Here is a 72,089-nt window from a genome sequence, read left to right as displayed (position 1 = left end):
TGTGGCCAGCGGTTTCTGCCACCTGTTGCAACAAAACAATCACTTCTGCAAGACAATTTTCTATAACATTAGTACCAAGAGTCATCATGGGATTACATTCTCGACGATCAATATCAACAATCACAATCCCTTGGGCTTTCAATTCCACCCGCCCCACTTTGATGGTGACCTCCTTATACCCCACTTGTGGCAACGGCTGACCATTACTGGCGATTATGGTGAAATCATCGTCAGGGCCACGAGTAATATCAGCATCCTCCCAATACCGTTTGTAGAGCACGTAAGGTATAGTCGTCACCTGAGAACCGGTGTCCAGCAAAGCATTCAAGGGGATTCCATCAATCACTACAGGGAGAACTGGTCGTCCTCCAATATACTTGGTTCTCCAATGCTGCGGGCCTGACCGTCCTACTCCTGGGGGTTGGCCCTTTGCCCCAGGGGTTGCTCGTTTAAAGGACAGTACCTTGCAAGATGGCCCACCTGGTGACATCGGCGGCAGATGGGTCGTCCGTCCTGATGGAAACGATCGCTGTCCCGGCCTCTGGTCGGTGGGGTCCTCTTCTGTCGCGTCCAGGGAACATCCTCTGGTCCGGAGGCTAGCTGGATCTTTTTCTTGGGGGCCTCCTGTAGGGACTGCACCGTCCGGGCTAGGGCAGCAACGTTCTTGGTCAGCTCCTGCATCTGAAGACGGAGTCCTGCAGGGGAGTCGTCCTCGAAGCTCTGGGCGTCGGCCTCCGCGGCAACTGGGGTATCCGATGCCACCTCCTGGTGGTATGTGAGAGCGGGGCGCCTGGGTGGTATTGCGCGGCTGGGCTGTCGCTCCTGCAATGCCTGGATAGCTTTATCTTTGAACTGCGCAAAAGTCAAGTCTGGATTTTGCATGGCCAGGAAGTGCAATTGGCCCCGCTGGTGACTGCACAGGAGCCCCTCAATGAACCGCTCCTTCAGAAGTTTATCCTCATCCTGCATGCTGCCGGGGTCACTCTGCTTAATGGCCCGCATAGCCTCCTGGAGATTAAGGGCATAGTCCCGTAAGCTATCCTGTGGCCTCTGTTTGCATCCATAAAAAGTCAGTTTAATTTCTGTAGCAGTGCGAGTATCAAAGGTGGCTTTAAGCTTGGCAAAAATCTGTTGTGCAGTTCCTTTATCCTCAGCGGGCCAGGATTTCAATTCTCTCAGAGCCGCCCCAAAGAGTTGGCCGGTTATCATATGAACCTTCTGGGGCTCTGTCAGGGGATAGAACTCGAGCAGGCTGCAGAGCCCTTCCTTAAAGTCAGTGAATGTATGCGACTCCCCAGAGTATCGTGGGAGCCAGGCCGCTCCGGGCAGGTACGGCATAGAAAAGGGCATTATGGCTTTTGTGTTAACGGCAGTGTCCGGCTGGCTGAGGGGAACAGCGGGTTCTGCGGCAACCGGTGGTGGTAATAGGGCCGCGGCTTCGCCCGCTGCGTGGACCGGAGCTGCCCCTACGTCCGCGGCTGCGACCGCCACCTCCTCTCCTCCCGACTCAGACATGGCTGTCCCTTCCTCCCACTAACCTGCTGGAGGTCGGGGTTCCTCTTCCGGGATTGGCGCCTTACCGCGCTTTCCGTTCCGCGCTTCTTTTGGCTGGTTCCGCCCGCGTGGCTGGGGCTCCTCCCTCCGTGCGCGGCAATGGCGAATTTTGGCGGTAAATGGCACAGCACACAGTCTTTTCAATAAAGTACAGTCCAAGCACAATAAATCACAGTTCCAAGGCACACATGACCTGATTCTTCAGGCTTAAGTAAATCCTGTTCGTGACGCCAAGTTGGAGCGCTCCCACACCGCCGCAGGGCCGAGGGGTACCCGGAGCCGGGCCTCTGGGATCTCAGTCCTGGGGTTGTCACGGTGGCTAGACCCGGTCCGTGGCCCTGTCTGTCAGTGGGGGACGTCCGGTGCAATAAGTGATGATGATGGTGCAGTTGTGGGGTGCAAGTCGCGGTAAATAACGAGGACACCAGGTTGCAGTCTCTTTACCTCTTTACTGAAGGTTTTGGAGACCTCAGTCCAGAGCGCTGTTAACTGGGTTGTCAGAGACCGGCCGGTCCAAAGGTACATCAGGAGTTCTCTTTACAGGTGGGAATCAGTGTCTACCTTCTAGCGCTGGATGTTGTAGTTCTTCCCTGCTGAGCTCCCGGGATAGTCCTCACAACTGTTTCTGTCTGTCTCAGATGTTCGTTCTCTCCGTCCCCCAGATGATATGGTAGGACGCACCCGTATGACGGGGTAGGCCTGGAGTTCTTCCGGGACCCTAGAGTCGCCCCTCTCCCACAACTGCCTCCGTTGTCTGCTTAGGTGTTAAGTGAGACAGCCAACCTATAATTAGCTGTCCGGCCGTGGTTTGCAGTGTACTTAAAGTCTCTTACTTGCTCGGCGTTCCGGCCACCGACTGTTTGCGCCTCAGAAGGATGTTGCCTCGGTCTAACAGCACGACTCCTTCTGGTCCCAATACTTCTTTACTGTATTCCCGTTGTGCACTGGTTAGTTCTGTTCTGAGGAGTCTGCCAGGATCCCATCCCTGACAGGTCCTCTCACTAGCTCTTCCCAGCTACTTCTCCCTGTCTTCCTGTCCAACCCCCAGTTTTACCATAGTGTGAGGAGTGGCCTACTAGATAGGACCACCCCCCCTGGTGGCCGGAGTGTGAAGTGTAGTGAGGTGTTACCTGGTCAGAGAAACTCCTTTAGTGCAATCAGACGTACCATAGCTCCCCATAGTGGCGGAGCCACAGTACTGCAACAACCAGGACTCTGGGGTGCTGCATCTTCGTTACCAGTTACAATGTGAAGACTCCCTTCCGCAACCAATATGGTGACCCATTATTGCAAAGAGGGGATCAGGTGACTTACACCCGCCACCGGAGTGCACAAGGATGGTGCGCTCGGAACGTCCAACGATGTGGGCCTGAGGAGGTGTCACCTGTAACCCCAATCATGACTGATCCGGACTTGACAGATCTTGTTACTATCGCCACAGTACGCCTTGTTGCGGCTACCGAGCTTGCAGCCAGAGTTAGCCTTCGGATCCAGACACCGGGTGAACTGACTGCACCTGAGAGACCAACCACCGATACCGACACCGCATCAGCCGGAGACCAGGGACCGAAGCCGCCACGGTCAGGAGATGTCCACTACCGGCTGATGTCTTGCAATTTACTATGAAGCTTTAAAGTGCTTTGCAAACTGTATATAGTTAACTGTCCGTCTCTCTATGTGTCTTCTTGCTGCTACAACCCGACTTGGGTTAACTCTTAAAGGGATCCCTTAGTTTACCCGGGATCCCTATTTTTGCCTTTTTTTTTATTTTGTTTCTCGTTCATCATTGTTGAAAAGAACTGCTGGATCATGAACACTGCATGATTACAAACTTATTGTAAATAATTTGCACCTTCTTAAAGGTGCTCTCTACTGGTTTTACAAAGAAAAGGACTCTTTGCGAAGAAACTGTTCTTAGAAACAGCACCGGAGTCCTTGCTGTATACAAACTTGCAGCTTGAGAAGTTGCACTATCTCCAAGAGACTTGGTCCCCTCTTAAAGGGGACGTTCACCAATAGCACTTACACTATGTTCCAAATTATTATGCAAATTACATTTTTATCAGATTTTCCTAAATGGTCGGTGCAAATGACAGTCAGTCTAATAAAAGTCATCACCCGTTAGATTGTACATCGAATTTTATTGAAGAAACCTGCCAATGATAACAGTATAATCTCCAAAATGAATAAAAACTCAAAATGCACTGTTCCAAATTATTATGCACAGAAGAATTTCTAAACATTTGATATTTTTAAAGAACTGAAAATGCTGATTTGTGGAATCTGCAGCATTAGGAGGTCACATTCACTGAACAACGCCAAAACATCCCAACAGGCCAAGTTACATGTAAACATAGGACCCTTCTTTGATGTCACCTTCACAATTCTTGCATCCATTGAACTTGTGAGTTTTTGGTGAGTTTCTGCTTGTATTTCTTTGCCTCCCAGAGCTGCTGTTTGAATGTGAACTGCCTCCCACCCTCATAGATCTTTTGCTTGATGATCCTCTAAAGGTTCTCTATAGGGTTGAGGTCAGGGGAAGATGGTGGCCACACCATGAGTTTATCTCCTTTTATGCCCATAGCAGCCAATGACTCAGAGGTATTCTTTGCAGCATGAGATGGTGCATTGTCAGCATGAAGATGATTTTGCTCCTGAAGGCACGTTTCTGCTTTTTAGACCATAGAAGAAAGTTGTCAGTCAGAAACTCTATTTACTTTGCAGAGGTCATTTTCACACCTTCAGGAACCTTAAAGGGCCTTACCAGCTGTTTCCCATGATTCTGGCCCAAAACATGACTCCTCCACCTCCTTGCTGACGTTGCAGCCTTGTTGGGACATGGTGGCCATCCACCAACCATCCACTACTCCATCCATCTGGACCATCCAGGGTTGCTCAACACTTATCAGTAAACAAGACTGTTTGGAAATTAGTCTTCATGTATGTGTGGGCCCAATACAACCTACATAGGTTTATGCACCACAGCAATCCTTTGAAGGAGCCTACACCTTGAGGTTCGAGGGACTCCAGAGGCACCAGCAGCTTCAAATATCTGTTTGCTGCTTTGTAATGGCTTTTTAGCAGCTGCTCTCTTAATCCGATGAACTTGCCTGGCAGAAATCTTCCTCATTATGCCTTTATCAGCACAAACACATTTGTGCTCAGATACAGCCACAAATCTCTTAACAGTACGATGATCACGCTTATGTTTTTGGAAAATTTCTAATGTTTTCATCCCTTCACCAAGGCATTGCACTATTTGATGCTTTTCAGAAGCAAAGAGATCCTTTTTCTTTCCCATATTACTTGAAAACTGTGACCTGCTTAATAATGTGGAACATCATTTTTAAGTAGTTTTCCTTTAATTAGAATCACCTGGAAAACCAATTATCACATGTGCTTAAGATTGATTTCAGTGATCCATTGAGCCCTGAGACACAATACCATCCACGAGTTTATTTGAAAAACGAAACAATTAAATCTTTATGACACTTAAATCCAATTTGCATAATAATTTGGAACACAGTGTAAAGTCGAATAATGCTTACATGTCAAAGTTATATGTAGATAGCTAGTTAATTGTGAGAAATGTTTAATAATGTGTTAAGAGAATGGGGACAGGAAGTGAACCCGTACGGGGTTAGTCGGTGAGTCCTCCTAGGAGCCATACAGAGATGGCTCAGTGATCTTGAACTGAGAGGAGGTTGATAAGTTCTATACTGTGTATAGTAGCAGAAAGGCAGTAGGCCCGGGCGAGAAGGGGCGGTCCTGCAACAGCGCGATAGGCAGTAGGCCTGGGGCAGATAGACAGGCGGTCCTGCAGATGTAAAGGTGGAAAATGAAGAAAAGTTGATTAGCCTTATAGTGTTTTATAAGAAGGTCTTTAGTGGATTCAGTGTGTACGTCCTTAAAGGCAACGTTAAATTATTGTTCAGAAATTGCACTAAGTAGAACACCCGGTTGGGTAAGAGAAGTTATTTATAGTATGTTATTTAAAATATTTAACCAAGTTTGTAACGTTCAAGTGTTCTCACCTCCCATAAAGGGAAGCTCTGTTCACATTTACTTGTTATTGCATTTCAAAAATTGTATGTCTTTTTGCTGACATGTATTGTTGTTTTCTTCCCAGTCCAGGAGTACTGGATTTAACCGGGGGGAGTGCAGCACCCCAGAGTCCTGGTCGTTGCAGTACTGATGCTCCGCCGCTAAGGGGGGCTATGGTACGTCTGATGGCACTGAAGGAGTTCACCTGACCAGGTATCACAGACAACAATACACTTCACAGTCTGGCCTCCAGGGGGAGCTAAGGGTGCTATGTATTAGGCCACTCCTCACAATCTGGTAAAACTGGGGGTTAGATAGGAAGTTAGCGAGAAGCTGACTGGGTTGGAACCAGGCAACATCCTGTGGCAGAGAGTGTTGCAGGGGAAGATTCAGGGGGGTCCCTGTCAGGGGTGGGATCCTGACAGAGGCCTAGCGAACAGAAAGAACGTTACGGGACCGCGCCTGCACTTCATCGCGGCGGTACCCCAAGAAAGGACAAGAAGCGAGGTTTATTGTGCTGAGTGAGAAACGAGATCAACGCAACAAGGAGAAATACCAGTAGGAGTCGTGCTGTAAGACGAGGCAACATCCTATTGAGGCGCGTAGCCGGTGGCCGGAAACGCCGAGGAAGTATTAAGCTCCAGGCCTTACTTCAAACCTACGGCAGGACAGTCAGTTATAGGTGGGCTGTCTCACTCAAATCACCTAAGAAGACATAGGGGGCAACATTTGGAGAGGGGCGACTCTAGGGTCCCGGAAGAGCTCTGAGCCTACCCGTCATACGGGTGCGTCCTAGCCATATCATCTGGGGGGACGAAGAAGAACATCATAATCGAGTTGTGAGGGAACTTCAGAAACAGACACAACAGTTGTGGGGACTCTCCCGTAAGCACAGCAGGGAAGGACCACAACACACAAGCGCTAGAAGGTAGGCACAGATTTCCACCTGCAAAGGGAACTCTGGAGGTGCCATCGGACCGGCCGGACTCGGGTAGCCCGGTTAACCGTATTCCAGACTGAGGATCCTGAAGCCTTCAGTAAAGAGGTAAAGAGACTGCAACCTGGTGTCCTCGTTATTCACCGCGACCTGCACCACACCACAACATCATCACTCTCCACCTTCATTGGACGCCCCTCAGCAGGGTCACGGGCCGGGTCTAGCCACGGTGACAACCCCAGAACTGAGACAGAGAGGCCCGGTACCGGGTGCCCCTCGGCCCTGCGGCAGTGGGGGCTGTTGTGAATTCCATTCTCGGGCTCCCTCCTGTGGTCGTGAATGGTACTTTGGTGAGTTCTGTCCTTGGACACCCTCTGGTGGCTTTGAGTGGAACTGCTGATCTTTGAGCTTGGCTTTCTCAGCTGCCCTCATTTATTGCTGCTGCTGGCTTCCCTATTTAACTCTGCCCAGGTCGTTAGTTCATGCCAGCTGTCAATGTCTCAGTACTGGTTCAGATCTCTCTTGGATTTCTCAGATGACCTGTCTACTCCAGCAGAAGCTAAGTCCTCGCTAGTCCATTTGCTGTTCATTGGTTTTTGAATATATTTCTCAGTACATGCTATGTTTCTAGTCCAGCTTGCTATTATGATATTTCCTTGCTAGCTGGAAGCTCTGGGGGTGCAGAGCTGCACCTCCATACCGTGAGTCGGTGTGGAGGTCTTTTTGCACACTCTGCGTGGTTTTTGTAGCTTTTAATACATAGTTCCCTTTCCTATCCTCTGTCTATCTAGTGAAGATTCGGCCTCCTTTGCTAAAATCTGTTTCATTCCTGTGTTTGTCACTTCCCTCTTAACTCACAGTCAATATTTGTGGGGGGCTACCTTTACTTTGGGGAATTTCTCTGAGGCAAGGTAGGTTGCTATTTCTATCTTTAGGGGTAGTTAGCTCTTAGGCTGTGAAGAGGCGTCTAGGGAGAGTTAGGTACGCTCCACGGCTATTTATATTGTGTGTGTTAGGATTAGGGATTGCGGTCAGTAGAGTTACCACTTCCTCAGAGCTTGTCCCAGGTTTTCCATTTTAACCATCAGGTCATTTCGGGTGCTCCTAACCACCAGGTCCATAGCAGGGGGCGCTCCAGGAACATTATGGAGGGGGGTGATATTATGGAGATAGGCCGCACAGGAAGAGAAGTTGGGTACTGATAAGCGCTCCACGACAGAGCTAAAGATGAAACTTGCTTTCATTTTAGATGAGGGGGCCGTGGGGAGGAACTTGTTGGGCTATCTGAGAGGGCAAATAAAGGGGCAATGGAGGACATTATTGGGTACATTATGAGATGGTGCTGGACATCGAGGCAATTGTCGAACTGTGAAAAGGTGTATAATATAGTGAAGGGCAGTGTGTACAATGAGAGGCATTGTGGGAGATATATGGAAAGGGGCAGTTTGGAGGTGATAATATGGAGAGGGGCAATGTGGGGATTGTATTATGGAGGGGGACTGTGAGGGGGTATATTATGGAGAGGGGCATATTATGGAGAGGGGAAGTGTGGGGGAGTTATTATGGAGAGCTGCAGTGTAGGGGTATATTTTGAAGAGGGACAGTGTGGGGGCATATTATGAAGAGGGCAAGTGTGGGGGGTTATTATGGAGAGCTGCAGTGTAGGGGTATATTATGAAGAGGGACGGTGTGGGGGTATATTATGGAGAGGGACAGTATGGGAGTATATTATGGAGAGAGGCAGTGTGGGGTTTATTATGGAGAGGAGTAGTGTGGGGGTATATTATGGAGAGGGACAGTGTGTGGGGATTTATTACGTAGAGAGACAGTGTGGGGGTTTATTATGGTGAGGGGCAGTGTGGGGGGAATTTGTGCATGAAGCACAATGAGGGGAAATTATTAAGCGGCACAGAATAGGAGATATTTATGGAGTATTATAACAATACTTTTATTTTTTAGGGCACTGTGTCGATGTGCTGTTGAAGATGCAGGAGAGGGAAGTCTGCAGGGATGAGCTCAAGGCACGAAATCTCATTATGGCATCTGGGCAAAATAAAGAAAAGAGGAGAATGACTTCAATCAGAACAGATGTCACTTATAAGGTACCTGGATGTAAATATTTCTGATACTAACGGCCTCTCATCAGTGATGTGGTTCCTGTATGGTCTGCAGTCTGATGATGACTAATAACAGCATCTCCCAGCATCTCCTTACCATTGTTAAGGACATAATTCGAGTTGTAGGTCCATGCGGTACAATTGTATATGGGGCTGTCATGACATTGCAATTGATCACTGTACTAAGCTTGGTGCTGAATAGATGCACTGACGGTGGCTCTGGAGCTGCATTCATGTACTGACGCTGGTTCTGGAGCTGCAGTTATGAATTGATGGTGGTTCTCGTGCTGCATTCATGTACTAATGGTCGTTCTGGTGCTGAATTCATGTACTAGTGGTGTTTCTGGCGCAGCATTCATGTACTAATGGTGGTTCCGATGGTGGTTCTGGTACTACATTCATGTACTAATGATGGTTTTGGTTCTGCATTCATGTACTAATGGTGGTCCTAGTGCTGCATTAATGTGCTGACCGTGGTTATGCTGAAACTTAAAAATCCTCAAAACTTAGACATCTGAGATTATGAGGAGGATTTAGCGAGTTTGTGCTCTAGAACTTCAGTGTAAGTTAGCGTGTGTTCACACTGATTTTTTTTTTTTTTTTTCGCAGAAATTCTACAGTTCCTCCTCAAATACTCAAAACTTGGTTCTAGTGATGTATTAATGTACTAATGGTGGTTCTTCTGATGTTATAATGTTATTACTCATTTATTTTTTTGCGGCCCTTGGGGTTGGTTCAGTATGAAAATGTGGCCCTTGGACCAAAAACTGTTGTGCACCCCTGCTTTAGAGAGATTTTGGGAAATCCTGGCAAACAACCAGAATTAGAACTCATTCATAAGTCCATTTTTCCACGTACAAGAAAAAGTGATTATTCTGATCAGACTTTGATCAGAGTGTAGTATGAGTTTCATCCGTTTTTCTCATACATAGAGACATTTAAAAAAGAGAATTTCTCCACTTTCTCCTTCCTGACGGTCCTGAAAGTCGGACAGATGGCATCTGAGTGCAGTCCAAATTTTCTCACAGACCAATTGACTTGCATTGCTAATTTTGATCCGACGCTCACCAAATCTCATCCACGAGTTCCAGAAAAATCTGCAGCAGAAAGTAGTCTTGAATTGTGGATTTTGAAATGCACTAATTTGGATTCAGAAGAGTTTCTTTGAAGATTTCAGCTTTAGCAATTCAAAGGATGTTTTTTTCTCAAATCTTTTGTAGCAGAAAAATTACAACCTCAAGGTATGTGCATCTGGGGCATTTCCACCTTCAGCGGCAGAAGTGTTTCAGCTATACTTACAAACATTTTTTGTGGATAAGTCACACGTTTCAGCTTCTGCGTGGCAAAAAGTGCAATCCATTGAATCAACTGCAGTGTAAATGGCCATGAAGTGTCTTTCAAGTCCTCGTCGCTGGCCAATTTACACAACAGACATTTGCACAATTTTGCTAAATGTATAAAATATAATATAAAATATATATATATATATATATATATATATATATACACACACACACACACTACAGACCAAAAGTTTGGACACACCTACTCATTTAAAGATTTTTCTGTATTTTCATGACTATGAAAATTGTACATTCACACTGAAGGCATCAAAACTATAAATGAACACATGTGGAATTATACACTTAACAAAAAAGTGTGAAACAACTGAAATTATGTCTTATATTCTAGGTTCTTCAAAGTAGCCACCTTTAGCTTTGCACACTCTTGGCATTCTCTTGATGAGCTTCAAAAGGTAGTCACCGGGAACGGTTTTCACTTCACAGGTGTGCCCTGTCAGGTTTAATAAGTGGAATTTCTTGCCTCATAAATGGGGTTGGGACCATCAGTTGTGTTGTGCAGAAGTCTGGTGGATACACAGCTGATAGTCCTACTGAATAGACTGTTAGAATTTGTATTATGGCAAGAAAAAAGCAGCTAAGTAAAGAAAAATGAGTGGCCATCATGTCAGTCAGTCCAAAAAATTGGGAAAACTTTAAAAGTGTCGCCAAGTGCAGTGACAAAACTATCAAGCGCTAAAAAGAAACTGGCTCACATGAGGACCGCCCCAGGAAAGGAAGACCAAGAGTCACCTCTGCTTCTGAGGATAAGTTTATCATAAGTTTATCCGAGTCACCAGCCTCAGAAATCGCAGGTTAACAGCAGCTCAGATTAGAGACCAGGTCAATGACACACAGAGTTCTAGAAGCAGACACATCTCTACAACAACTGTTAAGAGGAGACTTGTGCAGCAGGCCTTCATGGTAAAATAGCTGCTAGGAAACCACTGCTAAGGACAGGCAACAAGCAGAAGAGACTTGTTTGGGCTAAAGAACACAAGGAATGGACATCAGACCAGTGGAAATCTGTGCTTTGGTCTGATGAGTCCAAATTTGAGATCTTTGGTTCCAACCACCGTGTCTTTGTGCGACGCAGAAAAGGTGAACGGATGGACTCTACATGCCTGGTTCCCACCGTGAAGCATGGAGGAGGAGGTGTGATGGTGTGGGGGTGCTTTGCTGGTGATACTGTTGGGGATTTATTCAAAATTGAAGACATACTGAACCAGCATTGCTACCACAGCATCTTGCAGCGGCATGCTATTCCATCCGGTTTGCGTTTAGTTGGACCATCATTTATTTTTCAACAGGACAATGACCCCAAACACACCTCCAGGCTGTGTAAGGGTTATTTGACCATGAAGGAGAGTGTTGGGGTGCTACGTCAGATGACCTGGCCTCCACAGTCACCAGACCTGAGCCCAATCGAGATGGTTTGGGGTGAGCTGGACAGCAGAGTGAAGGCAAAAGGGCCAACAAATGCTAAGCATCTCTGGGAACTCCTTCAAGATTGTTGGAAGACCTGTTGTGAAATTGGATTCTGGGCTCCCCCGGTGGCCACTTGTAGAATTTAACTTGTGTGCATCATCCCCTCTGTTCACCTGCTCCTATCAGGATGTGGGAGTCGCTATATAACCTTGCTCCTCTGTCAGTTTCATGCCGGTCAACAATGTAATCAGTAGCCTTTCTGTGCTTGTTCCTGCTACTAGACAACTCCCAGCTAAGTTGGACTTTTGTCCTTGTGTGTTTTTGCATTTTGTTCCTGTTCACAGCTGCTGTTTCGTTACTGTGTCTGGAAAGCTCTTGCGAGCGGAAATTGCCACTCTGGTGTTATGAGTTAATGCTAGAGTCTTAAAGTAATTTCTGGATGGTGTTTTGATAGGGTTTTCTGCTGACCATGAAAGTGCCCTTTCTGTCTTCATGCTATCTAGTAAGCGGACCTCGATTTTGCTAAACCTATTTTCATACTACGTTTGTCATTTCATCTTAAATCACCGCCAATATATGTGGGGGCATCTGTCTGCCTTTTGGGAAAATTTCTCTAGAGGTGAGCCAGGACTGTCTTTTCCTCTGCTAGGATTAGGTAGTTCTCCGGCTGGCGCTGGGCATCTAGGGATAAAAAAACGTAGGCATGCTACCCGGCCACTTCTAGTTGTGCGGCAGGTTTAGTTCATGGTCAGTATAGTTTCCATCTTCCAAGAGCTAGTTCTCATATATGCTGGGCTATGTTCTCTCGCCATTGAGAATCATGACAGTTTGACCGGCCCAAAAAAGGGTTAAATTACTGGCTGAGAAAGGAGAGAAAAAAGAAGTCTGCTACAATTTTTTTTTTTTCCCCTCTAGTTCTGAGTGTGCTCTTAATTGAATCACTTGCTAGTCTGCCTATACTGCAGCCTTCCTCTCTTCCTCTCCTTCTAATCCTTGAATGGCTCTGTGTTCACCTGTTTCAAATGGATCTTCAGAGTGTAGCTACAGGTTTGAATAATCTCGCCACAAAGGTACAAAATTTGCAAGATTTTGTTGTTCATGCACCTATGTCTGAGCCTAGAATTCCTTTGCCTGAATTCTTCTCGGGGAATAGATCTCACTTTCAAAATTTTAAAAATAATTGCAAATTGTTTTTGTCCCTGAAGTCTCGCTCTGCCGGAGACCCTGCACAGCAGGTCAGGATTGTAATTTCCTTGCTCCGGGGCGACCCTCAAGACTGGGCTTTTGCATTGGCACCAGGGGATCCTGCGTTGCTCAATGTGGATGCGTTTTTTCTGGCCTTGGGGTTGCTTTATGAGGAACCTCATTTAGAGCTTCAGGCGGAAAATGCCTTGATGTCCTTGTCTCAGGGGCAAGATGAAGCTGAAATATACTGCCAAAAATTCTGCAAATGGTCTGTGCTTACTCAGTGGAATGAGTGCGCCCTGGCGGCGATTTTCAGAGAAGGTCTCTCTGATGCCATTAAGGATGTTATGGTGGGGTTCCCTGTGCCTGCGAGTCTGAATGAGTCCATGACGATGGCTATTCAGATCGATAGGCGTCTGCGGGAGCGCAAACCTGTGCACCATTTGGCGGTGTCTACTGAGAAAACGCCAGAAAATATGCAATGTGATAGAATTCTGTCCAGAAGCGAGCGGCAGAATTTTAGACGAAAAAATGGGTTGTGCTTCTATTGTGGTGATTCTACTCATGTTATATCAGCATGCTTTAAGCGTACTAAGAAGCCTGACAAGTCTGTTTCAATTAGCACTTTACAGTCTAAGTTTATTCTATCTGTGACCCTGATTTGTTCTTTGTCATCTATTACCGCGGACGCCTATGTCGACTCTGGCGCTGCTTTGAGTCTTATGGATTGGTCCTTTGCCAAACGCTGTGGGTATGATTTGGAGCCATTGGAGGCTCCGATACCTCTGAAAGGGATTGACTCCACCCCATTGGCTAGTAATAAACCACAATACTGGACACAAGTGACTATGCGTGTTAATCCGGATCACCAGGAGGTTATTCGCTTTCTGGTGCTGTATAATCTACATGATGTTTTGGTGCTGGGATTGCCATGGCTGCAATCTCATAACCCAGTCCTCGACTGGAGAGCTATGTCTGTGTTAAGCTGGGGATGTAAAGGAACTCATGGGGACGTACCTTTGGTTTCCATTTCATCATCTATTCCCTCTGAGATTCCTGAATTCTTGTCTGACTTTCATGACGTTTTTGAAGAACCCAAGGTTGGTTCACTACCTCCGCACCGGGAGTGCGATTGTGCCATAGACTTGATCCCGGGTAGTAAATACCCTAAGGGTCGTTTATTTAATCTGTCTGTGCCTGAACACGCTGCTATGCGAGAATATATAAAGGAGTCCTTGGAAAAGGGACATATTCGTCCTTCGTCATCTCCCTTAGGAGCCGGTTTTTTCTTTGTGTCTAAGAAAGACGGCTCTTTGAGGCCGTGTATTGATTATCGACTTTTGAATAAAATCACGGTTAAATATCAATATCCGTTACCACTGCTTACTGATTTGTTTGCTCGTATAAAGGGGGCCAAGTGGTTCTCTAAGATTGATCTCCGTGGGGCGTATAATTTGGTGCGAATCAAGCAGGGGGATGAGTGGAAAACCGCATTTAATACGCCCGAGGGCCATTTTGAGTATTTGGTGATGCCTTTTGGTCTTTCAAATGCCCCTTCAGTCTTCCAGTCCTTTATGCATGACATTTTCCGCGATTATTTGGATAAATTTATGATTGTGTATCTGGATGATATTCTGATTTTTTCGGATGACTGGGACTCTCATGTCCAGCAGGTCAGGAGGGTTTTTCAGGTTTTGCGGTCTAATTCCTTGTGTGTGAAGGGTTCTAAGTGTGTTTTTGGGGTTCAGAAGATTTCCTTCTTGGGATACATTTTTTCCCCCTCTTCCATCGAGATGGATCCTGTCAAGGTTCAGGCTATTGGTGATTGGACGCAACCCTCTTCTCTTAAGAGTCTTCAGAAATTTTTGGGCTTTGCTAACTTTTATCGTCGATTTATTGCTGGTTTTTCTGATGTTGTTAAACCATTGACTGATTTGACTAAGAAGGGTGCTGATGTTGCTGATTGGTCCCCTGATGCTGTGGAGGCCTTTCGGGAGCTCAAGCGCCGCTTTTCTTCCGCCCCAGTGTTGCGTCAGCCTGATGTTGCTCTTCCTTTTCAGGTTGAGGTCGACGCTTCTGAAATCGGAGCTGGGGCGGTGTTGTCGCAGAGAAGTTCCGACTGCTCCGTGATGAGACCTTGTGCTTTTTTTTCCCGTAAATTTTCGCCCGCCGAGCGGAATTATGATATTGGGAATCGGGAGCTTTTGGCCATGAAGTGGGCTTTTGAGGAGTGGCGTCACTGGCTTGAGGGGGCCAGACATCAGGTGGTGGTATTGACTGACCACAAAAATTTAATTTACCTTGAGTCTGCCAGGCGCCTGAATCCTAGACAAGCGCGCTGGTCGTTGTTTTTCTCTCGGTTTAATTTTGTGGTGTCTTACCTACCGGGTTCTAAGAATGTTAAGGCGGATGCCCTTTCTAGGAGTTTTGAGCCTGACTCCCCTGGTAATTCTGAGCCCACAGGTATCCTTAAAGATGGAGTGATATTGTCTGCCGTTTCTCCAGACCTGCGGCGGGCCTTGCAGGAGTTTCAGGCGGATAGACCTGATCGTTGCCCACCTGGTAGACTGTTTGTTCCTGATGATTGGACCAGTAGAGTCATCTCTGAGGTTCATTCTTCTGCGTTGGCAGGTCATCCTGGAATCTTTGGTACCAGGGATTTGGTGGCAAGGTCCTTCTGGTGGCCTTCCCTGTCACGAGATGTGCGAGGCTTTGTGCAGTCTTGTGACGTTTGTGCTCGGGCCAAGCCTTGTTGTTCTCGGGCTAGTGGATTGTTGTTACCCTTGCCTATCCCGAAGAGGCCTTGGACGCACATCTCGATGGATTTTATTTCGGATCTGCCTGTTTCTCAGAAGATGTCTGTCATCTGGGTGGTGTGTGACCGTTTCTCTAAGATGGTCCATCTGGTTCCCTTGCCTAAGTTGCCTTCTTCTTCCGAGTTGGTTCCTCTGTTTTTTCAAAATGTTGTTCGTTTGCATGGTATTCCGGAGAATATCGTTTCTGACAGAGGGACCCAATTCGTGTCTAGATTTTGGCGGGCATTCTGTGCTAGGATGGGCATAGATTTGTCTTTTTCGTCTGCTTTCCATCCTCAGACTAATGGCCAGACCGAGCGGACTAATCAGACCTTGGAGACATATTTGAGGTGTTTTGTGTCTGCGGATCAGGATGATTGGGTGGCTTTTTTGCCTTTGGCGGAGTTCGCCCTCAATAATCGGGCCAGCTCTGCCACCTTGGTGTCCCCGTTTTTCTGTAATTCGGGGTTTCATCCTCGATTTTCCTCCGGTCAAGTGGAATCTTCGGATTGTCCTGGAGTGGATGCTGTGGTGGAGAGGTTGCATCAGATTTGGGGGCAGGTGGTGGACAATTTGAAGTTGTCCCAGGAGAAGACTCAGCTTTTTGCCAACCGCCGTCGTCGTGTTGGTCCTCGGCTTTGTGTTGGGGACTTGGTGTGGTTGTCTTCTCGTTTTGTCCCTATGAGGGTTTCTTCTCCTAAGTTTAAGCCTCGGTTCATCGGCCCGTACAAGATATTGGAGATTATTAACCCTGTGTCCTTCCGTTTGGACCTCCCTGCATCCTTTTCGATTCATAATGTTTTTCATCGGTCATTGTTGCGCAGGTATGAGGTACCAGCTGTGCCTTCCGTTGAGCCTCCTGCTCCGGTGTTGGTTGAGGGTGAGTTGGAGTACGTTGTGGAAAAGATCTTGGACTCTCGTGTTTCCAGACGGAAACTCCAGTATCTGGTCAAATGGAAGGGATACGGTCAGGAGGATAATTCTTGGGTCACTGCCTCTGATGTTCATGCCTCCGATCTTGTCCGTGCCTTTCATAGGGCTCATCCTGATCGCCCTGGTGGTTCTGGTGAGGGTTCGGTGCCCCCTCCTTGAGGGGGGGGTACTGTTGTGAAATTGGATTCTGGGCTCCCCCGGTGGCCACTTGTGGAATTTAACTTGTGTGCATCATCCCCTCTGTTCACCTGCTCCTATCAGGATGTGGGAGTCGCTATATAACCTTGCTCCTCTGTCAGTTTCATGCCGGTCAACAATGTAATCAGTAGCCTTTCTGTGCTTGTTCCTGCTACTAGACAACTCCCAGCTAAGTTGGACTTTTGTCCTTGTGTGTTTTTGCATTTTGTTCCTGTTCACAGCTGCTGTTTCGTTACTGTGTCTGGAAAGCTCTTGCGAGCGGAAATTGCCACTCTGGTGTTATGAGTTAATGCTAGAGTCTTAAAGTAATTTCTGGATGGTGTTTTGATAGGGTTTTCTGCTGACCATGAAAGTGCCCTTTCTGTCTTCATGCTATCTAGTAAGCGGACCTCGATTTTGCTAAACCTATTTTCATACTACGTTTGTCATTTCATCTTAAATCACCGCCAATATATGTGGGGGCATCTGTCTGCCTTTTGGGAAAATTTCTCTAGAGGTGAGCCAGGACTGTCTTTTCCTCTGCTAGGATTAGGTAGTTCTCCGGCTGGCGCTGGGCATCTAGGGATAAAAAAACGTAGGCATGCTACCCGGCCACTTCTAGTTGTGCGGCAGGTTTAGTTCATGGTCAGTATAGTTTCCATCTTCCAAGAGCTAGTTCTCATATATGCTGGGCTATGTTCTCTCGCCATTGAGAATCATGACAAAGACCATTCCCGGTGACTACCTCTTGAAGCTCATCAAGAGAATGCCAAGAGTGTGCAAAGCAGTCATCAAAGCAAAAGGTGGCTACTTTGAAGAACCTAGAATATAAGACATAATTTCAGTTGTTTCACACTTTTTTGTTAAGTATATAATTCCACATGTGTTAATTCATAGTTTTGATGCCTTCAGGGTGAATGTACAATTTTCATAGTCATGAAAATACAGAAAAATCTTTAAATGAGAGGGTGTGTCCAAACTTTTGGTCTGTACTGTATAAGGCTAGTTTCACATTTGCGTTTAAAAACGCGTTTAAAACGCAAACGCAGGTGGTGAAAAAAACGCATGTAAACGCATGCAAACGCTGCATTTTTTAGACGCATGCGTTTTCTAATGCGGTAAAAAAACGCGGCGTTTTGACGCATTTACATGCGTTTTTTCCTGCATTTGCGTTTTTGAAACGCATGCTGAGAAGTGTGTGACAGCTGCCAATCATCAAAATCATCTAGAAAACCCACTATAAATAGAAATAGCTAGGGTTGGGGTTAGGGTTAGGGTTAGGATCCTTAGGGTTAGGGTTAGGGTTAGGATCCCTAGGGTTAGGGTTAGGATCCCTAGGGTTAGGGGTAGGGTTAGGGTTAGGGTTTGGATCCCTTTATCACCTTGATGGTGGGGGGTGGCTTATCAGTGTGTATTCTTGTTTTTTTCTATTGAAACGCATGCGTTAAAAACGCAACCAAACGCATGTGCTTAAAAACGCATGCGTTTACATAGACAGCAATACGTTTTTTTGCCGCAAAAAACGCCTCTAGAAATTACTACATGTTGCATTTCTGCAACAAAACGCAAGCATAGAAAAGACGCATGCGTCGTCAAATGCGGCAAAACGCATAAAAAAAAGCATGCATTTTTAATGTTAAATATAGGGAAAAAAATGCATGCTTTTTTTGCGCTAAAACGCAGCGGCAAAAAAACGCAAATGTGAAACCAGCCTTATACAATAACATATACTAATGGAATATAAACCAATATCAGTAAAATAAATTGGAAAAAAGTAACATTTTTATTTATTTTTGCTCTTTCTATTTCTTAAATACAAATTTGCTTTGTGTTTTGTCTTGGAGGTAATTATTGTACATAGACGAAAAAATAAATAAACAATCTTCGCTTTTTTCCCCCGGATGAATTTCTGAGTGCTGCTCCCCATCCAGTCTGGTTGTATAATATTGCTATATATTATTTTTCTCCCGAAGGGAGCACATAATTATCCTCCAGTCAATCACTGTGAAAAATAGAAGCAGTAATACACACATTCCAATAAGGGGCCACTAAAACCATAAGGCTGGCTCGCTCCTCCTCCTCCAATCCTCAGCATCTCCTATTGAATCTGCAGGATTTGCAATGTTTTCCTGAGAAGCTTTTTTTCTCTCTCGTTGCTGTTGAGAGGAGAATTACAGAACACAGGACTCTGCTTCCAAGAGAACTAAGTGGTAAGACTTAATTTTAATTTACAAGAGGGTAACCTGAGAATTCATATTAACTGTGCTTTTTTCTGTTAAGACTATTGACAAAACACACAAAAAGATTATATTTATATTTATTATTATTATTTATAAAAAAAAATTGGGGGGGGTGAATTTTTTATAAAAAAAAAAATCCTAAAAAAAATTAAATGTAAAACTTAAAACATTTATTACAATTATTTCAAATCTAGATTTTTTTTGCACTTTATATTTAATATTTTTATCATTGCAACATAATTGAAAATGCAAAATCCTGATCAATTTTAATGAGTTTTATTGCTATTTTGATGTCTTTTTGTTATTGTGTTATCATTACTGATGTCATTAAGAAGCTGTATCTGTTTATGTTAAGGAGAATTAAATTTTTTGTTTGCATAGGAGTATTTTTTAATGATTTTTGCTAAACTTGAAAAAAAAAAAGTTTGCTGCTAGCTGGATTATTAGTACAGAAAATATTTTTCAGTGAATGGCCATATAGGACCAGAATAGGTTAAAGTGGGAAAAACAACAGGGATATTTATAGTGAAATGTTTTTTACTGATTCAATTACCTAGCAACGCAACAGAATTTCTTATATCTGGCATTGGGAGAGCACGTCATTTTCTGAGAAATTCTGAAGATCTTGCATGGTCTTGTGAATTATAAAGCCTGTAGAAGTAGGTAATTACTAAAAGAAGATTAAGTCCCTTTGTGCATTGTAGGGCCAAATTTGTTTTTCGGTTTCTGATATTATCCCTTCTTGAAAACGTCTTTTGTAAATTCCTAAGATACTGAAATCACATTATGTGTAAAAAGAGAAAAATTCCAATAAAACTAAATAAGACGTTACTTTTCTATGCACAAAAAATCATTTTCTACCTAATTTCATTGAAAAACTATTACAATTTGTGCGGTTTTTGTTGTTTTTTATGTAGTGCCTTAGTAGAGAGTGTTTTAAACTTGGGTCCGTATATGATTGATGATCAGGAATGACCCTATTAGAGTAGCTGTCAGCCAAGTCAAAAGTGGCAAGTTTTAGCTCCTATTTTATTCTTTCTGCTCCACTGAATGTACCGTGTGTTTTTGTTTTTTTTCAAACCACCATATGGTTCCAGAGATAGACATTTTTATTTTCAGCTATTTTTTATGGTGTTTACAAAGGGGTGATACTCTCAGGATCCTCTGGGGCGTGGTGCACAGGATCCTCTAGGGCGTGGCGCACAAGATCCTCTGGGGCGTGTCTGTTGTCTACTCTGCGTTATTACCATATGAGCCACGCCCCTTCGTAGAGACCATAAACATTTGCAGGGAATAAAATGGTCCATATCTTTGAAATCATATGGCAGATTTGAAAACAAAAAAAAAATGCAACCATGGGAATAGAATAACGGCATAAACTGGCCACTTTTACCCTTGTTATAAGTCATCTTTAAAACCGCTTATTTGGGCAGATGGATGGGCGAAAATTTTGATAAATTATTTTTTCTTAAGTGTCATTAGTGGAAAAAAAAGTTGTAGGTGGGGGTTTTGCAATTAAAAGGTCAAATGTATAAAATATCAATAATTGCAAAAAGAAAAAAAAAGTGACCCCTATTATTTATTTCAAGGTTACTAATGTGATCACAAAGGAATTATTCTCTAGGGATTTAATATTGATGATCTACCCTTAGGATAGGAACAGACCCAACTCCTCACTCACCAACCGCTCAGCTGACGGAAGCGCTCTAGTGAGTGTTGTGGCCTTTTCATTGTTTACCAGGCATAGCACCATTTTTTTTTTAGAGGCTGCGCCTGGTATTAGTTATTTGTAGCTCTGCCCTCATTCGACACCAGGCGCCACTAATACTAAATGCACGGGGCGGTGTCTGAAAAACAATGGAAATGCCACAATGAGCAATAGAAAAATAGAGAGATGAGTATATTTTGTAAACTTTTATTATAGGGGCTCTTTGGAATAAATACATGTTATGACTTTAGGGGTCTAAAAGTTGAGCATTGATGTATTATTTTTATTTATCTATGTTTGCAAATAACCATGCTTTTAGTAATATATTTGATTCCAAGCAAGACCTTTTAAATACGTGATGAAAATAAAAGAACAGATGAAAAGTGTGAAGAGTGTAGAGGCATGGTCAGACTACACGGGGTTTGTTTGTAGTCTGTTACCTTGACGACACACAGGTCTGCACTGAACCTGTATAGACAGGAAGGATATAGGGTTTATTAAGACTTTTTTGAAAAGTTATTTCAGTTTTTTTACTTATAGCTGCATTGAAGCAAAAAAAATAAAATGGTTAGAAACATACAGCAATATTGCTTTGAATTAGTTTTTTGAGACCCAATAATTATTTTAAAGTCCTGTCTAATAGGACATAATTATTTGGAGAATACCCCTGTTATAGCAGTTTGTATATAAATATATATCTACATATATTTGTGTGCTATATATCTATAAATATGTGTGTGTATATATACATATATGGGGAACGTTTCTCCTTGTGGAGCGTGACCGGCCAGGCCTTGCATGTCAGAATGAGGAGACTTATAAGCCATGCATGTTTCTCTGGGAAATTATTGTAAATATGCAAATTGCCAATTCTGAAAGGAAGCTGACTAGAACTCTAGCAAGACCTATTGAAAGCAGTGATCCTAAAAGTCAATATTGACCCTTTAGCGAGCCATGTCACGTAACTTAGGATAAAAGCCAAACCAGAATCTCAATATGCAGACACTGTGTTTCAAAGTGCTGCCTCTCATCAGTGCAAAGTATGAGTTCTGATTTGTCTAGGTGAGAGGCTTAAGACGGGGATCTAAGGTGCAATGTTTCTCCTTGTGGAGAGTGAGAAGTCAGGCCTCTTCCTCTCTGAAGAGGAAATTTGCATATTTAATTTCCCAGAGGAGCACGAATAGCATATGTCTCCTCACTCTGACATGCAAGGCCTGGCTTGTAACTCTCCACAAGGAGAGACGTTACCCCTTAGACCCCAGTCTTAAGCCTCTCATACAGCCAAATCAGATTTCATACTTTGCACTGATGAAGGGCAAAACCTCGAAACACCGTGTTTGCAAACTGAGTCTTTGGTTTGGCTTTTATCCAGAGTCATCTGGCAAGGCTCGTTAAAAGGTCAATATTGGCTTTTAGCATCGCTGCTTCCAATAGGTGGCGCTACAGTTCTTGTCCTCTTCCTCTTTGAAGGGGCAATGATAAGTGATAATGATAAAATCAACGCCACCTGGAAATTCCTTGTAAAACCTAAAACTAAGGGAGGGGCTGCATGAACCCTATAAATTGCAGAGCCGTCGCGTCCATTACACCGGCGGTGAATATTTTTCTGTAGGGGGCTCCAGATTTGTAGTGAGTGGCATTATAACAACCACATTGTATTTATTCAATATTCCCCTTTTTTTATGGTTTTTTATCCTGTAAAGGTTTCTTGTAGGGATCTCTAGGGATTGGGATGTTATTCAAGCATGGTCATTCACAGTATTCGGATCTTTCCATATTGAAGCCGTTCCGCGAGATCTGCGTCTAGCATCAATTAACGAAATATGTTGGGAAATACCTGCCAAATTCTGTCGGGAGGACATATGTCTGCAAAGTAATTGAAAACGTGGATTGGCTTATTAGATTGATGTACAGAACGACATCTGACATATTCTGCATCTTAAATGCTGTCAATAACGGTAGATCCCTCAAAAAAGAATTGGAGCAAAATTTTATTTTCTGCTCTCCAAATGCAACTCTAAGTCAGAGTCGTAAATGTTATTACCGTAGAGCGCGGGTAGAGACAACGTACAATTATTTTTTCATGCTGTCAATCAAATCTGTGATTATATTCACTGACAGTAATAAAGCAAGTAACACGCAGCATCCAATAAGATATATGAATAATATATGAAATTGTTTACATCGCAGATTTCATGCTCTGGATTGTCGAGAAACTCAACTTACTACTATGCATATAATCTTCATCTGTAGCTTCCACTTCCATCTTTTCTTCTGTTAATATCGGTTCACTAATCATTTGCAGCTCTACGTTGTTAAAAGAAGACACGGTCACTGTCTGTCACAAAATCAATACGCTCTACCTCTGCTGCTGGGATTCTAATGTGCTAATTTGTAGGAGCTTTGACTATATACAGATACTAATAAAGGAAACCGCTACCTTGTCGGCACCAATCTGTTATCCAGGACAGTCGGGGTACGTACACATGTCATCTTTTAGACTCCAGTGTGCCGGGGTCATATTCGAAGCAAATGATGCTTCAAGAAAAAGCTAGCGGTGTTTTCCCTGGAGCGTCTTTTTTACCATGTATGCGGGAATTTTTTTTAGTACCATGTATAACATAGTGGCGGCTTCCAAGCAAAAGCCGCCAGAAAGAAAGGACCAGTCACTTCTTTTGGACACTTTACGGCTTTAGAAGTCTAAAATGGTCAAACAACAAAAGTAGAAGCTTGATGATCCATCTTATTTTGGAAAGGCTACCATTGATTGGGTGGGACCCAATCAAACAATGATAACCTTTCCCAAAGATGGACCATCATTGTTTTACTTTTGTTGTACAATGTTTTAAACCTGTTTAACACAACTTTCACCTAAGTATAATGTGTAAACACATTTATGGTTCTTGTTATGGCTGCAACAAGGGGTTTTATGGAGATCTTGGCTCAGTAGAGTTGAGCAAAACGATTCCCAGGACCCTTGGTCTAGTGGCCACATCCAAAGTCTATGGCTGTCATGCCAGAGCCCTGCAACCCTCCTTTGATCTGCCAGGATCACCGGCACCTCTTCTTCTTGGTAGAACTGGCACAACGTCATGTTGGTAACAACACGAAGCCATGCCACAATTATGATCTTGGGCCTGGCCAACCAATCAGAAGAGACATTTTGGGGGGATCACAGCAGGTCAATGGTGGTTCGCACCCCTCTGGTCTGGTAGATGATCTCTACAGACGTGGCCAAAGGACCATAATCCTGAAAATCTTTTTACCCAACTGTATAGCTCAAAGGAAGGACAGCATGGGTCCAGTTGTCGAAGGCCGAATAATGGACTTAAGATGATAATTGACACCATTTGGGCTTCATAAACTATGCTTATTCTGTTGCTAGAGTCCCACCACCAGTTATAAGACATGTGTCTTTCAGCAGACCCCATATTGACCCTTCACATTACTGCATTCTCCCATGTTTTGGAATTCACATCACTGTAAAGTAATTCTAACAACTTCATGGTTGGCTGGAGATTATAATTATTTCGTCTGCAATTAAAATACTAAGCTGGTGTTTTCTCCATGAACCCATGGCACCCTGCGTCCTCCAGGCCTCACAATTTCTGATGGATGTTGTCTGTAAATATGAATTCCCCCAACCCCTCCCCAAAATCATTGGACCTTTTATTAGGACCTGTCGTCATTAATTTTGTTGTAAAGTATTTGATTCTTTTTATTACTTGCTAAAAAAAAAATTGAATTTTTTTTCTATGGACATCTAAGAGGACCATTAGGTTCCTCTGACCAAAATATATATATTCTTCATTTTTGTTATTTTTAAATCTGTCATACTTTTCCAGAAATATGGGTGTTTTTATTTAGTTCTTATTGTTGTGGTCTTTACCAAGGGTGGTGTGGTTCACAGGATCTTCTGGGGTGTGGCTGTAATTACCCTGTGAGCCACACCCCCGTAATAAAGGCCATAAAAATTAGCGCTAAATAAAAAGGCCCTTATCACTGGAACCATATGGTGGATCTAAAAAAAGAAACTGGAGTAATCGTGGAAGTATCAGAAATAATATAAGAGTAATAACTGACCTAGTTTGACCTAGTGACTGGTCCTCTGTAAGTAGCACTTCTGGGTCATAAGATTGATTGAGCCCCATTATCAATTTTTTCATTACCCCAGATCACTTACTGGACATAACAATTGTTATACAGCAGGTGAAATAAGTATTGAACACGTCACCAATTTTCTAAGCAAATGTATTATTAAAGGTGCTATTGACATGAAATTCTCACCAGATGTCGATAACAACAGAGCCAATCCACACAGGAAAAGAAGCCAAACCATAGATATCCATAAATTAACTTATGTGTAATTATGAGAAATCACACCAGTAAAAAGTACTGAACACTTTAACTGAAATATATTTAATATTTCGTACAAAAACCCAAAAGCCTTTGTTGATGATGAAGCTTCAAGAAACCTCCTGTATGGAGAAACTAGTCGCAGGCATTGCTCAGGTCGGATTATGGATTTTCTTTCCATTTATATACTCTACAAATCCTCAAGGTACCGTGGGCTCCTTCTATGAACTCTGAGCTTTGGATCCTTCCATAAATTTAACATTGGATTCAGGTCTGGTGATTGGCTCGGCCATTCTAGCAGCTTTATTTTCTGTCTCTGAAACCAAATGAGTTTCCTTGTCTGTGTGTTTGTCTTGTTGAAATTTCCTCCCTCATTTCACCATCATCCTGGTAGATGGCAGCAGATTTTTATCAAGAATGCCACAGGAAATTTGTTCATTCATCCTTCCTTCACTCATATGAATATTGCCAGTGCTGTATGCTGAATAACAGCCCCACACCATGATGTTTCTAAGTCCAAACTTCACTGTTGGTATGGTGTTTTTGGGGTGATATGCAGTGACTTTTGGCCCCAAATATGGTGTGTATTACAGCAGCCAAAGAGTTCAATTTTATTCTCATCTGACCAGACTATATTCTTCCAGTATGTCACAGGCTTGTCTAAATGTTGTTGAGCAAATTTTAAACGCGTTTGAACATCCTTTTTGTTCCGGAATGGAGTGTTTCGTGGTGAGTATGTATTCAAGATGTGGAGGTTGAGTTCATTACTTATGGGGTTTTTTAAAACCATTATACCTGCTGATTTCAGATCTTTCTGTAGCTCTCCACAGCTGGTCTATGGCTCTTGGGCAACTTTTCTGAATATTCTTTTCACTCCTCTGTCTGAAATATTGCGGGGAGTACCTGGTCGTTGCTGTTTTATGGTGAAATGATGTTCTTTCTACTTTCGGATTATGGCCCCAACAGTGCTTATTGGAACCTTCAGTAGTTTAGAAATTCTTCTGTCAATTCCATCAGTATGTTTTGCAACAATAAGGTTGTGAAGGTCTTGACACAGCTCACTGGTTTTACCCATCATGATATGTCTCTTGTGTGGCATCTTAGTAAAGAGAAGCCAATTTTTATAAGCCATCAGTTGAACCAGCTGATATTATTTGTTACTAAGTGGCAAGATTGCTTTCTAATTACTGAGAGATTTCAGCTGGTGTCATGACTTCCCACTGCTTTTTTTCCCATCTCTTTACTCATGTGTTCAATTCTTTTTCCATGTCATTTCTCATTATTACACATAAGTTAATTTATAGACATCTATGGTTTGATTTCTTTGCCTATGTGGCTTGTATGTGTTGTTACAGACATCTGGTGAGAATTTCATGTCAATAGCACCTTTATAAATAGATTTACATATAGAAAATTGATGACGTGTTCAGTACTTATTTCACCCATAGTACATTATGTAACTGATATAGAAACATGTCCCAGTCCCATCTTATTATAGAAACCACCCCTCACTATGAGGGAAAAGGGCACTCCGGGGCCAAATTCCCGATCATCTCTGATCTGCCTATGCACAGAGCATCCTCTACATTACATCTATAAATCATCCTCCTCCTGGGGTACGTGACTGTAATGATTGAATCCAGGAGCTGCTAATTATTGGACAAAAAACAAGAGCGATAACCCTAGTAACAGGAGTAAAATAACATATCCTTGGCAACAGAAAGCATCTGATTTGGAAAGTGAATGTAACTGGAAAATCTGCTTTTCTTTAGGTTTCGCAGTGAGAGCCATGAAGAAATCCCTGGTTCTGGTCTTCACACTTGTCATCCTTTGGATGGAGGACACGGGTCAGTAAAGTAAATTCTGTAAATAATCACTTCAACTACTAAGCAACTTCATTATCTCCATGATTGTCAGCACAAGGTAGTAGTGCTGACAATCACTGAGTAGTCGGAGGCTAGAGTTAATGCTGACATCCTCCATTAATTTCCTTAACATGTTAAGAAAACTGATGTGGGAAAAAATAAATTTACATATATTAGTGCAATCAATATTCATTATTTTTCAATTTGACCTCCCTTGAAACCTAAGTTTGCAACCTGATCCAAGTTTCACATTTTATTCTTAAGGGAGTGTTTCTCCCTGTAATACAGGCTGGATGGTGAGGTCTGTGTGTATCCAGGGTAAAGCTGTCTTCACTTGCTACAATGTATATATTACACTACACTTGCTTTAATGTATCGGCATAGCTCAAGTCCTGTCATTTCCACTTCATGTGCAATTTTTCAGTATAAGACGTACACGGCTGGAATATCGCAGCCAGACTCGGATTCATGCTGCTTATGGTTCGGGCAGCGTGAATTGTCCAACTGGTATTTATTTTAGCTCTGCATTAAGATACTAATAGATAATAAATATAAAAAAATCTGTGCAAAGGCATTTAAAGAGGTTGTTCACTACTTTAACATTGATGACCTATTCTTCAGGATGGGTCATCGGTGTCTGATCGGTGGGGGTGCGATATCTGGCACCATCCCTACCAATCTGCTATTCTAGATGCGGGGAGGGACCGAAAGTGCTCAGTTACGGAACAGCTCTATCTACTAATAGTGGCCATGGCCGGGTACTCAAAATCCAGCATCTATTCAAATCAATGGTAGCTTCATAACTGAGCACATCTGGCCAAGTCCGACACCGAAAACAGCTGGTCAGTGAATGCCGGCTGTCGTATCTCCATCAATCAGACCTAAGGATATAGGTCATCAGTGTTAAAGTAGTGGACAAGCTCTTTAAGTTTGGGTTGTTTTTTGCAGTGTATCATATTTTATAGTAAAGGCAATATTTCAGCTTCAATTTGTAGGACTGTCATAGAGAAAATTACAAAATTCAGACTGTCACTAAGAAACAGGTTGTTTTTTTTGCACCTAACAATATAGGCACCCAAGAGAGAAAAAAGGCAACTACTGTATCATGCCTAAAAGTGCCACGTAAGCATTCACTGTGCAGTAGAAGGAAGGTCTTGTAATCATAGCAAAGTGATGGTAAGAGGTGTAATGGCACACCCAGTGTAGATTTTCCCACCAACAGTGTTTAAGAAACATGAGCACAAACTAAGAGTTTAAATGGAGAAAATAACAAATGTGAAGGATATTTTCTTAGCTGTACCATTCCTCCGTTATCCTTCCTGTAAAAATATAAACAAATTGACAACTGGGTGTCACCATTTTTCTTATTTTTGTCCAATCAGTGTGGATATTGTATATAGACATACCCACAACTGCTAACACCCAGTTGTCATTTTATTAATACATTTCAAGTTGGAAAAATTTAGGAATAACAAAAAAGATGTTTCACAATTGTCATCTCATGAGGAGTTCTCAAGGGGCAGAGAGGTCCTCCTAAATTAATTATTCCAGGAAGCACCCTAAAGAATAATGACCTACATTCTCAGGTGAACAGGTTGCTTACCAGTGGCATAGCGTAGGGGGCACAGAGGTGGTTGGCCAAATTCTATTAGGGCACAACATTTTGGAACCTTCCATTCTCAAATTGTAGAGGAGGACGAGCAGTAAGCAATATGTGTGCTGCCGGTGAGCTCAACCGGTTAAGCAGCCAGGGCCAGCTGTGCCATCTTGGTCTCTGCTGCCAGTTCCTACGCAGAACACAGCAGTTGACATGAGTTTGTCATTGGCTGCAGTGCTCTGCATAGGCAGGGACAGAGGCTGAACAAGACTAGTTTGAATCAAGTGCACTGTTCTCTTCCGTAGCTCCCAGCCTCGATTCTCACTTGAGACCTGTTGGTGGCGCTTTCACAAATTTGAAAGTTTCCCCTATATTAAAATAAATTAAAAATAATAATATTCACAATAATTGTTACATTCGTACACTCTTTACAATTTTGATTAGAGTTCTAGTTGGGGCTTAGATTAGGACTAGAGTAATAAAATAATAAAAGAATATTCCAACAATGTATAACATTTTATTTTTCAATTTCATTAAAAAAGAATGAAAAAAAAAAAATAGAGGGCCATGGGGCAAATTATAATTACATCAGTACTTCCTTATCATACAATGTACCTGCATGGGGAAGAAGGGGTTGTATACTGGATCGCAACCAGTCCTTAGGTTAGGGGGGTGCAATATACTTGCCTCCGGCACTGGTACTCATAGTAAATTTATTCTATGATGGGGAAAATGACAAATTGAGTAACAATCTCCAACTAGGAGAACGATATTTTGCCATAGCTATAAGTCTTAAGTCCCTTTCTAACAGACTTTTGTCAGACAGATGGTGCCCGTCTCTCATGGGTGTAAATATAAAGTCTGTATAGTCACAGCATAAACTATTCCTGAGCCGTCTGCTTTACTGCAAGTTTATATAGAAATAAACTTCATATATAAGATCAACATTCACATTGTAGCAAAGAAATGGTTAATGAGCCATGTTCTTAGTCATCTGGATCCAATTCAACTCAAATATGCCTTTTGTATAAGGGATACAATGGCTTCTTTATGTTACACCCGTCAGTTATACAGCTCCCCATGGTAGTGCGTTCATTATTACCATAACTCAATCTGAATATTAGCCAAGATTGATCGGGCCGGTGATATATAAGCACATCTCCAGATAACTTATTCACCATCTATGTCATCACAAATCCTCTTTAGAGAAGAAAAGGACAAGAACTCTAGTGTCGCCTATTGGATGTCTGATCCTAAAAACCAATGTTGACCATTTAACAATGGCTGCTGCATGACTTAAGATCAGGATTCCCCTAAGATCATTCCTTGACCTTATGTCATTAAGTCTCCTTATGGCAACTTGGCACTAAAAACATTCCCAAATCAGATATCTTATTTTACTGATGAGGGGCAAACTCCCCGAAACACGAGTCTGAAAAAAAGACCGTCTGGTTTGGCATCTCATCCTAAGTCATGTGGCAAGGACTTTTTAAAAGGCTAATATTGACTTTTAGGATTGTTTTATCCAAAAATGACACTAGAGTTCAAATCATCTTTATCTTTAAAAAAGGCTATTGGCGTTTTTATTTCCCCACTATACACAGGAGCTCTGTGTATAGTGTAGTATAGTGTACAGGTAATACAGTGATCACCAGTGACATAAAACATAGGATCTCTGTATCTAGTGTTCATGTACAGGTAGCACAATGACTCACCAGTCACATGTACAGGTAGCACAATGACTCACAGGTAATACAGTGATCATCAGTGACATTATACACAGGAGCTCTGTATATAGTATATAATGTACAAGTAATACAGTGATCACCAGTGGCATTATACACAGGAGCTTTGTGTATAGTGTACAGGTAATACAGTGATCACCAGTGACATTATACACAGGAGTTTTGTATATAGTGTATAGTGTACCGGTAATAGAGTGATCACCAGTGACATTATACACAGGAGCTCTGTATATAGTGTACAGGTAATACAGTGATCACCAGTGACATTATACACAGGAGCTCTGTATATAGTATATAATGTACAAGTAATACAGTGATCACCAGTGACATTATACACAGGAGTTTTGTATATAGTGTATAGTGTACAGGTAATACAGTGATCAACGGTGACATTATACACAGGAGTTCTGTATGTGGTACATCATAATGTACAAGTAATACAGTGATCACCAGTGACATTATACAGAGGAGTGTATAGTGTGCAGGTACTACAGTGATCACTTGTGACATTATACAGTGACGTCTCTAGTTGAAGTCCTTCATCTTCGCTTTTCATCATCCAGCGCAGACCACTATCACTTCTTCCAGCCAGGACTGGTCTCTGCAGAAAGTAACATATTTATCAGGAGCACCAATTCCAGCGCACATTCCCCACTTCTTCCCCAATTTGTACACTGTCAGATGAAGAAAAAAGTGACAAAGTGCCGCCCTGCACAGTAACAGGACCCCCTCCTCAAATCACCATTTGCACTCCCCCCACCCTCAATTCATAATCATTTGCTCTCCCCAACACCCCACTCTTAAGTCATCACCATTTTCTGTTCCCCACCCCCATTCTCAATTCATAATCATTTGCTGTCCCCATGCCTCAGTCTCAATTCATTATCATTTACTGCTCCCCAACACCCAGTCTCAATTCATAATCATTTGCTGTACCACCATCTCAATTCATCTTCATTTGCTGTACCCCACTCCGTCTCAATTCATCTTCATTTGCTGTACTCAACCCCGTCTCAATTCATAATCATTTGCTGTACCCCATCCCCCAGTCTAAATTAATCATAATTTGCGTTCCCCCACTGCACCCTCAAAACAGTAAGAAGCGGTCACAGAAGAGGCGGAGGGAGCTCCTAGCTGCCGTTCTGTTGACAGGAGTGGAGCTCAAGCAAAGCTCCCTTTGCCGACGAGATGTGCACTGCAACCCACCCCTGCTTCTGGGGCCAGGTGAGCAGAAGTCCAGCCCCCTTCCCATTGCTTCTGCTCAAGGGGCCCCATACACCCGCAAGGATAGTAATGCCGTAATGGTGGCCCTTCCGGAGCATGAATTGTAGTCCATGCTCAGGGTGTGAATCTTGCCAAAGTGTGTGCAGGAGGAGAATTTGTAATTTTTATATATTAGTAAATGCCACAAATCATGTCCTCAATACATTTTGTTAAAATAAACAAAACACAGACTAACCCTTTAAGGCCCAACCAAGGCCACATCTTTTAAAGTTATAATAAGCCTCTGGGCCTACTTGATTTAGACATCAAGGGACAAGAACAACTACAGTACATTGAGCCTACACAATGGAAGGGAGCAATACAAACTATTGCTGTCATGCCACATTCACACATCTGATTTTCATGATAGCAGTACAGATCATCATGTTCGGACCGGCCATGGGTCTCCTGATCATCCACAATCATATATGAGGCTATTGATTTTGTGTCAGGGGATCAGAGGCCAGTTGGGACATCACAATCCATACTGGCACTATGAAAGTCGGACTGGACTTAGGGTTTCTATTCCTTTAAAGAGGAGGTGTCATTGGGTCAAAAGTGTTCAGTTTGCTTTTATTTTATTCCTGCGTCTCCACTGTGTATACCATTTTGTTTTGTTTTTAAATCCGTGCTATAATTCCAGAGATATGGTCCTTTTAATTTAGTACTACTTTTTTGTTAATCTTTAGTAAGGAGGAGTGGCTCATAGGTTTCTCTGGGGCGTGTCTTTTGGCTGCTCTGCATAATTATCCTTTAAGTCACGTCTCTTGGTAAAGATCATACAAATTACCATTAAATATAAAGGCCCATATCTCTGGAACCATATGACGGATTTAAAAAAAACAAAAAGTGGAATACTCAGGAGAGCAGAGGGAATAAAATAGTAGAATTAATTTGCTTCTTGTGCCCGGGATACAAGTCCCCTTTAAGTGTACATTGCAGCCTGAAGTCAAGTCTGATAGTAAAACCAAAGAAAAATCTGGGAACCTTACTCTACATTCCCAAATATTTCTTCACGTGCGGTTGCATGTAAATATCTGTTGGTACAATAGCAAATGAGCAATTATAACTGGGTGGAAGCTGTCTGCGCCTTACTGGTTGACAGTGCGGAGATATTTTATACCAACGCCCAATTATTTACGGTTCCGTAGAGGACGACAGTTGGAATAAAGACCAGATAAAGCTTTTGCCGGCCTCGTACTGTGAGGCGCTGGGGCATCTGACAGCATCAATTGATAGACTCGTTTTCTCGGAATATTCTCCGGCAGCTCTTCAACTTCACGTGAAAAGAACTTTTATGTGCGAGAGGCTTTGAATAGGGAACAAGAAAACGCATTCTCCGAGCAGTCAACTCAAGCCGAGAGGAGGAAAACAGCCCGGCTTGTTTTACAACTCTTCCAAGTCTTGCCAAGGATTATCTAGAAGATAAAAAAAAAGAAAGAAAGAAAGAATCTCTGGAAAACAAGGAAAACGGGCAATGAACTCTGAGTCAGGCCAGAAGTGCTTTGTTTTTTGGCGTTTTTTTTTTTTGGGGGGGGTTGTTATTATATTTTCATGTCATTTAAAGGTCATTTAGGCTGGAGACAATGATGTCTTTTTTCAGTGGTCAGAACTTCGTCTTGTTGATGACCCCAGAGAAATCTCTGTACAATCCTAGTCCCGGGTGTTTCTAATGACTGTGACTGATTTATGTGCGGAAGGATCTGACATCTTTACCCTAATTCTGAAATGCTGATAACAATATTTTATTTATTTTTTGCCTTTTAAGGTGCAGAAGGATCAGATGGATTTCACTTAAAGGTAAAAACATCTGGAACCAGAGAGAAAAAGGAGCATAGCAACAACTGTTTCTATGGTTACTGAAGAAGGATTGAGTCCCTCACAACATGTGTTCCATATGGCAGCAACAGCCTCGTCTTATTCCCTAGGTGGCAATGTCTGCCAGCAGCCCAGAATTAGGGCTCCTTTACCAGTCACATATAAGGTCCATGGATCTCACATATAAAGTCCATGAATCTCGCATATAAGGTCCGTGGGTCTCGCATGTAAGGTCCGTGGATCTCGCATGTAAGGTCCGTGGGCCTCGCATGTAAGGTCCGTGGGCCTCGCATGTAAGGTCCGTGGGCCTCGCATGTAAGGTCCGTGGGCCTCGCATGTAAGGTCCGTGGGCCTCGCATGTAAGGTCCGTGGGCCTCCCATGTAAGGTCCGTGGGCCTCCCATGTAAGGTCCGTGGGCCTCACATGTAAGGTCCGTGGGCCTCACATGTAAGGACCGTGGGCCTCACACGTAAGGACCGTGGGCCTCACACGTAAGGACTGTGGGCCTCACATGTAAGGTCCGTGGGCCTCACATGTAAGGTCCGTGGGCCTCACATGTAAGGTCCGTGGGTCTCACATGTAAGGTCCGTGGGCCTCACATATTTTGTGACCAATAGCTAGATGTAAGGAGAGGAAAGATGATGGAAATGAGGAGAAGCGGGGAAAATTGTTTCTTTTAAAGGGGTTTTCTGGTTTTCCAAAACCCCTGTCCCCTGGCACAGTTTTTTGTTGTTGCTTTTTTTAATAAAAACCCCCTCCCTGGCTCCAGCGCTGAGACTATACCGCTGCTCCCGGTGTCTATTATTGTCAGCAGTGCTGACGTCACGCTTACAGCGCTGCAGCTAATTGGTGAGTTATGAACAGCTCTGCCTAAGTTGATGGCACAAACCGCTGACTGTCTGCAGTGCTGTCTAGGCTGTGGTGCCAGCACTGCTGACAATAACAAACACCAGGAGCAGCAATGGAGACTCAGTGATTGATCTGGGGAGGGTAAGCAAGGCTTGGTTTGTTTGCAAACTGCAGTCGGGGAACAGGGGATTTCTGAAACCCCTTTAACAGAAGCAATTTATATAGGTCACATCCCAGCGACTTTTAATCACTTCCATAACTCTTGCGGGGGCAGTGTTAAGATATGACGCCCAGGAGACTCAACCGCTTTTCTGGGAGGTCTTTTTTTTCTGTGAGGAAGCTAGAAATTATACCGAGGCTGGATCCAGTAAGTAGGGTTGGTGACCTTATGGCTTATAAGTTTTTTTTATTTCTTTTTTTAAGATGGGAGCTTACAAATCCTAACAACATCCGTAAAAATCAATATTTTTCTCCATAATCCTGTCTATTTCACTGTTCTGCAACCAGGGGCGTTACTACAAAAGGTGCAGGGATTGCAATCGTACCCACTACCCAGGCTCCGGAGCTTAGGGGGCCCAAAAAGTCTCTTTGGCCTATATGAAAAGACATTACTATTAACGACTTGCAATAATTGGGGGTCCTGTTGGATCTTTTGCATTGTCCTTAGTATGGACTGAGAAAAGACTTTGAATCCAGTCCAAGACCTAACTTTCTGTTCCTGTCTGATTTGAGCAGTAGGAAATGGCCGATAGATTTAATTTGATGGTGAACTGAAAACTATAACATTAATAATATTATATATAATATAATAAATAAATATAATAATATTTTTAATTGCAGGGAAGAACAAAGCGTCAAATTCCAAAAACGGTGACGGTCACAACTATTCTGGCAAGTACTCGATGAAGATTTAGGCTTTGTCTCCGTGATAACACATATATATTATATTTAAGAAATAAAGCATTTGATGTCATCTCCTTCTAGTTGGTGACTTTGGTAATTGAAGAATTTTTTAGAAACCGCCATAGAAATCCATTAACGACTTTTCATGCCAAAGAGCCGCCATGCAGAAGGCTTTCCCCAGTACTGACAGCTCTCTCTCTCTTTCCCCTCCCATCGCCGGCCCCTTGTCAGTGACTGACAGGTCACTCTTCTCTGTGAGCTGCTCCCTGGCATGAGATCTCATGCAATCGTTATGTAGCGCCCCCACTGCCGCAAGGCCGAGGGGTACCCGGTACCGGGCCTCTGAGTCTCTGCTCTGGGGTTGTCACGGTGGCTAGACCCGGTCCGTGACCCTGCTGAGGGGCGTACAGTAATAGATGTGGATGGTGGTAGTGGTGCGGTGTAGTGCCGGTCGCAGTTAATAACGAGGACACAAGGTTGCAGTCTCTTTACCTCTTTACTGAAGGCTTCTGGGTCCTCAGTCCGGAATACGGTTAACCGGGCTGCGCAAGTCCGGCCGGTCCGATGGCACCTCCAGAGTTCCCGTTGCAGGTGGAAATCTGTGCCTTCCTTCTAGCGCTTGTGTGTTGTGGTCCTCCCCTGCTGTGCTTACGGGATAGTACCCCACAACTGTTGTGTCTGTTCCTCGTGTTCCCTCACAACAACTCGATTCTGATGTTCTTCTTCTTCTCACCCCCCAGATCTTATGGTAGGACGCACCCGTATGACGGGAAGGCTCGGAGCTCTTCCGGGACCCTAGAGTCGCCCCTCTCCAAAGGTTGCCCCCTATGTCTGCGTAGGTGATGTAGGTGAGGCAGCCAGCCTATAGCTCTCTGCCCTGCCGTTGGTTTGAAGTAATGCTTAGAGCTCTGTACTTCCTCGGCGTTCCGGCCACCGGTTATTTACGCCTCAGTAGGATGTTGCCTCGGTCTAACAGCACGACTCCTACTGGTATTTCTCCCTGTTGCGTTGATCTCGTTTCTGACTCAGCACAATAAATCTCGCTTCTTGTCCTTTCTTAGGGCACCGCCGCTATGAAGTGCAGGCGCGGTCCCGTAGCTTTTTCTCTGATTGCCAGGCCTCTGTCAGGATCCCACCCCTGACAGGGACCCTACCGAATCTTCCCCTACAACACCCTCTGCCACAAGGTGTTGCCTGGTTCCAACCCAGTCAGCTTTCTTTCTAACTTCCTGCCTAACCCCCAGTTTTACCAGACTGTGAGGAGTGGCCTAATGAATAGAACCCTTAGCTCCCCCTGGAGGCCAGACTGTGAAATGTATTGGTGTCTGTGATACCTGGTCAGATGAACTCCTTCAGTGCCATCAGACGTACCATAGCCCCCCTTAGCGGCGGAGCCACAGTACTGCAACGACCAGGACTCTGGGGCGCTGCAGTTATCATTCCCAGGTGACACATGAGCAGAAAGGTTCGGATGATCAAGAGCCGGACTGTCAATCTGTGCATGTGTCGCCCCCGAGAATTGCAGCGCTTGTGCAGGATTTCGGCTGCCGACAAGTTGCCCTTTACTGATGTACTTTCGAATCTTCCACAACAGGAGCAGCCCTTCGCTATGATGACAGACTCGGGTGAATTAGAAGGATACTGTGTGGATCTTCTGTCTGAGCTTTCTCAAGCCTTGGAGTTTAACTACACATTACATGTGGTGAGAGATGGTCGGTACGGTGCCAAGGACCAGAATGGAGTGTGGAATGGAATAGTTGGGGAGATTATTAGGAAGGTAAGTAGCATAGTTATTGAATTTCCAATTTATCCAACTTTCCAATGTTTCACTGCAATTAGTGATGAGTGAATGTGCTAGGGATAAGTTGTTATCTGAGCATGGTTTAGTGCTAACCAAGTGTCTTCCGTGTGCTCGAAAAATATGCCCGAGTCCCTGCGCCTACATGTGTTGTGGCTGTCGAACAGTCGTGAGACATGCAGGTGCGGGGACTCGGACATATTTTTCGAGCACGCTGATGTCACTCGGTTAGCACCCGAGCATGCTGACTCATTACTAGTTACAATCTTTCCCAGTTTTTAAATTTTTGCTGTCAGTATATATAGACATAGACATGCTTATCATCTTCCGGCGGCTAAATTTTTGGGGTCCACAAACTTGCAGGCATGTAAATAACAAAGCTAGAGATATTGCTCACTCTCCCCAGGTCTAGCATCGCTTTTCAACAGCTGTTCTGGTCTCTACAGTGGGTACAGAAAGTATTCAGACCCCTTTAGATTTTTCACTTTGTTTAATTTTTTTTCTCATTAATGTACACTCTGCACCCCATCTTGACTGAAAAAAAAAAGAAATGTAGTAATTTTTGCAAACGTATTAACCACATCCCCCATATAGTATGATTTCCCCCACACCGTGCGATGCCCCTATACTTTGATATCACCACAGTCCCTCCCACACAGTGTGATAGCAACACATCTTCCATATAGCATGATTTCCCTCACACAGTGCGATGCCCCTATACAGTATGATGTCACCACAGTCCCTACCACACAGGATGATGGCACCACATCCCCCATACAGCATGATTTCCCCCACACGGTTCGATGCCCCCATACAGTATGATGTCACCACAGTCTCTTCCACAGTTTGATGGTACCACATCCCCCATATAGTATGATTTCCCCCACACCGTGCGATGCCCCTATACTTTGATATCACCACAGTCCCTCCCACACAGTATGATAGCACCACATCCCCCATACAGCATGATTTCCCCCACACGGTGCGATGCCCCATACAGTATGATGTCACCACAGTCCCTTCCATAGTTTGATGGCGCCACATCTCCCACATAGCATGATTTCCCCCACACCGTGTGATTCCACCATACAGAATTATGTCAACCTAGTCCCTCACACAGTACGATGGCCACCACAGCTCCCCCATTCAGTATTATGTCCACAACAGCCACTCACACAGTATGATGGACCTACACACAGTAGGGATGATTCCACAGACTTCCACAAGTAGTGACTGACAAATAAAAAAAAAACTACTCACATAGGACAGGGGCTGAATGGTGGAGCAGGGAGCTGACGTTCCCTCCTCCAGTATGGTGTTCAAAGGTATCTGCATCCTTCTTGATATCGAAATGCCAAGGGAAGTGTTGGGAGGTAGCAGTGCCATTTGGTAACGGGCCCCACCAGCTCACATGCCCCATAGCAGCTGTATGGTGTGACACAGTGGGTGGTATGCCCAAGTGGCCACCTAATAACAGATTTACAATATATATATATATATATATATATAGATAGATAGATAGATAGATAGATAGAGAGAGAAAGATATTTAGTATAATGCATCCACTGCTTGCAACCAAATGATGGCAGATCCAGACAAACGGGTAAGGAGATGCCATATTGCTTCTTTCCCAGTCTCCTTGGCGGCATACAGCATTGGATCTACAGCTTATAGCTATGGAATAAGCAACTGGAATTTTTTAAAAATCTATATAATTTAAGGATATAGAGGTGTTCTACACTATTTTAAGTTGGTAGTTGTGGTGTTTTTTACATCCGGACAGCAAAGTCCACTTTATGGAGGGTTAACGTTTGGCCCATGGATTCTGTTCTATGGACAGATAATGGCCGCACATTCACACAGGCCTGTAGATCCAAACTATGGGACAAAACTGAGTTTCAGATCATGGTATAAAGGAGCACAAATGGTATGTGGCGCCTCTACCACAGCGCAGTGTCTCGCCTGTACGTTAGTGCCACTAAAGTTTAAGTTCTTCACCATTAGAAAATTAATGTATTTTTTTCTAGAAACAGTGCCACTCCTGTCTGTGGACTGTATCCAGTACTTGAATAGAGACTGTGAAGAAAACTGGTTCCTCCCACGTCACCAATCCGTGACGTTAACTACACAGGCACAGCTCTCCGGCACCCCCTTAGTCTCTCAGGTCAATAAGGGAACTGCACCTAGAGCAAATGGCCGCCGGGGAGACTGCCCTGTTACCCACGCTGTGTATTCTAAGATTCGCAATCAGAATAAAAGGATCAGCCCAAAATTAATTTATGGTTTAATTGCCTTAAGGGCGCACTAGATATTTACATGAAATATACAGTCAAAATATACCAAGAGTTAGTCAGAGTAAATTATAACAAGAATAGTACAAGGCTTAGAGGTATAAAGCTGGAGGTCAATTTACCAGGTTGAAGGTTGCTTGTGGAGGCCGGGGAGCTCTGCGTTCCACAGGTACAAGACTTCTAGTTGCCGGGCAGCCCCCAAAAAGCATGTGCTTGCTCCCCTCTGGCTGTGTAATACTATTGTAGGAACTCAAGGATTCTGATAGCGTGGGGCAATGAACAGACAGAGATGGGTTTCTTTAGTGCAAATAGTGTATTTGTACAACAGCAATAACACCCAAAGCAATATACTGATAACCCCCAGTGTCCTGGAATGAAAACAAGTCCTTGAAACATACACAGCAAATCGGCAGAGTTCTTAAGGCAGAGTCCTCAGCAAGGTGATCAAAAGGGGAGTGTGACAGGTGACGTGGTGCAGATCCAAACACTGTCGGTGCAGAAAGAGTCAAATCCAGGTATGAAGTAAACACAGGGAAGTCCAGAACAAGTCCACAAGTTCATCCCAGGTGTGGCATGAACACGGGTAAGTCCAGAAACTAGTTCATAAGTTGATCCCAGATTTGGCATAAACACAGGTAAGTTCAGAAACAGGTTCACATAAGTATTTTACTGGTGTTGTTTCCAACAGCTCCCACCGGGGGGAGTAAATGAAGGATTTAAGCAGAAGCACAGTCCAGAAACAAGTCCATAAACAAAGTTCCAAAAACACAGTTCTTACCAGGAGGAATGAACCAAGGGTTAAGTTCCAAGTCAGCAGGCTAATGATAACATAGAGAGTGTAGCTTACATATGCAGGGAATGTCCAGAGCCAGAGGTAGAGACACACTCAGAACCAGCAGCTTAGCTGAAGGAGAACATAATCAGAATACTCCAGCAAAGAGGCTGACACCTGACCCGGGTTTTAAACAAACAAACAGGAAGTAGGGCAGACAAAAACAGCAAACTCCATCTTAACAAAATCATTCACAAGGTGACTTGGAAAACCCGGAATACTGACAGGCTGGCATATGCCCTATTCCTTATTTCATCATCATCTTCTTCTGTTGAGTCTCACTCTCCATGTGTCCTCAGCTCTTAATCCTTCTGTGTCCCTCCCCCCTGTACCTGGGTGGGCTAACAATCTCCACCCTTCAGCTTCCCTGCAGAATCTATTCCCAATGCTTAATAAATGGAATAACTTCTCTCAGGATGATCAGACCAGTACACGGGCGGTACCAGCGCATGTGGTTTGTTCTGCCGGTCGTACAGTGATCAAACCTGGACACATTCGATCGCTGTGGGAGGCTGATCTCTACATATCGGGTTCCAGAACTCTCACTGACCTGGGAGCTGCACTGTCAGATGCGCAATTTCTTCAGGGCTATGAGGATATTTTTTATGAGCCTGTACCTCGGACAATGAGTCCATAATTCATAATTTCATGTTGTAGACGGTCCGGCTGGGAAGACAATAGACGTGTCCTCCTGTAGCCATCTGACATGTATGCTTTTATTGAGCCCCCAGGCACCTCCATGCCCCCTGCTGGCGTGGCTTCCTCATTCAAGCTTTGAAGAGCCATCTGCTGCTACACTGGTCTCAGTCCATTACGATACTAGGCGTATGTGTCCACGTTCAGGATTGCATCAGGATTTGGTCAGGATTTTTCATCAGTATTTGTAAGCCAAAACCAGGAGTGGAACAATTAGAGGAAAAGTATAATAGAAACATATGGTCCACTTCTGTATTTATCACCCACTCCTGGTTTTGGCTTACAAATACTGATGAAAAATCCTGACCAAATCCTGATGCAATCCTGAACGTGGACACTAGGGTTGAGCGAAACGGGTCGGCCATTTTCAGAAGTCGCCGACTTTTGGCAAAGTCGGGTTTCATGAAACCCGACCCGACCCCTGTGTGGGGTCGGCCATGAGGTCGGCGATCTTCTGAATCTGGTATCGGAATTCCGATACCGAGTTCCGATATGTTTGCGATATCGGAACTCGGTATCGGAATCCACATTTAAGTGTAAAATAAAGAATTAAAATAAAAAATATTGCTATACTTACCTCTCCGACGCAGCCTGGACATCGCCGCTGGTAACCGGCACCTTCCGTTCCTAAGAATGGCGCTTGAAAGACCTTTCGATGATGTCACGGCTTGTGATTGGTCGCGGCGGCCCACGTGACTGCTGAGCGACCAATCACAACAAGCCGTGACGTAATTCTCAGGCCCTAAATTCCTCATTCTAGGAATTTAGGCCATGAGAATTACGTCACGGCTTGTGATTGGTCCCTGAGCGGTCACGTGGGCCGCCGCGACCAATCACAGCGCCGTGACGTCATCGAAAGGTCCTTCACGCGCTGATTCTTAAGAAGGAAGGCTGCCGGAAAGAAGCAGGGTGCGTCCGAGGGTGAGTATATACCTAATAGGAATATACTCACCCTCGGCTTCTTTCCGGCAGCCTTCCTTCTTAAGAATCAGCGCGTGAAGGACCTTTCGATGACGTCACGGCGCTGTGATTGGTCGCGGCGGCCCACGTGACCGCTCAGCGACCAATCACAAGCCGTGACGTAATTCTCATGGCCTAAATTCCTAGAATGAGGAATTTAGGACCTGAGAATTACGTCACGGCTTGTTGTGATTGGTCGCTCAGCGGTCACGTGGGCCGCCGCGACCAATCACAAGCCGTGACGTCATCGAAAGGTCTTTCAAGCGCCATTCTTAGGAACGGAAGATGCCAATTACTACCAGGGCGCGTCAGAGGGTGAGCATATCAATATTTTTTATTTTAATTCTTTATTTTACACTTAAATATGGATCTCAGGGCCTGAAGGAGAGTTTCCTCTCCTTCAGACCCTGGGAACCATAGTATCCCATTGCACTGCATTGGGTTTCGTGTTTCGGCCGACCCCGACCCCGACTTTTTTATAGGATCGGCCGATTTCACTCGACCCGACTTTTGAGAAAGTCGGGTTTCGTGAAACCCGACCCGATCCTATAAAAATAAAGGTCGCTCAACCCTAGTGGACACATATCCTAAAGGGTCTTCATTCAAGTAGGGAAAAGGTGGGGGCCAGGAGTGCTAATGTGCCTGCAGACGTGTGACCAGGTGAATTCTGATATGAGACAAAATGGAGTCAGGCCAATCTCTGATAGGAGGCCAGCATTATGCCCCATATCCAAGATGGCGGCTGCTCCCTCATCACAGAGACAAACTGTAATACCAGACAAGACCCATGGCTAAGGGTGGCGCTGTTTCTAGGAAAACAAGGAGACAATTTACTTGACGATACAATTCATTGTGGGTGAAAAAAACCTCAAAGATTGGTTTAGTTCACGCAGTTTTGCTCTTCTAGGAAGCGGACTTGGCAGTGGCTCCTTTAACCATTACTTCGGTACGAGAAAACGTAATCTCATTCACCAAACCTTACGTGCAGACTGGCATCGGCATACTCCTCAAGAAAGAGTCATCTTCAGAGGGGTCTTACCTTTTTGGCTTCCTCGATCCTTTCAGCAGACAGTTGTGGATGGGAATCATAAGCTCCTATGTGATTACCTGCCTGTGCGTGTTCCTCGTGGGAAGGTGAGAACGGTCAGAGCACTTGTCCTAATCATTAAAGGGGTTTATGGGAACATACAAATTTGGCTTTAAGGTGCGGAATGTTTAAAAAATAAGGAAACAACTATTGATTTCTTCTTGAATCTCCCACCGTTCCAGTGCCAACACTCCTTCAGTAATGACATGCCAGTCATCAGTCACTTGACCGCTGCAGCCAATCAATGCTCTGTTTTCTGCATGTTCATATGTAACCATTAAGGCCAGTGATCGGCTGCAGCAGTCAGTTGATTGGTGGCCAGAATGTCATCACTTTTGGAATTGGCAAGGACCACTGCAATGGGGGAATAAATGGGCTGTCTATGGACATGTCTGGTAGCCGATCACTGATTTGGCTAATAAGGTTACAGAACAAGGTCCCCCTTTATTCACAAAAATCACCCTAATGAGGTTGTTGTCTTCTAAATCGGGTCTCCTCCGGTAGGACGAAAGCTAGCGCCCACTTTGAGCAACTTTTGTTTTTTTCCTAGGTCTAAATACAGGTGCATCTCACAAAATTAGAATATCATTAAAAAGTTAATTTATTTCAGTTTTTCTGGGGTATTGTCAAGAAGAAGATGACACCAGACCCAACAATGCAGGCGAGCTGAAGGCTGCTATCAAAGCAACCTGGGCTTCCATAACACCTCCACTGTGCCACAGGCTGATCGCCTCCATGCCACGCCGCATTGATGCAGTAACTGATGCAAAGGGAGCCCCGACCAAGTATTGAGTGCATTTACTGAACATTTCAGTAGGACAACATTTCGGATTTTAAAATCCTTTTTCAAGCAGGTGTTATAAAGTATTCTAATTTACTGAGATAATGACTTTTGGGTTTTCATTGGCTGTAAGCCATAATCATCAATATTAACAGAAATAAACACGTGAAATAGATCACTCTGTAATGATAATATATAATATATGAGATTCACTTTTTGTATTGAAGAACTGAAATAAATTACCGTATTTTCCGGCGTATAAGATAACCTTATAACCCGTGAAAATCTTCTCAAAAGTCAGGGATTGTTTTATATGGCGGGTGCAGAGCAATCTGTGGTCGTCACATATGGTGGGGGGAGCAGTCCCGATGACAAGGTGAGGGGGCGCCTTACCTGGAAGGTGTAAGTGAAGCAAACTGCAGGCGTCTGGGTTGCCCGAGGTATGAAAATAAGAGAGCGGCTCTGTGCCCAGAAAAACACGCCTCTTTCACCTGTCTGGCCCGCCCTTGTTCCTTCTCTGCCTCTCAAATCTCGTATATGCACGCCTGCACGGCATCACTGCAGCCCTCTGGAGCGAGATCTGAGAGGCAGAGAAGGAGGTAATAGTATACAAGGGTGGGCCAGACGGGTGAAAGAGGCGTGTTTTTCTGGGCACAGAGCCGCTCTCTTTTTTCTGGGCACAGAGCCGCTCTCTTTTTTCTGGGCACAGAGCCGCTCTCTTTTTTCTATACCCCGGGCGATCCAGACGCCTGCAGTTTGCTTCACTTACACCTTCCCGGTGAGGCGCCCCCTCACCTCGTCATCGGGACAGCTCCCCCCACCATATGCGGCGACTGCAGATTGCTCCGAACTCCGCACCCGTATAAGACAACCCCCAACTTTTGAGAAGATTTTATATTTTAACTGGAAAAGTTGGGGGTCGTCTTATACGCCGGAAAATGCGGTACCCTTTTCGATGATATTCTAATTGTGTGAGATGCACCTGTAGGTCTCCAAGAAGAGAATCCATACCTTTCATGTAATGTAACACATAAATGACAGTGACTTTATATTTTATAAGGTTAAGTCCATGCGAATGGGCCGAACCCTCCAATGAACAGAACCAGTATACTTTCCTGAACAGTCTTTGGTTTGGCATGGGGGCATTCACACTGCAAGGCAAGTCGCATCTTCCTTAAAGAGGATCTGTCACCAGTTTTCACAATACAAACTGCATAAATTATTAAATTGATCTCTTAGACCTGATGAGGCTGCTGTAGTTACCGTGAAACTTCATGTCAGTATGGTAGTATAATCTTTTCTGAAAATCTCACTCGATGTCCTCCTATCTAGCCTGATGGACGGCAACTCAGTGTCCCTTCACCCTGCTGAGATCTCACAATGCTCAGTACAAGCAGCAGCTGTCAGTCAGGCTGTGTGGGATGAGACTGGATACAATTAGACTCATGAGCTCTCTGAATGTATTGTTGGACTTCTAAAAATAAGGACAGTTGAAGGGTCAGAGACTCTGATTTCAGCAATGTGCGATTTACTGACCTGTGTGTTGCCAATTCAATAAAATCAGTTTTCTATCAGCAGGAGATTATCACTACAGGACTAGGTGTCAGGTGCCTCCTGGTCCAACCCCACCACTGATTGGCAGCTTTCTCTCAGTGTACAAAGAAAACAGCCAATCAGTGGTGTGGGCGGGGTTATACACAGCTCAGCCTTCCAAGCTTTGCTAGATCTAGAGCGAAGAAAACTGTGATTGTCTCAAAATAACAGCAAACAGCCCAGTAAGTGACACATCGCTGGAATCAGGGGCTCAGCCCCTACATTATGCTGATGTCAGATTATATAACAAAAACCTGGCATAAGATTCCTTTTAACATCAAGATTATACTGCCATTCTAAAATAGATTTTTTTCATTGTAAAAACACCAGTCTCGTCGGGTCTAAGACAACTATTTACTAATTTGTATAAAAAATGTTCTCCTTTATATTTCACAGGTGTGGAGCCTCAGCCAAAGTCTGTGTCTGCCCGAATCATTGCGGTTATTTGGTGGCTCTTTTCCATTACTCTGCTGGCTGCATATGTTGCCAGCTTTGCCTCATACGTGAATAACGCCAAAGATCAAACATTAAAGATTGAGAAATTTGATGATTTGCTGAAGCAAAATAAAGTTGAGTTTGGGACATTAGCCAACTCCTCCACCTTCAATTTCTTCAAGGTAACTAAATCTCGTTCTTTCAACTTGTTGCCATTTAGTCAATGGATAATCTGCATTTGTGGCCAAAGATTTGTCATTTTTTTGGGTGATTAAAATTAAATCTCAAAATCAGATAGAATTACTTTCATATACTTAAATGTTGGTAGCTTTTTTAACATTTAAGATATATTTCTGGCTACAAAGCATTTTTAAAATACGATTAATACACCGATTTGGCTTCTACAGCCTGTATGTATGACAGTACATGGCAGACTGACTTACCAGCCAGATCTGTCATTGAGTTTGTGTGTAGCCCTTATAGATCATTCTAGAGCAGTGTTCCCCAACTCCAGTCCTCAAGGCCCACCAACAGGTCATGTTTTCAGGATTTCCTTAGTATTGGCCAGGTGATAATTGCATCACCTATGCAATACAAGGGAAATCCTGAAAACTTGATCTGTTGGTGAGCCTTGAGGCCTGGAGATGGGGAACACTGTTCTAGAGTACAAGGATAAGAACCACCCCCTGGAACGTGACAAGATCATTGATCGTTTTGATTAATAACTCATTCTGCGTTCTGCTTATGTACAGTGATAATCAAAGGCTGTAGAAATTACACAGTACAAATAACAATTTTTATGAAACCACATTGCAAAAAAAAAGCTTTTCAGCCAAAAATACATGCGTTTAATAAAAAGAAATGCCTCAAAGGATTCATATCCTAAGAACAAATGATACAACGACCCCTCATTTACCCTCCATACAGTATTCCAAGAACCCTACTTACCGAATGATTTATGAGTACATGGATAAAAGAAAGGATCGGGTCCTCGTGAAGACTTTTTCAGAAGGAGTCCAAAAAGTGAGAGATTCAAACTACGCCTTCCTGGGGGAATCCGTCAGTCAAGACTTTGTGGTGGCCAAACACTGTGATCTTATCCGCGTGCCAGAAATTATTGGAGGCAGAGGTTACGGCATTGCTGCCTCGTCAGGTATTTTCCAGATCTGTTGTGCTGATTTCTGCCATCATTTCGTGTAACCAAAATCTTAAAGGATAAGGCATGTTGGATTTCAACATGCCCAATCTTCTGATCTGTAAGGAGGCTATTATATACTGCTGAGCTTAATGTAAATGTCTATGGTGAGGTTTGAGGAGATCCCCATCTTGTGTATGGCCAACTTCACATTTGCGTTATGACGAGTCTGGTGATGGGGCATAGCTGTATGTACCCGCTGTGCCATGCATCGGGAGGTAAAATGCCAGACCCACATGATGGTCAATGGGTGCCCGCAGGTAAATAGTGATATGGCCATGTGCAATAATCTGTGTCATCTGGGATCACAGTAATTATACCATGAGATCAGCCTTAGGCCTTCTGCATGACCATTTTAATAAGACAAGATAAGATGCTGCAGCATTCGGTGTCCTCGCTCAAAAGCGTGAACGTATGATTATTGAGTTGTTTTTATGTAGAAATGTGATACAAAAAAAAGTGGCCAAAAAAGACACAGTGTGAACAAGTCCTAAAACTCCCAGGATAAATGGGACAGCCTTCATTTTGGTAGGAGCTCTAGGTTTACATTGGTGGCACAGAATCAAATATCCATATTTCTCCTCTCCACGTTTGCAGACTCGCCGCTCATCAGACCTCTGACCATCGCGATTCTGGAACAATTTGAATCCGGCAATCTGGAGTATCTGCGCCAAAAGTGGTGGGAAAACACGTGTACGGAAGCGCAAGCGCAGGCCGGCTGGGTGCCAGTACAACCCCACACCATGGGTGGCATCTTTCTCATTCTGGGCATCGGTCTAGCTCTGGCTCTGGTCGTCTCATTCATTGAGTTGGTGTGTAAATCAAAGATCAAGGGCGACCAACAGCAGGTAAATAGCCCTTGATCAGCTCCCATCCCGAGTCCAGAGAGCAAAATGTTTTGTCTCCGATACAGCAATTAGCATTCACCCCCTCGTCCCCACATACACATCATGTAATATCCTTAGTCCCTTATTGTGTCCCGCAGTGGTTCTCATGCTCGGACTCTGCGGGGGCAACATGTTTCATTCTCATGCTCGGACTCTGCAGGGGCAACATGGGTCATTCTCATGCTCGGACTCTGCGGGGGCAACATGTTTCATTCTCATGCTTGGACTCTGCAGGGGCGACACGGGTCATTCTCATGCTCGGACTCTGCTGGGGCAACATGTTTCATTCTCATGCTTGTACTCTGCGGGGGAGACACGGGTCATTCTCATGCTTGGACTCTGGGGGCTACACGGGTCATTCTCATGCTTGGACTCTGCGGGGCAACATGGGTCATTCTCATGCTTGGACTCTGCTGGGGCAACATGTTTCATTCTCATGCTCGGACTCTGCGGGGGCAACATGGGTCATTCTCATGCTCAGACTCTGTGGGGGCGACACGGGCCATTCTCGTGCTCGGACTCTGCGGGGGCGACACGGGCCACTCTCGTGCTTGGACTCTGCGGGGGTGACACAGGCCATTCTCGTGCTTGGACTCTGCGGAGGAGATACGGGTCATTCTCACGTGTCTCAATTATTCTCTTGCACTCGCTAATATTCCCATGCTGCAAAGCACCGATTGGTAAGATGTCTGCACAGCAACTGGTTGGAGTGAATGAATGCCATTTACTATGAACCACAAATCATGAGGATCAATTTGCTGCCTCTATATTAAAAAAAAAAAAATCTCTAAATAACATGTAGGTACAAACTCTGAAATATTGCTCTCTAGATTTGTCCAAATTCAGACAAGTCCCTATTAGTGATGAGTGAACGTGCTCGGATACTAACAGAGTGCCTTCAGCGTGCTTGAATACCATGTTTGAGTCCCCGTGGATGCATGTCTCGTGGGTGTTCAACAGCCGCAACACATGCAGAGGTTGCCTAACAAACAGACAATCCCCGCATGTGTTGTGGCCGTCGAATAGGAGATTTCCTAACAGGCTAAAACAAAATCACTTGGTTAGCACCTGAGCACGCTCGCTCATCACTAATCCTTAGCTGTCTTCTCCAACAACAATCGTGGCTTCTCCTAAGTTTAAGCTATATGGAAGCTTTAAAAAAGTTATCTGGTGACATCAAGAGTTACTGACTTCCAAATGTCTTTACGACTAGAGATGAGCACAAGTGCTCGTTACTCGAGTTTGCTGAGGGTGCCCGGGTATGCACTGAGTATCGCGGGTGCTCGAGTGACATGTTCAAGTCCCCGATGCCGCATGTTTCATGGCTGATAGACATCCACAAAACATGCTGGGATTGCCAATGTAAGTCAGCCATTCCCTACATGTTTTTTAGATGTCTAAGGCCGTGGGTACTCAAACAAGTCACTCAAGCACCCGTGATACTCGGATACCCGATCACCCTCGGCAAACTTTGGTAACGAGCACTTGCGATCATCACTAGTTACGACCTGACACCTCCCGCAACGCCTGCACATGTCCTGTTCCAATGGCACTATACCGATCTGGAGGGGAGGGCTTCTGGCTTTTGAGGGATAACCTCTTTGGAGTCCTACAACTCTTTACGGAATGACTGGGCCTTTTTTATGGCACAACGGTCATCATCCATTGCATTTGTCTTTGCAGAAATCTTGCTGTTCTGCATTCGCAGAAGAAATAGGTCAGCGTTTCGGAAGAACACAAAATCAGGAAAGTCTGGAAAAGGTGCAACCGTAAGATCACCGCTGGTGGGAGAAATGAGAAAAATCGATGGATACTTGTAAATCTGCAGTGAATAACCTGCTTGCTGTAGTGGTGCCTTTCTGTACTCGTGCATTGACCAGTCATGATTACGGTGCTTTCTCTCAAAGTCAGTTTTTTTTTTTTTTAACAATTATAAAATGACTATGTTTTCTGACTTTAGTATAGTTTCTCTTATGTCCCAGGGGTAACATGACATAACAAATCACATTCTCCCTCACTGATCAGGTACATGTGTATCTAAAAATTAATTATTGGTAATTGTCTGCTAATAAAACGGGAGAGAATTTATATCCTAAATGGCAGATTGAGCAACCACTAATATTTGGCTAACTTGTACATAATGGCTCAGCAGACGAAGCCTTAAACTCCTGATACGAGGCACCAAACTCTCGACACAAGGCCTGGTTCTTTGACATAGTCCATTAAAACTTCAACGTAACCAATCCGTACGGATATTCACAAGGATGAGCGCTATCCATGTACGACAATGTAAAAACAATGCAAAACCTCATTTTAGAGTGAATTATTGACTTCTAAATGTTGTGGGGGGGGGGGGCTTGTATTCCCAATGACCAATAATCAGCCAAGTGTTAGCAACTAACATCTGCCCGAAGCCATAGATAGGAATGTTTGAAAAAAGTTTCAAGGTTAAAAAAAAAAATGACTTCCTTCCTGTTTTTGTTCAGTCTTTGTAAAGAGCAGGCATGGCTCGAAAAGGTCAAACTGGCCTGATCCAGAAGAAGCAAGGATGGCCAAGATCATAGAAAACGACTTTTCCAATTTGGTTTCATTGCAAATAGTACAATACAGAGGTTATTGTCATTTTCCTGCTATGTCTAGTGCTGGCTGCAGAATGAGTCATCTGAGGATCTATTAGTGAGCTCGTTCTGACGAGTTTAGCTATTTGGACTCTTTCAGACGTCTGTGATCATCGGTTCGAGATTGGATCTTAATGTGTGGACTGACCACGCGCTTCCTACCCCTGAGTGCGAAATTGGCGATACTCAGTATGTGCATTGCCATCCAAGATTGGACCGATGATCACTGACATCTGAAAGAGCCCTTATCCTTTCTTCTGTGCTCCTCTTGGCCAATTCATAACCACAAAGTTTAGCTCCACTGTCATGCGGTAATAAATTCTGCTATTAGAAAAAGCTCACTGATGGATCCTCAGTTCAGTCATTCTGCAGCCTGCAATAGGCAGTGCAATACAGGAACTTTAGAAGGCAAAATTATTAATGAAACCCAATTGCAAAAATGCCTCATGCATTTAGTTAAAAGATATCTTCATATATGGGGGCATTTTTCTTTTAAATAGCAGTATTGTAGATAAGATTATCCTTTTTCAGCCTTTGCATTGCAATGCGTGGAAACACTGCATTTTTGCAAATACAAAAATTGCATACTGGCTTAGACCGCTGTGGCTTTCACTGAGGGAGGTCTACAACTCAAAATACACCCTAAAATCAGACCTGCTAAATTCCAAAAAAGAAAAAAGTCACCTAACAAAATAAATAAATTATATATATATATATATATATATATATATATATATATATATATATATATATATATATATATATATATATATATATATATATATATATATATACACAAAATTGCATTACTTCAATTTACAAAAAAGTCAAATTTATAATCCAGGTTGAAGCAGCCCAGATCATTACGATTTTGCATGTAGTTGAGCGTAGTGTTTAAAAATAAATAACAGAGTTATTGGGCGTATTATAGGTCAGTGATCAATAACATCAACGTGGGCAGACAAAAAAATAATAGAAATTGGATGTTTAGATTTTGAACACCATCTGCCATATAAATGATAGAAATGAATAATGCACTCACAGGTCTTCAAAAACACAGATTTTTAGGAAAAGATGCATTGGGCATGTTGAGTAACAACATGCCCAATCGTTTCTTCCTACAGCAGATTGGGCACCTGCTTGGCCGAGCACTCATTCATAGTGAAGAAAGAGTGGTCGGACAATTTAATTCTGATCTAAGGCAGACGAGAACGTAATGACTACACACCTATGATTACTCACGAGCCATTTCTGTACCCACCCACAATGTCCCATTATTTGTAGCAGACACAGCGCCAAACACTCCTTAGTGGCTGTCCCTGGTACTGCAGCTCAGTCTTGCCTACTTGACCAGGACTGAGCTGCAGTACCAGGAACAGCCACTATGAGATGTATAGAGCTGTGCCTAGTAACCAATGAGAGATGCCATGCTCCCTGGAGCTCTCAATCAGCTGGTTGTAGGACCTCTACAGATCTGCTAACAATGGCCCATCCTAAGGATAGGCCATAAATACTGTAGTCCCAGAATGTCCTTTTAATTGAGGCAGTAAGTGTGAACTGCCCATATTCAGATGGCAGCTCACTGTGAGGTCTTGGGAAAACAGCAGCCTCCCTCCTCCAAATTACGATATCAATCGCCAAGCTTTAAAAACAACCTGTCACACAACTTTTTTTTTTTCATTCACCTGGTATAAATGCCGCTGTGCTCCTTAATCCGGCGATGTTTTTCTTTAGTTTCTGCTCCTCTCCGTTCCTGAGATACGGCCCCTTCTTCGCTGCATATAATTCTAGTATTTTACCCAACTAGGCGTGGCTTTGTATGAGATGACAAAAGTTTCAGACTACGCCCACTTGGCTAAAGTGACTAGTAATTATGCAGGAAAGAGATGGCCATATCTCAGGAACAGAGAGGCGTAGGAACGAAAGAAAGACATTGCCGGATTCAGGAGAACAGCGGCGTTTACTCAAGGTAGAAACATTACATATTTATGGGAAGTGATTGATCCTGTTCACACTGAGAAGACTAATGCAGGTTTGATCTATTCCCAGTAGTACGTAAAGAGGTTCATTTGTAGGATTGGATCATTTACAACCATAGAAATAGCATTGTTAAGAAAATACCTAAACAATTACTTCTACTTAAGAACAGTGGGAACAATCACTCCCATCAGTGTCACTCACTGAGAGCAATCTTACCTTAGCATGTTGTAAATGCTGTAGTGACGGGGCGGGGGACATCGTGGTATAAAGGCAGCTAGAGATCTCTACAGATATAGTATGGTTTTTTTTTATTGGTGTTAACAGTATTAACCAGTGGTGATTGTGAGATCTGCGAGCAGAATATATACAGAACGTGGATGTATTCTAACATTTATTGACTTGCTACACTGATTCCTTTAATAAACGTGAAAAATGACAAACAGTAAGAAGATATGCGTTGTCTGTCCTTGATCACAGCCATTCCTACCCCAACAATCCTTCCATAGTGTACACAAAGGAGCTTCTCGACAGGTGGGATCAAAGTGACCCCTTTTCCAATAAAGGTGTGCTGATTGCCACAAGTCCGTTTTCAGAAACTCATGCCATTAGTGGATGGCCAAACATACAGTTCTGTGAAAAAGTGTTTGCCCCCATCTAGATTTCCTATTCTTTTGCATATCTGTCACACTTAAATGTTGCAGATCACCAACAAATGTAAATATTATACAAATATAACACAAGTGATCACAAAATGCAGTTTTTAAATGAAGGTCTTTATTATTAAGGGAAAAAGAAATCCAAACCTACTGGGTCCTGTGTGAAAAAGTGATTGCCCCTTAAACCTAGTAACTGGTTGGGCCGCGCCCTTAACAGCGACAACTGCATTTAAGTCTTTGCGATAACTGGTAATGAGTCTTTTACAATGATCTGGAGTAATTTTGGCCCACTCATCTTTGCAGAATTGTTGTAATTCAGCCACATTGGAGGGTTTCTGAGCATGAACTGCCTTTTTAATGTCATACCACAGCGTCTCAATCGGATTAAGGCCAGAACTTTGACTAGGCCACTCCAAAGTCTTAATTTTGTTTTTCTTAAGCCAGAGGTGGAATTGCTGGTGTGTTTTGGATCAACGTCTTGCTGCATAACGCAATTGCACTTCAGCTTGAGGTCACAAACAGATGGCCGGACATTGTCTTTCAGGATTTTTTAGCGGATGGCAGAATTCATGGTTCCATTTACCACAGCAAGTTGTCCAGATCCTATAGTAGCAAAACAGCCCCAGACCATCACACTACCACCATGTTTTACTGTTGGTATGATGTTCTTTATGTGAAATGCTGGTTACTTCTACGCCAGATGTAATGAGACATAAACCTTTCAAAAAGTTACATCAGTCCACAGCGTATTCTCCCAAAACTCGTGGGGATCATCAAGACATTTTCTAGCAAAACTGAGATGAGCCTTTATGCTCTTAATACTTAGCAGTGGTTTTCATCTTGGAATTCTGCACTGAAGACCATTTTTGCCCAGTCTTTCTTATGGCGGAGTCATGAACACTGATCTTAACTGAGGCAAGTGAGGCCTGGAGTTGTTTGGATGTTATTGTGGGGTCTTTTGTGACCTCTTTGATGAGTCGTCGCTGCGCTCTTGGGGTAATTTTGGTTGGCCGGCCACTCCTGGGAAGGTTCACCACTGTTCCATGTTTTTGCCATTTCTAGATAATGTCTCTCACTGTGGTTCGCTGGAGTCCCAAAGCTTTAGAAATGGCTTTATCACCTTTTCCAGACTGATAGATCTCAATTACTTTGTTTCTCATTTGTTCCAGAGTGTCTTTGGTTTGCCGCATGATGTCTAGCTTTTGAGGAGTTTTTGGTCTTCTTCACTTTGTCAGGCAGGTCCTAATCAAGTGAATTCTTGATTGAGAACAGTTGTGGCAGTAATTAGGCCTGGGTGGGGCTAGGGAATTTGAACTCAGCTGCCCAAAGACGTGATCAGCCACAGCTAATTTATGTTTTAGGGGGGTTTGTGCAATCACTTTTTCACACAAGGCCCTGTATGTTTGGATTTCTTTTTCCCTTAATAAAAACCTTCATATCTAAACTTCATTTTGCGTTAAATTTTTCAGATCACCAAACAAATTTAAATATCAGACAAAGAAAAAACAATTAAGCGTGACAAACATGCAAAAGAATAGGAAATCAGGACCGGTGCAAACTTTTTTTTCACACAACTGTACATATATTACTACATGGGAAGACCATGTCCACCCCTCTGATCAGGGCCGGTTTTAGGCAAAGTGGGGCCCTAGGCAAAGTTTAAAATGGGGCCCCAAATGCTAACATATTGCACGTCACACAGAAGCATTTCGGTTGTATTTACCTGCGCTGATCTCAGGCCGCTAAACGAGTGTGATCGACAATACTGAAGTCGTTGGACGCTTGTTTCCCGGCCTCTTTCCACCATCTGAGAAAGAATGATGGGACAGAACCATCACTAATAGATCACTAACAGATCACCATACAGTATCATGTTATCAGCAGCACATCTACAGTTTACATAGGGTGATGTGCTGCTGAGAACAATGATTTTTATTCCGGCATAAACAATCCAATCACCCAATGAATATGCAGCATTTTACTTGTTTAGTAAAATACACCCCATAGTCCTCCATATAATATAATGTGCTCCACAGTCCTCCATATAGTATAATACACTCTTCATAGTCCTCCATATATTAAAATGCACACGCCATAGTCCTCCATATAGTATACAGCAGAGCCCACAGTAGTATACAGCAGAGCCCACAGGGATATACAGCAGAGCCCACAGGGGTATACAGCAGAGCCCCCAGGGGTATACAGCAGAGCCCCCAGGGGTATACAGCAGAGCCCCCAGGGGTATACAGCACAGCCCCCAGTAGTATACAGCACAGCCCCCAGTAATATACAGCAGAGCCCCCAGTAATATACAGCAGAGCCCCCAGGGGTATACAGCAGAGCCCCCAGGGGTATACAGCAGAGCCCCCAGGGGTATACAGCAGAGCCCCCAGTAGTATACAGCACAGCCCCCAGTAATATACAGCAGAGCCCCCAGTAATATACAGCAGAGCCCCCAGGGGTATACAGCAGAGCCCCCAGGGGTATACAGCAGAGCCCCAGGGGTATACAGCAGAGCCCCCAGGGGTATACAGCAGAGCCCCCAGTAGTATACAGCACAGCCCCCAGTAATATACAGCAGAGCCCCCAGTAATATACAGCAGAGCCCCCAGGGGTATACAGCAGAGCCCACAGGGGTATACAGCAGAGCCCCAGGGGTATACAGCAGAGCCCCCAGGGGTATACAGCAGAGCCCCCAGGAGTATACAGCACAGCCCCCAGTGGTATACAGCAGAGCCCCCAGGGGTATACAGCAGAGCCCCCAGGGGTATACAGCAGAGCCCCCAGTAGTATACAGCACAGCCCCCAGTGGTGTACAGCAGTGCCCCCAGGGGTATACAGCAGAGCCCCCAGTAGTATACAGCACAGCCCCCAGTGGTGTACACCACAGCTCACATCCCCCCCTCTCCTCTCCTCTCCCCTCCTCCCCTCTCCTCTCCCCGTCCAGTAAAAAGAAAAAAAAAAAACACAAGCTTCTCACCTCTCCACACGTGCCCGCGCTGCTCCTGTGTCGGCGGCTGCAGCTGCTCTGCCTGGGACACAGTGAGTGCGCGCGCACCCGCTGTGTCAGAGGCAGAGCGGGGAATGATGGGAGAGGGGGCGTCAGGTGACGCTCTCTCCTCCATCATTGCTTTGAACTGTACCGGCAGATGCCGGTACAGTTCAATGCGGCGGGGGAGTCAGCGCTGGCGGCAGGCGGGCCCCCTGCCTCACAGGGGCCCGGGGCCCCATAGCGGCTGCGTGATTTGCCGCTAGCTGGGGGCCCCTGGGGGAGTGGGGGCCCCAGGCAGCTGCCTGGTCTGCCTGCCCCTAACGCCGGCCCTGCTGCTGAGAACAATGATTTTTATTCCGGCATAAACAATCCAATCACCCAATGAATATGCAGCATTTTACTTGTTTAGTAAAATACACCCCATAGTCCTCCATATAATATAATGTGCTCCACAGTCCTCCATATAGTATAATACACTCTTCATAGTCCTCCATATATTAAAATGCACACGCCATAGTCCTCCATATAGTATACAGCAGAGCCCACAGTAGTATACAGCAGAGCCCACAGGGATATACAGCAGAGCCCACAGGGGTATACAGCAGAGCCCCCAGGGGTATACAGCAGAGCCCCCAGGGGTATACAGCAGAGCCCCCAGGGGTATACAGCACAGCCCCCAGTAGTATACAGCACAGCCCCCAGTAATATACAGCAGAGCCCCCAGTAATATACAGCAGAGCCCCCAGGGGTATACAGCAGAGCCCCCAGGGGTATACAGCAGAGCCCCCAGGGGTATACAGCAGAGCCCCCAGTAGTATACAGCACAGCCCCCAGTAATATACAGCAGAGCCCCCAGTAATATACAGCAGAGCCCCCAGGGGTATACAGCAGAGCCCCCAGGGGTATACAGCAGAGCCCCAGGGGTATACAGCAGAGCCCCCAGGGGTATACAGCAGAGCCCCCAGTAGTATACAGCACAGCCCCCAGTAATATACAGCAGAGCCCCCAGTAATATACAGCAGAGCCCCCAGGGGTATACAGCAGAGCCCACAGGGGTATACAGCAGAGCCCCAGGGGTATACAGCAGAGCCCCCAGGGGTATACAGCAGAGCCCCCAGGAGTATACAGCACAGCCCCCAGTGGTATACAGCAGAGCCCCCAGGGGTATACAGCAGAGCCCCCAGGGGTATACAGCAGAGCCCCCAGTAGTATACAGCACAGCCCCCAGTGGTGTACAGCAGTGCCCCCAGGGGTATACAGCAGAGCCCCCAGTAGTATACAGCACAGCCCCCAGTGGTGTACACCACAGCTCACATCCCCCCCTCTCCTCTCCTCTCCCCTCCTCCCCTCTCCTCTCCCCGTCCAGTAAAAAGAAAAAAAAAAAACACAAGCTCCTCACCTCTCCACACGTGCCCGCGCTGCTCCTGTGTCGGCGGCTGCAGCTGCTCTGCCTGGGACACAGTGAGTGCGCGCGCACCCGCTGTGTCAGAGGCAGAGCGGGGAATGATGGGAGAGGGGGCGTCAGGTGACGCTCTCTCCTCCATCATTGCTTTGAACTGTACCGGCAGATGCCGGTACAGTTCAATGCGGCGGGGGAGTCAGCGCTGGCGGCAGGCGGGCCCCCTGCCTCACACAGGGCCGGTTTTAGGCAAAGTGGGGCCCTAGGCAAAGTTTAAAATGGGGCCCCAAATGCTAACATATTGCACGTCACACAGAAGCATTTCGGTTGTATTTACCTGCGCTGATCTCAGGCCGCTAAACGAGTGTGATTGACAATACTGAAGTCGTTGGACGCTTGTTTCCCGGCCTCTTTCCACCATCTGAGAAAGAATGATGGGACAGAACCATCACTAATAGATCACTAACAGATCACCATACAGTATCATGTTATCAGCAGCACATCTACAGTTTACACCGGCGATGTGCTGCTGAAAACAATGATTTTTATTCCGGCATAAACAATCCAATCACCCAATGAATATGCAGCATTTTGCTTGTTTAGTATAATACACCCCATAGTCCTCCATATATTATAATGTGCACCACAGTCCTCCATATTGTAAAATGCACACCCCATAGTCCTCCATATAGTATACAGCAGAGCCCCCAGTGGTATACAGCAGAGCCCCCAGTGGTATACAGCAGAGCCCCCAGTGGTATACAGCAGAGCCCACAGGGGTATACAGCAGAGCCCACAGGGGTATACAGCAGAGCCCACAGGGGTATACAGCAGAGCCCCCAGTAATATACAGCAGAGCCCCCAGTAATATACAGCAGAGCCCCCAGTAGTATACAGCAGAGCCCCCAGTGGTATACAGCAGAGCCCCCAGGGGTATACAGCAGAGCCCCCAGGGGTATACAGCAGAGCCCCCAGTAGTATACAGCACAGCCCCCAGTGGTATACAGCAGAGCCCCCAGGGGTATACAGCAGAGCCCCCAGGGGTATACAGCAGAGCCCCCAGTAGTGTACAGCACAGCCCCCAGTGGTGTACAGCAGTGCCCCCAGGGGTATACAGCAGAGCCCCCAGTAGTATACAGCACAGCCCCCAGTAATATACAGCAGAGCCCCCAGGGGTATACAGCAGAGCCCCCAGGGGTATAGAGCAGAGCCCCCAGGGGTATACAGCACAGCCCCCAGTAGTATACAGCACAGCCCCCAGGGGTATACAGCAGAGCCCCCAGTAGTATACAGCACAGCCCCCAGTGGTATACAGCAGAGCCCCCAGGGGTATACAGCAGAGCCCCCAGGGGTATACAGCAGAGCCCCCAGTAGTATACAGCACAGCCCCCAGTGGTGTACAGCAGTGCCCCCAGGGGTATACAGCAGAGCCCCCAGTAGTATACAGCACAGCCCCCAGTGGTGTACACCACAGCTCACATCCCCCCCTCTCCTCTCCTCTCCTCCCCTCTCCTCTCCCCGTCCAGTAAAAAGAAAAAAAAAAAAAAAACACAAGCTCCTCACCTCTCCACACGTGCCCGCGCTGCTCCTGTGTCGGCGGCTGCAGCTGCTCTGCCTGGGACACAGTGAGTGCGCGCGCACCCGCTGTGTCAGAGGCAGAGCGGGGAATGATGGGAGAGGGGGCGTCACGCTCTCTCCTCCATCATTGCTTTGAACTGTACCGGCAGACGCCGGTACAGTTCAATGCAGCGGGGGAGTCAGAGCTGGCGGCAGGCGGGCCCCCTGCCTCACAGGGGCCCCATAGCGGCTGCGTGATTTGCCGCTAGCTGGGGGCCCCTGGGGGAGTGGGGGCCCCTGGGGGAGTGGGGGCCCCAGGCAGCTGCCTGGTCTGCCTGCCCCTAACGCCGGCCCTGGCCTCACAGGGGCCCGGGGCCCCATAGCGGCTGCGTGATTTGCCGCTAGCTGGGGGCCCCTGGGGGAGTGGGGGCCCCAGGCAGCTGCCTGGTCTGCCTGCCCCTAACGCCGGCCCTGCCTCTGATGTTTAGGCCATGTTCACGTTGCATTGAAATTATGTACATAAACATTCCAGTGTATAATGTAAATGGAAATTGTGATACAAAACAGTGGTGGCAATTACCCATTTGGTAACTTTTTAAAATTATGATCTTACATAGTTATTAAGGTTGAAGGAAGACTTTAAGTCCATCTAGTTCAACCCATAGCCTAACCTAACATGCCCTAACATGTTGATCCAGAGGAAGGCAAAAAAAAACCATGTGGCAAAGAGTAAGCTCCACATTGGGGAAAAAAATTCCTTCCCGACTCCACATACGGCAATCAGACTAGTTCCCTGGATCAACGCCCTATCAAGGAATCTTGTATATACCCTGTAACATTATACTTTTCAAGAAAGGCATCCAGTCCCCTCAAATTTAAGTAATGAATCACTCATTACAACATCACACGGCAGAGAGTTCCATAGTCTCACTGCTCTTACAGTAAAGAATCCGCGTCTGTTATTATGCTTAAACCTTTTTTCCTCCAGACGTAGAGGATGCCCCCTTGTCCCTGTCTCAGGTCTATGATTAAAAAGATCATCAGAAAGGTCTTTGTACTGTCCCCTCATATTTATACATTAAAATAAGATCACCACTTAGTCTTCGTTTTTCCAAACTAAATAGCCCCAAGTGTAATAACCTATCTTGGTATTGCAGACCCCCCAGTCCTCTAATAACCTTGGTCGCTCTTCTCTGCACCCGCTCCAGTTCAGCTATGTCTTTCTTATACACCGGAGACCAGAACTGTGCACAGTATTCTAAGTGTGGTCGAACTAGTGACTTGTATAGAGGTAAAATTATGTTCTCCTCATGAGCATCTATGCCTCTTTTAATGCATCCCATTATTTTATTTGCCTTTGTAGCAGCTGCCTGACACTGGCCACTGAATATGAGTTTGTCATCCACCCATACACCCAGGTCTTTTTCATTGACAGTTTTGCCCAGAGTTTTAGAATTAAGCACATAGTTATACATCTTATTACTCCTACCCAAGTGCATGACCTTACATTTATCCCCATTAAAGCTCATTTGCCATTTATCAGCCCAAGCTTCTAGTTTACATAAATCATACTGTAATACAAAATTGTCCTCCTCTGTATTGATTACCCTGCAGAGTTTAGTGTCATCTGCAAATATTGAAATTCTACTCTGAATGCCCCCTACAAGGTCATTAATAAATATATGTTAAAAAGAAGAGGGCCCAATACTGACCCCTGTGGTACCCCACTGCTAACCGCGACCCAGTCCGAGTGCGCTCCATTAATAACCACCCTTTGTTTCCTATCCCTGAGCCAGCTCTTAACCCACTTACACATATTTTCCCCTATCCCCATTATTCTCATTTTATGTAACAACCTTTTGTGTGGCACTGTATCAAAAGCTTTTGAAAAGTCCATATACCCTACATCCACTGGGTTCCCTTGTGCCAGTCCGAAACTTACCTCTTCATAGAAGCTGATCAAATTAGTCTGACATGAACGGTCCCTAGTAAACCCGTGCTGATACTGGGTCATGAGGTTATTCCTCTTCAGATACTCCAGTATAGCATCCTTTAGAATGCCCTCCAGGATTTTACCCACAGCAGAGGTTAAGCTTACTGGCCTATAATTACCGAGTTCAGTTTTTGTCCCCTTTTTGAATATTGGCACCACATTTGCTATACGCCAGCCCTGTGGTACAGACCCTGTTATTATGGACTCTTTAAAGCAGGCCCGGATTTAGGGGTGGGCCCAAGGGGCCCGGGCCCTGGGCCACCCACCAAGCAGGGGCCTCCCACCAATATAGGGATAAATATCTCAAAACATGTAAAACACACGTCTCTTTGCTGTGAACCATTTCTAATGATCAGGAACATTTAACAAAAGAGAAACTATTGAAAGTGTAGAGACCTGGCTACGGTCCTACATCTCAGTGGCTGGCGCAGAGCGGCAGAGTCATGGCTCCTGACCTGCGTCAGCATCCACTGACCTGGCTAGCCTAGCCAGACTTCCTTAGTACCCTCCCTGTACCTAATGCTTAGCTTATGGCATGCGGCAGTCTTCTCCGATCCCAACAGAAGCTTCTAGGCGCTACCTATTCAGCTATATGATCGGTCCCTCGGATTAGATCAGATGAGAGTTTGTTCAGCTACCCTTGAGGAAGGAGGCGGAGCCACGATGTCGGCATGAGAAGAGGATTCTCCACTGCGGAGCGCGGCAGGACTTCACTCTGGATCTTCAGTCACTGAAGATCCAGAGGTGAAGTGGTTCAGTCTTCACAGTGTCGCGGTGGGTGAGTATGATCTCTGTGTGTGTCTGTCTGTGTGTCTGTCTGTCTGTCTGTCTGTGTATCTTTCTTGCAGCTCCTGTCCTACACAGTACCATACTGTATATACAGATCCACACTATATCCTGCATTACAGTGTGTCTGTGTATACTGTATGTATATAGTGTGGACCCGTTTACAGTATAGTGCTGTGTATACACTTTATACAGCCCCTCAGCCTCTATTCTATATACAGCCAGCACAGCAACAGCCTCTGATATATACAGCCTGGCAGCAGCCTCTCATATATATATATACAGCCCAGCAGAAGCTATATAATAACTCAGCAGAAGCCCCTCATACATATACAGCCCAGCAGAAGCCTCTCATACATATACAGCCCAGCAGAAGCCTCTCATACATATGCAGCCCAGCAGAAGTGGAGCGCCCCCACGCGTAAGGGCAATGGGGTACTCAGTACCGGGTCCCTCTCAGTGTCGGGGATGTCACGGTGGCCCGACCCGGTCCGTGGCCCTTTGAGGGGCGCCAAAATTAAAGGTGAAGTCTGTACGGTGTTCGTGACGCCACCTGTGGTATTCGGTCAGGGTGACCGACGCTGTTTAGGGGTCCACTGGGGTGATGTTGATAATCTACAGGTCAGATGGTTGGTACAGCTGGATGGTACACCTTCCCACAGGTGAAGTATGTCCCCAGGGCTTCCCAGATGTGTAGGTGGTGATAGTGGACGATGTAAGGCGCAATGAATAACGAGGACACAAGGTTGCAGTCTCTTTACCTTTTACTGAAGACTTCAGCGTCCAGAGTACCGTTCACAGGGCAGGCAGAGTCCGGCCGGTCTGAAGGCACATCCAGAGCTCCCTTGTGCAGGTGGAAATCAGTAGCCTTCCTACTAGCGCCTGTGTGTTGTAGTACCTCCCTGCTGAGCACCACGGGATAGTCCTCACAACTTTCGTGGATGTTTCTGATGTTCTCTCGCTCTCTGTCCCCAAGATGGTATGGATAGGACAACCCGTATGACGGGGTAGGCCTGGAGCTATTTTATAGGGACCCTAGAGACGCCCCTCTCCCACAAATTGCTTCCGTGTCTTCATAGGTATTAAGGTCGGGCAACCAACTTGGAATTGACTGTCTTGCCGGTCTCTGAAGTAATGCGTAGAGCCTATTACTCCCTCAGTGTTCCGGCCACCGGCTACGCGCCTCAGAAGGATGTTGCCGATCTTAAGGCAGAACTCCTCCCGGTATTATCTCCTTGTGCTGTGACTTCGTTTCTCACTTCTCCACAATATACTCCGCTTCTTGTCCTTTCTTAGGATGCTGCCGCAATGGGTGCAGGTGCAGCTCCGTAATGCTCTATCTCTTGCTATGTCTCTGTCAGGATCCCACCCCTGACAGGGACCCTCTGTCTGCAGCTCAGATGTTCCTCCTTCTCCCCCTGTCTGCCTGACAGGTCCTCTCTGGGTCAAACCCAGGCAGCTTCTCACTAACTTCCTATCCAACCCACCAGTTTTACCCGTGTGTGAGGAGTGCCCTAATAGATAGAAGCAAGGCTCCCCCTGGTGGACTGGAGTGTGAAGTATAGTGTGTGACTGTGATACCTGGCAAGGTGAACTCCTTTAGTACCATCAGACGTAATATCACTCCCCCTGGTGGAAGAGCGACATTACTGCAACGACCAGGACTCTGGGGCGCTGCAGAAGCCTCTCATACATATACAGCCCAGCAGAAGCCTGACATATAGAGCCCAGCAGCAGTCTTTGATATAGACAGCCCAAATTTCTACAATATACATACATATGTACATATTTTAATCTTTAACGCCCTTTCAGGACTTCAAGGGTTGACAAGGTCAGATATACTGCGTGAATTGGACTTTACTGACCTCATTAGTGATTTTGCAGCACACAAATCAAGGAAAGTGCCGATTGTAAAAAATGAATGATTTTACTTAAATTACTCTGCGTAAATGATTTTTGTAAATAATCTTGCATTCGTTTCATTTTGTGTTTTTGCATTACATATTGCAGCACCTTGAAAAATGGGCCTCCCTCCAAAATGGGCCCCGGGCCTCCCACCTCTTTAATCCGGCCCTGCTTTAAAGATTAAAAATAATGGTCTATCAATGACTGTACTTAATTCCTGCAGTACTCGGGGGTGTATCCCATCCGGGCCCCTAGATTTGTCAATTTTAGTGATTTTTAGACGCCGCCGTACTTCCTGCTGGGTTAAGCAGGTGACACTTAATGGGGAGTTTTTGTTATCACTGATCATATTGTCTGCCATGGGATTTTCTTGTGTAAATACTGATGAAAAAAAGTCATTTAGCATATTGGCTTTTTCCTCATCCTCATCCACCATTTCACCCAGACTATTTTTAAGGGGGCCAACACTTTCATTTTTTAGTTTCTTACTATTTATGTAGTTAAAGAATATTTTGGGATTATTTTTACTCTCTCTGGCAATGAGTCTCTCTGTCTCAATTTTTTCTGCCTTGATTTGCTTTTTACAGAATTTATTTAATTTTTTGTATTTATTTAATGCCTCCTCACTACCTACTTCCTTTAATTCTCTAAATGCTTTCTTTTTGTCACTTATTGCGCCCCTTACAGCTCTATTTAGCCATATTGGTTTCCTCCTATTTCTAGTATGTTTATTCCCATACAGTATATACTGTGCACAGGCCCTTTCCAGGATGCTAATAAACGTCTCCCATTTTCTGTGTATTTTTATGTCTCAGGATATCGTCCCAGTTAATTGCACCAAGATCATCTCTCATCCATTGGAAATTTGCCCTCCTGAAGTTTAGTGTCCTTGTCACCCCTCTACTGCACATCTTATTAAAGGATACATGAAAACTTATTATTTTGTGATCACTATTCCCCAAGTGACCCCCAACCCTTATATTTGATATGCGGTCTGGCCTATTGGTTAATATTAGGTCTAGCAGTGCCCCCTGTTATGATCTGGTGGCCTAAGAGCGGCATGAGACGTACTCTGGAGAATGTGGTAACTGTACTGACCGCAGACCCTGGACTTAACACCGCAACTAGAAGTAGCCGTGGGATGTACCTACCAATCCTAGACACCTCGTCACAGCCGGAAGACTAATTAACCCTATAGATAGAAAAGGGAAAACTATCTTGCCTCAGAGAAAATTCCCAAAGGATAGGCAGCCCCCCACAAATATTGACTGTGAGAGGAGAGGAAGGAACATACACAGGCTGAAAACAGAATTTAGCAAAGGAGGCCAATCTAGCTAGATAGAAAAGATAGGACAGAGAACTATGCGGTCAGTATTAAAAATACTAAGAAATGTCCACCACAGATAATACAAAAAAAACCTCCAAATCTAACTAAAGACTTGGAGGGTAAATCTGCCTCTCCAGAGATTCCAGCTCGGCTGCATAAATCCTTACACAGATTAAGCTGGACAAGAAAAAACATGCAATGCACTGAACAATGGGGCCCACAACATGTGGGCAGAAAAACAAGCAGAACTTATCTTGAAGAAATGAACTGCAAGCAGGGGCGACCAGGAAGGAATGTGAATCCTCCAGAAACAATGAACAACTGGCACTCACCAAAGGGTGAGGCCAGACTAAATAGCCCCGTCCGAAGTGGACGCACCTGATGACTGCTGTGAAGGACAAACAGCAGCACTACCACTTATAACCACCGGAGGGAGCCCAAGAGCAGAACCCACAACAGAATTCACAACAGCCCCCCTTCTTGTTGGGTCCTGAACCAGTTGTGAAAGGTAATTGTCTCTCATAGTTGTCAAAAACCGATTACCTTTGCTGGAACTGCAGGTTTCTGTTCCCCAATCTATTTCAGGGTAGTTGAAGTCCCCCATAATAATGACTTCTCCTTGAGTCGCAGCTTCATCTATTTGCTTTATGAGGATATTCTCCGTTGCTTCCATTATTTTTGGAGACTTCTAACAAACCCCTATCAGTAATTTATTATTTTTTCCCCCTCCCCTTATCTCCACCCACAGGGACTCTACATTTTCATTAGATTCACCTATATTATCACGCCGGATGGGTTTTAAGGACGATTTTACATACAGACACACCCCACCCCCTCGCTTATCTGTACGGTCATTTCTGAAAAGGCTATAGCCCTGCAAGTTAACAGCCCAGTCATGGCTCTCATCCAGCCATGTTTCAGATATCCCCACCATATCATAATTATGCTCCAACAACATTAATTCTAATTGGTCCATTTTGTTGGCGAGGCTTCTGGCATTAGTATACATGCACTTGATGTTCCTCTCTGTACCTCTATTCTTTATTAAATTATTAATTGTTCTAACCCCACCCCCCATGCCACCGCCACCCCCAACTTCCTTATTTGTGCCAAGGTCTCTATCTGCACTATCTTCCCCTCCTATAAAATGAATACCCTCCCCCCCAATCCCTAGTTTAAACACTCCTCCAACCTTCTAGCCATTTTCTCTCCCAGCACAGCTGCACCTTCCCCATTGAGGTGCAGACCGTCCCTAGCTGTAGCCCACTGAGAAGTCGGCCCAGTTCTGCAGGAACCCAAACCCCTCCTTCCTACACCAATTCTTGAGCCACTTATTAACCTCCCTAATCTCCCGTTGCCTCTCTGGCGTGGCACGTGGTACAGGCAGTATTTCGGAAAATACCACGTTGGAGGTCCTTGCTTTCAGCTTGCAGCCTAATTCCCTGAAATCATCTTTAAGGACCTTCCACCTACCTCTAACTTTGTCATTTGTGCCAATGTGCACCATGACCGCTGGGTCCTCCCCAGCCCCTCCCAGTAATCTGTCCACCCGATCAGCGATGTGTCGGACTCGAGCGCCAGGTAGGCAGCACACCGTTCGACGATCCCTGTCTTTGTGACAGATTGCCCTATCTGTTCCCCTAATAATTGAGTCCCCCACTACCAGCACCTGTCTGGCCTGTACTGCTCTCCTATTTCCCTCCTTACTGGAGCAGTCACTCCTCCGGCTTTCAGAGGACATGCCTGGCTGCAGCAGTGCTACCCCTGTACTGGCACACCCCTCATCCGCCAACTTACCAACTTATTGGGGTGTGCCAGATCAGGACTAGCCTCCCTGGCACTCTTCCCTCTACCCCGCTTTCTGAATGTCACCCAGCTAGCTACTTCACTGTCCTGCAGCTCCATCCTACCATCCCCCCCCCTCATCTATCCCATTGAGCGTCTGCTCAGTGAGCAGAAGACTCCTCTCCATATTGTCTATTTATCTCAGTGTTGCCAGCTGCACATTTAGATCCAGAATCTGGGATTCCAAATGCACAACGTGCTCACATCTCGCACAGCAGTATGCACCCTCGACCGGCTGATCAAGGACTGCATACATGTGGCAAGATGTGCACTGGATGGCATTAACAATAGTGGAGCACATTTCCTAATGGGGATTGCACCAGACAGAAACGTTAAATAAAAATAAATACAAAGTATTAATAAAATACAGACAGCAATTCCTCCCTTGGAAACTACTTGAACCCTAAGTCACTGAATCACAAGTCACACTTACCGCCGTTCACACTTACGCTCAGGTCACACTCAGCTCGATCACACTCGCTAAGCTGAAGATTTAAAGAGATTCTTTTTTTTTCCCTTCAGCAACAATCCACCTTGCTGTTCAATGCTCTACCAAAAAGGACTTGAGTCAAAAACAGCTGCCCCTTATAACCCCTTAATTATGAGCCCCCACCCTAAGTTAACCCCTTGTGAATATAACTACTCCCAATTCAGCAACTCACACAGGTATTTGTTAAAGGCTTTCCAAATACCTCTTCACTGAATCACAAGTCACACTTACCGCCGTTCACACTCAGCTCGCTCACACTCGCTAAGGGCTGTCCCACACGTCCAGATAATTCCGGTACCGGAAAAAATCGGTACCGGAGTTATCCGTGTCCGTGTGCCCGTGAGCTCACGTAGGCCATACGTGCGGCACACGTGTGCCGAGTGGGTACCACACGGAGCGTGTGGTACCCACGCGTGTGGTACACTGCATCGTGCTGAAGCCGCGATTCATATCTTCTGTGCAGCAGCGTTTGCTGCATAGAAGATATGAATAATAGGGTTTAAAAGAAAGATCTATGTGTCCGCCGCCCCCCACCCCCTGTGCGCCCCCCCGCTGTTCTGAAAATACTCACCCGCTTCCCTCGTTGGCTGTCGATGCTTCCTGGTCTGACCGCGCCTTCTACTGTATGCGGTCACGTGGGGCCGCTCATTTAGTCATGAATAGGCGGCTCCACCCCTATGGGAGGTGGAGCCACCTATTCATGACTCTAATCGGCGGCCCCACGTGACCGCATACAGTAGAAGGGGCGGCCAGCACAGAACACTGCGAGGGAGGTGGGTGAGTATTTTCAGAACAGCGGGGGGACGCACAGGGTGTGGGAGGGCGGCAGACACATAGATCTTTCTTTTAATCACTATTATTCATATCTTCTATGCAGCAAACGCTGCTGCACAGAAGATATGAATGGCGGCTTAAGCACCATGTGGGGGGACAGCGCTTACTGTAGCGCTGTCTCCTGCACGCCACAGGGACCGCACACGGAGAACGTCCGTGTGAGGTCCGTGTTTTACACGGACCCATTGTTAATGGGTCCGTGTAATACGTGCGCTCCCACGAACACTGACATGTCTCCGTGTTTGGCACACGGAGACACGGTCCGCAAAAAATCAATGACATCTGCACAGATGCATTGATTTTAATGGGTCTACGTGTGTCAGTGGCTCCGGTACGTGAGGAAACTGTCACCTCACGTACCGGAGCCACTGACGTGTGAAACCGGCCTAAGCTGAAGATTTAAAGATTTTTTTTTTTTTCCCTTCAGCAACAATCCACCTTGCTGTTCAATGCTCTACCAAAAAAAATCTTGATTTAAAAAAAACAAAATTGAGAAATCTTCATGCTGGCAGCTAAATTCTCATTAAAGACAGATTTAGGCTATGTGCACACGTTGGGGAATTGCTGCAGAAATTTTGGCGTCAATTCTGCAACTCCCTGCCACGGGAAATACGCATGCGGAATTGGCATGCATTTTCCCACTAAACACTAGCGTTTTCCAAGCGATCTGTAGCATCGCTTGGAAAACTGATTGACAGGTTGGTCACGTTTGTCAAACAGTGTTTGGCAAGTGTGACCAACTTTTTACTATTGATGCTGCCTATGCAGATAAAATGTAAAAAATATTTTAAAAAAATTTAAAATCGTGATATTCTCACCTTTCGGCGGCCCCCACAGCCTTCCCGATCCTCGCGATGCTCCCGTTCCCAGTGATGCCTCATGACAATGACCCCAGATGACGTAGCATCACGCGAGACCGTTACGTTATCACAGGTAATTGTCGCAAGGCATTACTCGGAACAGGAGCTGCCGGGAGCATTGCTAAGGCTGGGCTGGATTTCGGGGCCGCTGGAAGGTGAGTGTATAACTATTTTTTATTTTAATTCTTTATTTTTTACAGGTATATGGTTCTCAGGGCCTGGAGGAGAGTCTCCTCTCCTCCACCTTGGGTACCATCCGCACATGATCCGCTTACTTTGCGCATGGTGGGCATAGCCCCATGCGGGAAGTGAACGAATCAATGCATTCCTATGTGTGTGGAATTGCAGCGATTCCGCACAAAGAATGAGCCTGCTGCGTACTTTTCCGCCGCGAAAAAATACGCAGCATTAGGACAGCATTGTGGAATCCCATTGAATTAAATGGGCTGTGTTGTCTATGAGTTTTCGTGGCGAAAAAACGCGGCAAAAACGCATACAATCTGCAACATGTGCACATAGCCTTATAATGAAAGGTAATATAGGATCAACCAATCACAGATGATGCCACAGTTCCTCCTCTCATCACAATGACCTTTGCACATGGTCATTAGATGCTTAGTGTTGGAGTCAGGCTATTGCTGTTATTATACATGTGCATTTCCTGAAATAACTGAAAGGAAAGATGTTAAAAGCCCCCCAGTAGGCAATGTGATAATGAGCACTAGGGATGAGTGGAGCCACGGAAGTTTGGGTTCTGGAACCAAAATTTGGTTTGGGTACTAGAACCCCATTGAAAACAATGGGGACCCAGACTTGAGAGGGCAAAAATATTTTCTCTCTGGAACATTGCAAAGGACTTATGGTAGAAGTCGGTGTTCAGTAGTTAGCACTGGACACCAACTGTCTGGTAGCAGCTATCCTGTGGACAGGCGGTGTTGTCCGGTGAAAGTCACTTGCATGTATCCTGTGTCCTTGCTCCAGGAAAACAGACTGGAGCAGACCACCGGAGCATTATCCCCGCAGCTCCTGCAAACCTTCCTGGGTACAAATGGATATTCAATTGATGGGGAAACTAATCTATTAATCTTTGATTCAATCAGTGCATTTTGCAAAGGGTGCAGTTATTACACGCCCATGACCACTGCAGCCAATCACTGGTCTGTGCTTTATGTTGTACATACAAGAATCACTGCTGAGACCAGCGATTGCCTGCAGCAGTCACAGGCATATACTGCATGTCATTGTTTCAGGAAGACAATAATTGATGAGAACCAAGTTGAAGTTTAGCCTGATTAGTCACAGGCCAGAAGATGTTTCTTGCATTTTCACAGACATTGTGTAGCTTTAACCTTAAGGCCATGTGCACACGTTCAGTATTTTTTGCGGTTTTTTCGCTATAAAAACGTGATAAAAACGCGAAAAAAACGCTAACATATGCCTCCCATTATTTTCAGTGTATTCCGCATTTTTTGTGCAAATGTAGCCTTTTTTTCCGCGAAAAAAATCGCATCGTGGAAAAAAAAGCAACATGTTCATTAAAATGCGGAATTGCGGGGCACACCTAGGAGTGCATTGATCTGCTTACTTCCCGCACGGGGCTGTGCACACCATGCGGGAAGTAAGCAGATTATGTGCGGTTGGTACCCAGGGTGGAGGAGAGGAGACTCTCCTCCACGGACTGGGCACCATATATTTGGTCAAAAAAAAAAAAGAATTAAAATAAAAAATAGTCCTATACTCACCTTCGATGTCTTCCCGCCTCTCCGCTGCATGCTGCCGCTTCGGTTTCTATAGCTGGTGTGCGGTGAAGGACCTGCGATGACGTCACGGTCTTGTGATTGGTCGAGACCGGTCATGTGACCGCTCACGTGACCGCGACGTCATGGAAGGTCCTGAACCACACCGGCATTTATAGGAACGGACGCCTGCAGGTGAGTATAACCATTTTTTTTATTTTTTAAATTATTTTTAAACATTCTATCTTTTACTATAGATGCTGCATAGGCAGCATCTATAGTAAAAAGATGGTCACACTTGTCAAACGCTATGTTTGACAAGTGTGACCAACCTGTCAGTCAGTTTTCCAAGCGATGCTACAGATCGCTTGGAAAACTTTAGCATTCTGCAAGCTAATTACGCTTGCAGAATGCTAAAAAAACGCGAAAAAAACGAAAAAAAAAACGCAAAAAAAAATGCGGATTTCTTGCAGAAAATTTCCGGTTTTCTTCAGGAAATTTCTGCAAGAAATCCGGACGTGTGCACATACCCTAAAGGGAATCCTGTCTACAATACCATCAGTTATCTTTCCTGACCCCACTCACCCTGTATCTGTCTGCTATTCTTGTTTTTTTTTTGTCTCCCCTGCCTGTTTTCTCACCTTGATTCCTGGCTGTTTACACACACACTTGGCATAATCTGGCCATTTGGGTGTGTCTCTCTTCTGTTTGCATTTTCCCTTCTGATTTATAATAGTCTTCTCCTGTGTGGGTTCAGTCGCTCTGTTGCTCCTCCCTCAGGATCACATGTGGCCCATTTCCTGGGCACTTGGCTTGCTATAAATTTAGTAGCCTAGGTCTGTTTGACCGTGGTCTGTCTCCTAAGTATGCTGCAGAAATACTACCAGACAGAGAACACACGGAACAAATGACCACTTTGAAAACAGGTACAACAAAACTCAAACTTAATCAAATCATTGCCACCCTGTGCTGCCATAAACACAAACACTTTGACCACCATCACTCCTCAATGACCTTCTCCCGTCTCTGCTCTCTATATAATGTCACCACCTCCACTCTCTTTCTGAACACCATCTTCTCACGTTCTCATCTCTGCCCTCCTCACCTGTCACCCATTTCAACAAGCTTGCACACCCTCGCAGAAATCTCGCACATCTACACAATCACACTGACTCTAGTCTACCGCTGTCCTCCATATCTTTACTCCACAACAGACACTGCCACTAGTATCCACAATGCCACTCGTGCATCATCCGTTAACTCGAGCGCCCCAGTCATGCACAGCAGAGTGAGACAAAATACACAACCGTAGCACAACCAAACAAAAAGCAGCACTCTGTAGCGCCATAGATTGCAAACACAAAATATGACATTTTAATTGAATTATTACACTATAAATATCAAACATTGAGACAGCTTAGCCCTTAAATTGCAACATTCATGTGTACCTGGCAGCCACTTTAATGCCATTCCCATTTCAAGGACCTAACTTAATGCGCTACAGAGTACTGCTTTATTTGTTTCATTGTATATGACTTGGTGACTCTAGGTAAGCACCTGTTGAGACCGTGTTTGTGTTTGGATGTGATGGTCAGTTTTTTAAAAAAACCTGCCACAATATTACCAAAAAGCTTCAGCAAGCATTCAGAATTGCAGAGCAGCATTGGAAGAAAACGCACCTGCAAGACAACTTCACCTTATC

The 72,089-nt window shown here is 44.9% G+C and overlaps 1 protein-coding gene across 2 annotated transcripts; it reads left to right on the top strand.

Moving 5' to 3' along the window:
• The first annotated feature begins 18,611 nt into the window (after positions 1-18,611).
• On the top strand, positions 18,612-50,729 carry LOC143764476 (putative glutamate receptor). 2 transcript variants are annotated; one of them, XM_077250073.1, is made up of 11 exons: positions 18,612-18,720; positions 26,587-26,661; positions 33,059-33,084; positions 34,792-34,842; positions 36,449-36,631; positions 42,339-42,565; positions 44,360-44,457; positions 45,289-45,509; positions 46,255-46,480; positions 47,120-47,370; positions 49,093-50,729. In XM_077250073.1, exons 2-11 carry the CDS (start codon positions 26,604-26,606, stop codon positions 49,180-49,182), a joined length of 1,431 nt encoding a protein of 476 aa, XP_077106188.1. In that variant the 5' UTR covers positions 18,612-18,720; positions 26,587-26,603; the 3' UTR covers positions 49,183-50,729. The 2 variants fall into 2 exon arrangements, with proteins under 2 accessions (XP_077106188.1, XP_077106187.1); XM_077250072.1 differs by having other exon boundaries at positions 18,630-18,720; positions 33,053-33,084.
• The last annotated feature ends 21,360 nt before the right edge of the window (positions 50,730-72,089 follow it).

The sequence above is a fragment of the Ranitomeya variabilis genome, chromosome 4, assembly GCF_051348905.1.
Source record: "Ranitomeya variabilis isolate aRanVar5 chromosome 4, aRanVar5.hap1, whole genome shotgun sequence".
Classification (NCBI taxonomy): Eukaryota; Metazoa; Chordata; class Amphibia; order Anura; family Dendrobatidae; genus Ranitomeya; species Ranitomeya variabilis.
The sequence above is the reverse complement of the archived record's forward strand: the minus strand, read 5'-3'. Positions and strand labels throughout refer to the sequence as shown.

Coding starts and splice junctions, on each gene's coding strand:
- LOC143764476 (XM_077250072.1), top strand. CDS start 26,604: ATGAAGAAATCCCTGGTTCTGGTCTTCACACTTGTCATCCTTTGGATG. Junction 26,662..33,052: donor CCTTTGGATGGAGGACACGG/GTCAGTAAAGTA, acceptor TTGCCTTTTAAG/GTGCAGAAGGATCAGATGGA. Junction 46,481..47,119: donor CGGCATTGCTGCCTCGTCAG/GTATTTTCCAGA, acceptor CCACGTTTGCAG/ACTCGCCGCTCATCAGACCT.